The following is a 60,165-nucleotide window of genomic DNA, read 5'->3' as shown; positions in this document are numbered from 1 at the left end:
GCTATATGTCATCTCTTCGTATTTCAGGTGCTTTTGGTTCTTCAAATTAATCTCAACTCACTCAAATTATTATTAATAAATTAGTTGTAGTTAATGAAATTAATAGTACTTAGCGAAATATCCACTATTTTAGTTTTAGTAACTACTTACTATTATCAACCCAGTTCGGTTGAATCCCAACATACACTCACCGACCATTGTTCCCAAGTAAGTCAATCTCATATCCAATGGTTTCTCAGGCTGTTTTTGGGTTTCTCACATCCATTTACTTGATCTGAAGGTACTAAGTCCTCTGAAAAAAACTCATTTTCAGCACCGCTACACCATTCACATATGTTGTGTTCGCTCTTTCGAGTGAACACTGTAGATGCGGATCGGGTGAAGTAGGTTAAATGGATTGGGTATGGGTCAGGTATGATCGGTTTTCTCATATCCAATTCAAGCCCGACCCATGTGACTTACCATATGACTTACCATTAATATTTATTGATTAATTACAGTCATATGGGTCGGTTCCTCTCCTTCCCATATGACTTACCATTAATATTTATGGAATATGACTGTTTATAACTTCTAATTAATATTAGTACTTATTGACTAATTACCATATTTTACAGTATACTAAGAATTATTATTACTGAAATTTGCTGTTATAAAATTAAAAAGCTAACAAAATCATTTGAAAATTAATTATTATTAATTTAAAAATCCCCTAATTCATTTAAAAATTATTACAATTAGGAATCCCACAATTCTCCTTCTTCGAATGCAATTTGGATGGGTTGGGCTGGGTGACCCTAAGTCTCAAACCTTAAACTCAGGCTTGGCCCAACTCAAGGTCAAGCCCAAGTTTATCAACCCTTAACCCAACACATCTCGGGTTGGACTTGGGCATGTTATCCTCTGTAACCCAATTATTGGGTAGAATAGATTGATAATATGTAGATATGTATGTATATCATAAAACATTGGGCATGCTTAGATTGCTTGGGTCGGGTTAGGCTTGGGCTACCCAAGGCCCCAAGACCCTCAACCTAAGCCCAACGTAAGTTTAGGTTAGGCCTTAGTTCTTTGGCCCAAGCCTAGCCTTTGAAGTCCAAAAACTCAAGCCTAACCTGTGCAAAATCTCTGGTTGAGTCGGATTGGGCTCGGTTTAGGCCCACCCAACTTGTACCTCTAGATCCTTTTACTTCATTTTCTTTGAACAAAGCTCGTGCATCGCATGGGTTTGAAAATTTTATTTTAATAATACTGAAAATTACTGTTTAATATTACTGAATTCTACTATTATAAAATTAAAAAAAAAACTAACAAAATCATTTGAAACTTAATTATTATTAATTTTAAATCCCTAATCCATTTAAAAATATCAAAAATCAACATTAAATAAAAATTTAGTAAAAGTTAAAACTGTCTGATAAAAGTTAAAAACTAATACAGTTAGGAATTTCACAATGCTCCTTGGAGTACAACTTGGGTGGGTTGGGCTTGGGTTGATCCTACATCTCAAAACTTGAGTCAAGCTTGGCCCAACTCAAGGTTAAGCCCAAATTTATGAACCCAAGCTTAACCTAACACACCTGGGATCAGGCTTGGGCTTGGGCATGTTGAGCTTTGTAGCCCAGTTTTCAGGTAGAATAAATTGATAACATGTAGATATGCATATCATAAAATGTTGGGCATGCTTAGATTGATTGGGACGGGTTGGGCTCAGGCTACCAGAGGGCTCAACCCAAGCCCAACCTGTTAGTGCTAAGTTTTTTTGGCCCAAAGCCCAACTCGATGTCAAAAAACTCAAGCCCAACATGGGCAAAAACTCTAGTTGAGCCAAGTCAGGCTCAGGTTGGGCCCGCCCAAGTTGCACCTCTAGCTCCTTTTGCCTCAATTTCCTTTAACAAATCCCGTGCATTGCACAGGTACGCACTAGTTAAAACTTAAAAACTCATGGCTTTCAAACATTATCTTCTTTCCATAGCTTTCAAAATTCAAGAATTTATTCACTTTCTTCTCGCCATCGTTATCGCAAAAACAGCCACTCAGGGGGTTTCTTTTGGTGATGTTAGCAATGAAGCCAATGTTTTCCAACTGATTCAACTCCTCTAGAAAATGGTTGCCTGGCTTCCCTTGTTGAAGACCTCTTCTGGATCGCAATATTGAGAGTATGTTTTCAATATTTCAAAGAAAGTACCATTAGGATCAATGGTTAACTTTTCATCTAACTACAATGGATCATGTTTTTAAAATCAGACTGGATTGGACGGTCGAACTAGAAAAACTGGGAATCGGTCAAGTAATCTTTCTGTTTCACCTTAAAACCACTTTTTATCCAAAAACCTTTGATTTGATTAGCGATCCATTGATTTGGATGGTTGAACCATCAACCCAAACAATGGTTTTTGACTATTTATTTTTTAAGTAGGAACAAGTCATCCGTTCAAACTACATGGCCAAACAGTTTGACTCAGGAACCGGTCCATAATGATACCTTGTCATATCCGGTTTTAAAAACCTGGCAATGGATCTCCAATATTAGCTGTTTGAAGAAGATATAATTGCTATGTGTGATGTATACTTCAAAAGACATCCAAATGCATTTTGAATTGACTTTGGTGACTTCCAATTTGCATCTTAGTTCTCCAATCCTATCACGTCTAACATGAAGATACAAAGGATTTCAAGTAATGCTATAGGTTGGTTGTAAAGGATTTTTGAATATTTTTATTTTAATTTTGGAGTAGATACTCAAACTTATAGGGTAAAACAAAGTTGCAAGTGAAAAGGGGTAAAACAAGGTTGCAAGAAAATAGGGTAGAAAAAATAGGGTTTTCAAAAATTTAGATAGGTCATGTGATGTCACATGTTAACCGGTGTTAACATTTTAATAAAAGAGGGTATGTTTAAGTCTAAGTGGGTCAATCCACAAGGTATTAAGTTTATTTGAAAAATTCAGGGCATGTTTAAGTCAACTTAAGAAAATTTAGGATAAATTTAATTAATTATAATGAAGGTGACAAGAACATTAGACAACTTGATCAAATACACTCCAAATAAACTACCTACAAACAGTTCCCACAGGCTCTAATACCATCTCAAGTAACTATTCAACCTAAAAGTTTAAGCTGTTAGGTGAGGTCCTTGAATAGGTTTTTATTCAATAGAAAAAAAAACCCATTATTTTGATTTGCATATTATGTCACTTGAGGTTAACCAAGAGCCAGGCAACAAAATTGAAACCATGGTTTCAGAACCATCGTTGACCTAGACGGTTGGACCATTCATCCCAAAAACCACCCAATCAACTAGTTCCATTTCACCTCTAACCTGGTCATTTGTCAAAAAACATTTACTTGGTTAGCAATCCATTGGCCTAGACAATCAAATCGCCAACCAGTTCGGCTGTTCATGTCCCTTGCACCACGACACACAACATGGGGCACCACATGCAATCAGCGATGCACACCCACTTGCACCGTGACACAACATAGGGGCACCATGTGTAGTAAGCCATGTACACCGCCTAGCACCATAGGGCACCAATTGTATTGTGATTGTGGGTGTGCTCATCCGATGTACAATGATGCACAACATGGGGAACGATGTCAAATCAGCCATGCACACTCACTTGCACCATGATAGAGTACGGGGGCACCATGTGTAGTTTTTATACACAAACACTTGCACCATGACACACCACAAGGGCACCTCGTACAGTCAGATGTGCACATGCACATGCACCATGACATGGCACAAGGGAACCTTGTGTAGTCGGAAGCATGTGCACGCACATGCAGTTGGTTGTGCATGCGCACACAAGCACTGCATTGTCATAAGAGAAGCATGCCGAAGTGCCATCAGTGTGTCAATGTATATGTCTTGGGTGGGCTATTGTACTTTTTTTGTATGGGGGTATTGCTAATGGCATTCTTATAAATAGTAGTATGATTTTTCAAGCATGTGATGTAATCTTTTGTCACTCTCCCAAAAACTTAAGCTACTCTTTGAGGGGAGGTAGGTAGTTGAGTGAAACTAAGATGTTTTAGGTTAAGCAAGAGATCCTCTCAACACTAAACTATATACTTGTGCTTGCCATTTTTAATGCAAATACAAAGTGCATTTTAACTAATTTGTGTGCCATCATTATTGCTCTTGTTGCTTGTTTCCTTGTTTGTAAGCTTGCCCGACCCAATCAAGCGTCGCATGGGGCCTCGTTGACTAGCTCCGTGACAATTAGTATCAGAGCACGATTCCCTCCTACTTGCCACAATGAGATCCGTCCCATGACGTGCCCCACATTGATTCTAGCAAGATGGAGAAGCGAGAGGTCCATGATGAAATACAAGAAGGGATCTCACAAGCATATGAGCCTGACGACGAACCTAAAGCTAGCTTAGCCAAAGATAATGCCATGGTGTCCAAATCTACCAAGCATGAGAAGTCCATCGACAAGCTCACAGACATAGACAAACACATCGTGCAATGAGATGTAGTTGTAGGTGAAGCTCGTGACCGTGTTGATGAGCTCCACCTTAACTTGGAAATCCTAGCAGTTGTAGTCGAAAGAATGGAGGAGTGCTCTAATGAAATGTCCAACACATCGAGCAACCCCCTAGAAAACTTAGTCACATGCCTTCAAGCTCAGCTTGAGGACCTGAAGGGTGAGGTGACCCTTTTGAAGAAGTTGATGGTTTGTGTTGCCAATGTGCCAATCGCTCCAACACCTCCCAAGATCAAAGTTGGTGAGCTTAACCCTTACCCATGGGCCCGAGATGCCCCAGAGCTTGACAACTTCCTGCGGCAAATGGAACAATATTTTTCTACCATTGAACTAATTGAGGATGCGACTAAGGTTCACACTGTTGTTATGAATCTTAATAATGTTGATATGCTATGGTGGCGCAGAAGATGTGCCGATGCAAAGCGAGGCCTATGATCTATTGACACTTAGGCCATGTTTAAGAGCGAGATAAAACACCAATTCTATCCAATGGAGTACCATGCCCACAGAAATTTTAAGAACTTGAAGCACATAAACTCATTGCATGAGTATGTGAAGGAGTTCTCCGCCTTTATGCTTGAGATCACTGGAATGTCAAACAAGGACTTGCTTTTCAACTTCATGTACAACCTTTAATAGTGGGTTGAGCTCAAGCTTCAACGACGAAGTGTGAATGACCTTGCCACAACCATGGTAGCTACTGAACAATTATTGGACAACAGAAGACCAAACAAAGATGGCCCTAGGCCCAACAACTTCTAGGGCCAAGGCAAGACAGAAAGAGGCAAGAAGACTTATTTTACCCCAAAGGGACCGACAAGGTATAATAATCATAATGATGTGAAAGGGTAGAGGAAGCCCAAGGGGGAGTCCAGCTTCAGAGGTGGAAACTTCACCAAGAGACCCCCTCTATCACCATGCTTCTTTTGCGAAGGCGAATACTAAACAAGAGAGTGCCAAAGTCAAGAAAAGTTTAATGCTCTTCTTGCAAAGCTCAATGATGACGACAATGACAAAGACAAGGAGAGAGAAGAACTAAGAAGGGGGACCCTAAAGAGAGTCAATGCCTTGAAGAAGGTGACCACCATGAAAACTTAAAAGGCCACATCGAAGGGGTTAATGCACATTGGGATATCCATAAACGGGAAACCCACAAAAGCCATGGTTGACACAGGTGCTACCCACAAAGAAGAAAGGTGGTTGAAGGTGGTGAATTCTAATGCCAAACTCATCCAGGGGGTGACCCGTGGAGTAGAACTACAAGTGGGTGATTGGAAAGGGCTTGTTGATTTGCTAGTAGTTCCAATGGATTGCTTCTGGGTTGTTTTGAGCATGGACTTCCTAACACATGTGAAGGCGGTGCCCATGCCCTTCCTTAACTTAGTGTGTATCTTTGAGGAGCCATCACCTTGTGTGGTACCAATTATGCATGGTGTTGGTTAGCCTAACAAGCAACTATCAGCCTTGTAGCTCTGGAATGGTATTTAGAAGGGTGAAGCTACCTACCTAGCCACAATGGTGAATGTTAAACCCCAAGAGGTGGTCCCAAGGAGTGTACCTCCAAAGATCATGACCAATTTGGGAGAATTTAGTGATGTTACGCCACCACAACTTCCAAAGAAATTACCACTAAGGCGAGAAGTTGACCACAAGGTCGAGCTTGAACCAAGTTCCAAACTGCCAAATCGCCCTCCAAACCACATGCCTCCTCCAGAACTTGTCGAGCTAAGGAAGTAGGTGAATGAATTGTTAGAAGCTGGGTTCATTCAACTTTCCAAGGCTCGTTATGAAGCCCTAGTCTTATTTTAGAAGAAACATGATAGCTCACTCCGCCTTTACCTAGACTATTAGGCCTTGAACAATCTCGCCATCAAGAACAAGTACCACATTCCTTTGGTTGCTGACTTGTTCGATCAATTGAGCCATGCTAAGTAGTTCACAAAATTGACCTTTGCTCGGGCCATTATCAAGTCCGTATTGCTAAAGGTGATGAACACAAGACCACCTGTGTCACCAGATATGGGTCCTTAGAATTCCTTGTCATGCCTTTTGGTCTCACCAATGCCCCAACCACATTTTGTACATTGATGAATTGCATTTTCCATCATTATCTTGATTAATTTGTTGTTGTCGACATAGATAATATTGTAATTTATAGTAGTTCACTGGAGGAACATGTTGACCACCTCCGCATTGTATTTCAGGTATTGCGGGAGAACCACTTATATGTGAAGAAGGAAAAGTGTTCCTTTGACAAAAAGGAGGTGGCCTACGACACGCCATTTGCTCGGGCACCGTTAGCATGGACCCCGCCAAAGTCAAGCCCATTCAAGATTGGGAGTCCCCTACCATGACGATAGATCACCGGTCCTTCTTGGGGCTTGTCAACTATTACTGGAGATTCATACCAAGCTACTCAGCTCAAACTTCCACATTAACTGATCCCTTGAAGAAGACAAGTTCATGGCGATGGGCAAAAGCATGCCAACTAGCCTCTGAATATTTGAAGAAGATCGTGTCAGAAGAACCAATGTTGATCCTACCTCAAACTTTGTTATTGCGGTCGTGTTGATGCAAGAGGACAACCTAGTTGCTTTTGAGAGTCATGATCTCAATGAGGTGCGAAAATACATTATACAAGAGGAGATGACAACCATTGTGCATTGCCTCCACACTTGGCAACATTATCTTCTTGGCTTCCACTTTGTGATGAAAATGGACAACATAGCCACTAACTATTTCTAGTCTTGGAAGAAGTTAAGTCTAAATCAGGCACAGTGGTAGTACAAGTCGGGACTGACGAACAATGTTACTGATGCCCTTAGTAGGAAAGTAGAATTAGAAAGGACCCCCTTTCTAGCAATATGATGCAAGTTGCATGTGAAGGGAAGACTCCTTGGTTCTAGGTTGAAGATGATCTTCTACTTACTCGAGGTGGTCAAATGTTTGTTCCCCGGGATTATGATCTATGGAAGAAACTTCTACGTGAGTGCCATGATAGTCTTTGGGCTAGACATCCAGGTTGGCAGTGCACCCTTGTCTTACTGTAGCATACTTATTATTGACCTTGCATGGAGGATGGCATGAGGGAGTACACGAGAACTTGCTTGATTTGGCAATAGGATAAGTCAGATCATCAAAAGCCCTTGGGCTTACTCCAGCCAGCCATTGCCTATACTCACACGCCCTTAGGATACTGTTTCTAGGACTTCACTAGTAGTCTAACCAAGGTCGGAGATTATGCCTCCATACTTGTGGTTGATAGGTTCTCTAAGTATGCGACTTTAATCCCAACACCCAAGGCATGCATAGCAGAGGAGACAACTTACTTATTTTTCAAGCAAACTATCAAGTATTGGGGCATGCCACAGAACATTGTCAATGATCGTGACCCCTGCTTCATCAACACCTTATAGACAGAACTTTTCAAGCTCATGGGATCACAATTGAACTTCTTTAGCAGTAGCCAACCAAAATCAAATGAACAGACTAAGAGAACAAACTCCCTCCTAGAAGAATATCTTTGGCACTTCATTCCAACCAATCAAAAGAATTGGGCACACCTCTTGGACATCGCACAATTCTCCTACAATGCACAGAAGAGTTCGTTGATGAACAAGAGTCCAGTTGAAGCCATAACCAGCCAACTGCCGTAGTGCCTATACAACGTAGCTATCAAGTACCAAGGAAGAAGCCCAAAAGCTTTCACCAATGATTGGAAAGAAAACCTTGACCCTACCTGAGCATCCCTAGAGAAAGCTTCTAAAAGAATGAAGAAATGGACAAACCAAGGTAGAAGACCAGACCACTTCCAAGTAGGTGACCTAGTAATGTTCAAGCTCCACCCAAACAATCTTGACCTTTTTAGGAGAATACACTCTGATCTTGTAAGGAAATATGAAGGACCTTGCAAGATTCTTTCCCAAATAGGACAAACTGCCTACTGCCTCAATCTACCCTCCTGGATAAGAGTTCCACCTGTTTTCCATGCTAGTCAACTTAAGCCTTATCATGTCGACACCGTTAATAACACCCGAAATCAACCTTATCGACCTCCACTTTCATTTCAACCACCAAAAACCCGCAAGTTAGTCTCCATCTATGGCCATAGGACATCCCCTCTACCTAGACACCTCGGTGAGAATACCTGGTGAAGTGGTTCAAGCCTGGTGAAGAAGAAAGTTGGGAGCTTGCGAAAGACCTTCTACCTTTTTCCAACAAAGTTGAAGAGTACTTGAAGCAACGATCTCCGAGGACGTAGATCGAATTGGGCAGGGGAGACTATCACAAGGGAAGCTTATCGAAGTGCCATCACTGTGTCAATGTATGTGTCTTGGGTGGTCTATTGTACTCTTTTTGTATGGGGGTATTGCTAATGGCATTCTTATAAATAGTAGTATGATTTTTCAAGCATGTGATGTAATCTTTTGTTACTCCCCCAAAATCTTAAGCTACTCTTGAAAGGAGGCAGATAGTTGAGTGGCGCTAAGACGTTTAAGGGTTAAGCATGAGATCCCTGCGACACTAAACTATGTGCTTGTGCTGCAATACAAAGTGCATTTTGACTAATTTGTGTGCCATCGTTGTTGCTCTTATTGCATGTTTCCTTGTTTGTAGGCTAGATCACCCAATCGAACATCGCATGAGGCCTCATTGACTATCCCCGTGATAGCATGCAATCAACCGCACTCCCACTCGCACCATAGTACCCTTGTGTGCCTTGTGCAATCAACCAATTGGAGGGGGCTGGGGGAGGCTAGCACTGATACCTTTTGTGGGGATGTGGTGGGTGTGGATCCATGGGATATGAAAGGTTGTTGTGATGAGATAGATTTTAATAAGCATGCTATGTTGAACAAAAGAGGGAAGGACTTGGTTCTTGGCACACGTCGATACAAGGGGAGGGACTTTTGTTGTACACTCCTTACTCAGGGAGGGGGAGAAATGAATCATTGTAGGATATGAAATGTGAGGGGAGGGATTAATCGATGTGATAAAGGGTTTGATCTCAATGGATCATAGCAGCAAGGTGACTCTGCCACTTACAAGACCCCATCGCGTATTTAAGTTGTCTGCAAAGGATTTTACCCATCGTCTGGTAGGAATTGCGCTTCAAGGTGGCCCTTGTAGCTTGTTCGTCACAAGGGCTTAACCAATGGAATTGCGCTTCACGCCATTGGCTTTTCAACCAAGCACGATGACCAATTGTGTGAATCAAAGGGTCATCTCATACTAGGTTGAATTACTATCACAACACTATCATCATTAGGGTAACATTAACCTATCTCACATTCCCTATTGGTGGGTGAACAATCTAACACTTGGCGAATTCTACTTCACAATAATAGGAAGAACTGACATTGAAGGATAAAAAAGCAATGTCGCTATAAATGCTTGGCTGCCACAATCCAATTATCCCTGTGGTAAGTTTTCTAACACCTCTACCTTCAAATTCTAAAGGTCTAAATGACCAATAGGCCACACTTTCACTGTTCGTATTCAGACTAGAAATCGGAATCAAACAAGCTTTTACTCTTTTGTTTCACACGAGATTTATATTCTTGTCGAGCTCATCTTAGGGCACTTGTATTGTTTTTTAACAGATGTGCCGCCCTAGCCAAACTCCCCACCTGACAATGTCTTCCACCCAAATCGGCCCACCGAGGCAAACCTTGGGTCCAAAAGGAAGGGTGATGCCCCCCACCTTCGACTAATGGAGTAAGCAAGTAAAATAACATTAAAAGTAGTAGTATTTCACTTCTGCCCAAGGGCTCCCACTTATCCTACACCTCTTAAGTCATTTCACAAAGTTGGATTAGAGTCAAGCTTAACAGGGTCTTCTTTCCCCGTTATTTTGCCAACCCCATTCCGTTGGTTGTGGTTTCATTGGATAGTAGATAGGAGCGGTGGGAATCTGGTAAATCCACTCATGCACATCACTAATGAGATGACAAGGCATTTGGCTACCTTAAGAGAGTCATAGTTGTACTAGTTCTAAGTCGAACGTTTGGTGCTCAAGGACGGCCCCCGAGGGAGCCGTTCCTAGTCCCCCTCCGCGGTTAGTACACAACAACCCACTCTCATCGCGAGAGCAGCTCGAGTAATCTACCAACATGCGATGGGTTTGAGATGGGACCCTCATGCCTAACTCGAACAACTTGACCCACTCTCACCACTAATGTGCATTGCGTACGCCTTCAAGCAACCACTTCCCTTAACCAACAATGCATCAATGACACACAAAATGGACAAGGAAAGCAGCACTCAAAAGCCACACTAAGCATGGAAGCAACAATCAATCCAAACTGAATATAGGACAAAACAACATCCAAAAGGGACTAGAGGTCACAAGCAATGCAAGAGATGCCACCCATGCTGCACTATGCCAACTCATTTGAGGTCCCCAAGACTGGATTTGAGAGGCTAAAGAACTTGTGAAAGGACAAATTGGTTTAAGCACATGACCATGAATCAAGATATGCATGGGAAGGAATTGGGCATAGGGGTGGCCACGAGCCGAGCTTCTCATGAGCTATTTAAGCTCGGTTCGTAAAAAAATGAGCTCGATTTAAATCGAGCTTAAAGTCGAGCTCAAGCCCTGTGAAGCTCGACAAGTGAGGCTAATCAGTCCTAGTATAACAAAAAATAATAATTTTTATTATACATTCATACATACATACATATACACATATAAATATATATAATGAATCATTTTTATTATATATAATAATATATTTTATATATGATAGTTTTATTTTTTATGTATAAAAGTAAATAGTTTTTATAATTCTTAATTTTGTGCATGTAAAATGAAAAAATATTTATATGTATAACTTATTTTTTAGAAAAAGCGTGGCATGTAGTTGAGCTCGAACTTACGAGCTTTTGAGTCGAACCAAACTTGAGCTCAAGTCTCAAACTCGAATCGAGCTCAAGCTCAAGCTCAAGCCTAACACTATTCCTGCATGCTGAGATCGAATAGCCAAGTATTCAGCTTGGCTCGGTTCAAATCCACCCCTAACTAGGCATAGACAAAAGTCTCACAAGTGCATTGTGTTCAATGAAACAAGTCCAAGTGGATATAAATAAAGTATAAAAATATGACTTAATGCTTAATAGGAAGTTGTACATACAAATAAGTGTTAACACATATAAATATAACTAGAGAACTTCACTAATAATGATTTAATCAATGTTTTATTTTACTAAAGAAATTCAGGCATTGATTGAACCGATTATAAATAGAAATAACACATATAAATATAACTAGAAAACTTCACTAATAATGATTTAATCAATGTTTTATCTTACTAAAGAAATTCAGGCATTAATTGAACCGATTATACTAGATTCTAGTTATGGTGTTTTGTCCCAATTAGTAATTCGGTTGGGACTGTTCTTGTTGTTCGGAATCGATTCAGATTTGAATTGATAATGTAATTAATAATATATAAAAGGCTTCTAGGTTTTTTTGTAATTTTAGCTATACTTTATGTTTAAAAGGGTAATTTTAATAAATAGTATATAAAATCATTTTTCTTAAAAGCAATTGTTTTATCAATATATAAACACTCTACCATATTTACTGTCATTTTTATTAAGGTTCTATTATAAAAAATATGGTTTTAAATTATTATTATGATAGGTAATTATACATACGAAGTATAATTAGGTCTAATCGGGTCAGACCCCATTGTCTCAATGGTTCTAAACCTCTAACTACTAACACCATGTTTGATGATTAAGTACTTGTTGCATAAATACTTCTTAGAAGTATTTATTTTAACCACTTAAGGTTTTTGTTACACTTTCCAAATCACTTATTATGTTTTTAAGCATTTATTGGGGTGGGGATGTTTGTTAAGCTACTTTCCCCATAAGGGTTTATATTGACACAAATGACAAATTTAGTCATCACTTCACTCATACATATATACAATGCTTTTCACATGTTATGCTATATATTTTAATTAAGAGTCCACGTGGACCCACATGTGAATCGCCATGTAGACTCAATAATAATAATAATAACAATAATAATAATAATAATAATAAATAAATAATCTTAGTAATAATAAATAACAAATACTCCGGCCTCCCTCTCCATCTCATACTTCTTCCTTTTCTTCAAAACCCCCCGGAATCCACTGTTCATCATCTTCCTCATGACAGAACCAATGGGGGCGATGAATCCATTCCAATCTCTCATCTCTCTTTTTTCTCCCACACCATCTCTCTCTCTTCTTTTTTTTCTTCTTCTCCTTAGTCTTCACTCTTTCCCTTTCCCTGTTCATCATCGTCGTTGCAGCGGCGGGTTCAAACCAGCAATAGTGGTGAGTGGTGGTGTTGAACAGGAATGAAGACTGAGAAAGAAAAAACAGATTTGCGATCCCAGAGTTCGATCTTGGTGGCAAGGCTGAGGGCTGAGGAAGAAAAAAATAGGAACGGTGTGATCTGCGAAATTATTAGGAACTGGTTCAAGTGTAGATCTGCGAAAACCCAGAAAAAACTAACCTCTTGTCGCCGGTTATTTCAAGTGTAGATCTGCGGGGGGTAAAAAAAACAGTTTTTTGTAATGCCTACAAGCGCACCGGTTAGTTCAAGTGTAGATCTGTGAAATTTACAGTTCTAATTGCATATTTTTCATTGTGAAAACTGAAACAGAAAATTATGAACAAAATTCAAATTTCATTGGAAAATCGTTTTTGGCATTCAGTAATGTCAAAAAACCGATATAAATTAAATACATCTAATAAATCGTTTTGGATATGAGGGATGCATAATTCGATTTCCAGGCGACCTCTTGACAAAATCCAAGACTTGTTTCTAAAAAAACAATAGTAGCTTTAACATGATTACTAGTAAACAGAATCAATTTGTGTTGGATGAAATGAAAAACAAGCCCAAATAATTTGTTTGAAAAGTTCAATCGTGAACTAACAACCTAACCTAGATTAAATGCCTTGTTACGAAAAAGATTCTCAACTTCGAGGTATTTTGGTCTCAATCAAGAGATTCCCCCCACTGAGTACCAAATCGTACAAGAGATTTTCATGGACTAGGAATCAAGTTTATAGCACTCTAGAGTAGAACATGGACGGCTGTTATTCTGAATTCGGATTCAATCGTCACAAAATCCAAATTCGTCTACACGGTGTATCAACGCCCAATGCAACCCAAAATACACATGGAGTGGTGGAAAAGGCATATGCCCGGTGTTCTACATCTACCTGAATCTGAATGGGTGTACAGGTCCTCACAGATGATAACAAATACAAAAGCGCCGAATCGCCGACAGAACTTCTAAGGCCCACCGACATCTTAAGCTCATACTACAGACCAGACTCCTACAAAATCAACATAAGGTCTAGTCTCTAGAGCGAATGGACAAACAATTCATTACCCTCACTGGCCTGAGAAGAGAGTTAAGTTAGTCAACTAACGACAGAAAAACTGTGAGATTGCTTACCAAACTTCACATTTTGTTTAAAGACAGTTGCAAAAGGACAATAGAGTTGAGTTCGCATTCTCGGGTGAACCTCTTTCAAGACGGTTTATAAAATGGAACACAGAGAAAGCAATCTGAGTTATCAAAATAGATTTTACAATTGAAGGGGCAGAGGGGGAAAAAATAATTGACATGCATCAAAGTCGTAAAGAGATTTGCCTCAGAAACAAACGGTGGCCAATGCAGGCAGTGCCCCATAAATATGGTTGAACACCTTACAGAACAAACCCCCCTTTTTCTTTCCAATTTAAAGGTGTTGAGCTAAAAGAGGGTAGCTATCCAATATCGGCTGTTATGGGAAAATGTACAAGAAACCTCACTCCTAGCCCCAAAGTTTCAACCTTAGAGGCTACGCAATATGAGCTTTTAGATAATAATGCTCATATTGGATAATGCTCAGACACGCACCACGTCCGAACATAGTTCCGGCAGAACCCACTCGATGCAGATGGCCCCAATCACGTATTACTCCAACTGAATATCAATAATCAGGCCAAGTACCTGAACATGTTAGGATTGTCCTTGTCTCTCTCCAGATAATCCCGGGTGATCAGATCTTCAATCCTCTTCTTGATCGCCTTGAAGTCGGGCTGAGCATCAACATGTCAAGTGTCAACCATCCAAAGTAGATAAGAAAACCAGTAGTGTTCGTGCTAACAAAACAAATTCTAGGGATATTGATAATACATACCTTGAACATGCGGCCAAGCTGCTCAACACACTCCATCACCAACTGCTGGTGGCCCAAAACTTTTCGACTCTTCATGATACGCACTATTGAGGCATCAATTGCATATCGCCTGTCCTTATCAACATCTTCAATCACTTTCTTCTTCTCATCCACAGGCGGGAGCGGAATCTGCACTTATACCAGAAATGATCTTACTTTAAAAATCAAATGAATGAAAAAGAGCAACAAGGAAGATGAACATGAAATTGCAAATGTCAAATAATACTGAAACTAGCCCAGACCTTTATCCTCCTCATCTTGTCAGTAAACTTGGAATTAAATTCAAAATAATCAGTGTTGGAGATAGTTTTGGTGTTTGGCTCCTTGTTAAGAATCTTGTACTTTGCGCATGACAGGGAATGGAGTAATCTCACTACATCATCATCAGTCAAGTTTAACTGTGCCATGATTTCTGAATAACTCAATCTATCCGAAGCATTGAATAGCAGCAGGGCAGAGGCCTGTAAACAAGGAAAACTGGCATGTCAAGTCACTATACTAACAATGAAGCTGTTCATACAAAACGAGAATAAGATGAAACAGGATTTACCTGGTATGTTGTCACAATAAGCTCCATAGTTTTGGGTTCAAATTTTCCATTAATGTTACAGGTGCCCAATGAATATATCCATGTAAGTTTTCTATGTTTGGTTTTTGTTTGGTAGAACTCCTTGAAAACTTCAACACACTTCACCTGAAAGAAACATGCTCAAAGTTGCACTTTTTGGGCAGCTATAACTTCCAAGGATTTTTAAGAACAAATTGTATGAAAGGTTGATGTACCATCTCTGCCGGAAGGTTGAGATCAAATGATTTATAACTTGGCCAGAATCCAGTAGTGAGGACAGTGACAGTCAAGTCGATCCCAGGGTTGGCATTTGGGTTAGTGCTAAGATACTCTTCAAAGTTTGCCTGATTTTCCCTTGCCAATGTCAAATCTGTGACCTGGAAATTCAAAATACAATTTCATTAGAAACATCCGAATTACATCTACAAATAGAAATGTTTCTATTGAAGGGAGGATGATCTTCAATTACTGACCATTCCCTCCATTTTTGATGTGAACTGTCCACCACATTGCTGTTTTAGCTTTGTAAGGATACTCCTCTCATGGTCATCATTAGCACTCTTGTCAAAAAGAAGCCGACGTGCAAGCTTTTTCCTGTAAATGGCAGTAAAGTGAATAATTGAATACATAGCAGTAAGTTAAAATGAGAAGAAGTTCCAAACACACTGAGTAAAGGCTGATCAACAAGAGAAATAAGGTCTTTTACCTATAAAATTCGGCAAAAAGGTCTTTGTCACTGATATAAGCAAGCAGCTTTACAACCTACACACCACATAAAGGAAAATCCATGACAAATTAAACATGAATGCAAAGAATGGCCGAATGGAAATTACCAGAAGACCATCAACAATGACAATAGTAGACTACCTTCTCTAAAGTTTCTTCAATTGCTTCATCACTCAATTTTTCACTTCCTCCCTTTTTAAGGATATTGTCACAGAAAGTAGCCAGTAGTTCTGCACTAGAGCTCCCAGCAACACCCTTGTTGCAGAAGACCTCAAAGGCCTCTTTGAGTGCCTAGAGTGATGAAAATAAGTTAGTGCAGAAATGGTGAGATATAATGAAAACACCAAAGTATCATCAAATGCAAACCTTATGGAAAAGAGAGTGGTTCATAAAGCAATCATTCACGTATGCCAGGTATTTGTCATGTAGCTCAATTACTTTTCTAACAAAAACCTGAAAACATGCAAAAAAGTTAATATCTATTTTATCAACTATCCCACCATAATTAAAATTCTGATTTGTTTATGGTTACCTGTTCTTGCAAACTAACTACATCTTTTTTTTCTGCCTGTGCAAAATAAAATTATTAGTACTGCAATCACTAAAAAGGAATGATGAGTTCAGTGCATGCCTATAGCTCGAATGGCAGAATAATGAATCTCAGCCATCACGGCACATATACACTAAAGTTTATACCCACTTAAAATACGAAAACAATGATTTCTTATGCAACTAAGCTATACATAATTATTGGCACATCTGCATCATAAAATATTAGATAAGAGTGGAAAAGAAGCAAGTCAATGAGCATTACAAACATATGGTTGGGCACTTGTTAATGGATCTACACATTGATGAAAAAATATTTGTGCTGCTTCATCAGACACAAATCTCCTTATCTCCAAAGCAATCTAGTAAAGAGCAGCCCATACTCAAAAGGACCATAACCCATTAAAGCACTCTCCATTTCAGCATAACATGGATGGTTTATTGAACTAATACGCTTCAAGAATTTGTTATAATTCTCCCTAATGTTGAAACTTCTTCCCACTCCCTGTTTGGCCAAAGTATCGGCCAAACAATTTGCATCCCTCATAACCCAATTCAACTGAACATTCATTCCTCTGTCAAGTATCTAAACTTCCGTTTCTCATTGATGCAACCCCTCCATCCCCACTTCTCCTTTTAGAGACAGCCTATAACCAGCTTAGAATCCCCTTTAATTATCAGCTTGGAATGCAGGTATTGTTATCACTACAGTACTTGAGTTTGTGACACCTTGCAAACATACTTCTAAATTATCACTTCGAACACAGGTATTGTTATCACTGTAGTACTTGGGTTAATGACACCTTGCAAACATGCTTCTATTAAATATTGTGACAAGGGAGCTACACAAAATATATAATATGAAATTATGTCAATTGTGAAACTAAATGTGGCTTAGGTTCAAAGTTTAAAAGATTTTTATGGAATAGTGCTTGATCAATACAAGTGGCTTAAATATTTCATGAGTTTGACTAAGCATTTTCTTGGTGTCTTTGTCATGACTATGACATATTGCATGCTGCATTCTATTCTTGCCTCTTAGAGCTGAAACGAAGTGCTGAAGTGTATGTATGTATATATATATATACGACTGCCCAACACTCTCCTCCAGACAACATAGCTGGCCTTACAATTGTTCTATAGATTTCCTTTTAGTTTAAGTGCTATACTGATTTTCGCCTATCACACAAAAGTCCAGGTGCACTCCTGCATTTTGCCCATCCCACTCCAAGTGGTCTCCAATTCTAAGTGTATCATGATTTACACTCCAATAAATACGAAATATGCATGTCATATACTCTATTTTAGTTCTAATTATTTTAAAACCTCTTTGTTTCTAAGGCATTTGTACATAATCTTAACTTTGCACCAGATCCTTCGTTAGTTTCATTAATTAAAACAATGTCATCCGCAGACAACATGCACCATGGAGCTTCCTCCTAAATATGTTTAAGTCGATTTATCTATGACCACTGCAAATAGATAAAGGCTAAGTGCTAAACCCTTGGTGAAAACCCATTGTAACTGCAAATATTGAAGTATCTTCCACTAGTGTTCTAACATTGGTCGTTGTCCCATCTTATATATCCTTAATTAGGTCTACACACCTATTTTGAACCCTTTCTTTTCCAAGACCTGCCACATTATCTCTCTAAAAACTCTATCATATGTCTTTTCTAAATCAATGAACACCATATGAAGATCTTTCTTCTTCTCTCCAAACCTTTCTAGCAACCATCTCGAAAAAAATATAGCTTCCATGGTTGATCTCAGTGGCTTAAAGCCAAATTGGTTCTCTAATACACTTATTTTAAGTTGTAATCTTTGTTCAACTATTCTCTCCCAAAGTTACATAGTGTAGTTCATGAGCTTAATCCCCCGATAATTATTACAACTTTGTATATCACCTTTGTTCTTAAATATAGGCACCATATTGTTGTTTCTCCAATCATCAGGCTTATTTTCTTTCACTATCATATTAAATAGCTTAGTTAGCCATAAGAAGCCTACCTTTCCCATACCATTCCACTATTTGAATCCCCTCGAGTCCTAACGTCTTTCCCTTCTTCATATTATTTAGTGCCTCTTTTACCTCAATAGGCCTAACTCTAGAAAGGTACATGTTATTTTCAATAGCATTAGTATTGCCAGATTCTGCTCCAATAGAATTTATCAAAAAAATTTTCCATCTCTATTTTGATTTCTTCAACTTTTACCAAGACTATTTGATCTTCATCTTTAATGCACCCTAAAATGATATAAATCTCTACTTTTTCCTTTCTCTTAGCTTTGTTAGGAGATCTAAACAGATTTTACTTAACCTCCCATACTTTTTAGGACAGAGATAAAGCAATCCAAAAAGAACCTACCACCATAATCTGTCCATCTTTTTTCCTCCACTTAGTTTCTCAGGCCAATCAAAAAAAGTAAAATACTTTTTCTTCCACATTTCAAATATCTAAACATTTTAATTACACAGCATAAAGTTCATTTCAAATATCCTGAGGGAGTAGTTTTTGGCTGCCTTGCCACAGTACACTGACTTTGAAGCAAGTCTAACTACCAATTCTCTCAATTTAACCAAACATAGACAACTCAGGGTTGCTTGGTCAAAGGAATATATGGTGACTCAACATAAAAAAAAAAAAAAAAAAGTGTTTCTTTTCCCATCTATCCTTTCAAGATGATAAGTTGACATTGAAAAAAAGTAATGAAATTATATCTATTCATAATAAAGGGGGGAAATCCCACCATGAACATCAAGCTGCATGGCAACCAGACTCCTTTACAAACAGTATGTCAGTTATTAACAAAAAGGGGGTCAGTATCAAAAAAATATAAGGAGTGAGTATCACACCCCTAAAATCCTGGTAAATTGACCATTAAGATATACCCATCCAATCGCATTCCTCGGAAATTCTTCTCAAAACTCTTGGATCTTTTAAGTTCCAATAGTAAATTCTTAAAATAAAATATAAGTGGAACATATATACAAATACGTGGTATATAATAAACACAGCCATAGTATGATATTATATGCCTTGTGATTTTTGTTTCCTAGACAGTTCCTAGTCACTATAAGTCAAGGCATTTAGGCAAGATGATATTATATGCCTTGAGAACTATGCAAGTAATACCATGTCTCCCTTGTAGAGAATCAGCTACCAACTTCCTCCCACTAAAATGTGCATTTTTCACAAAGATATGGTTGCATTTTATTAGAACTTTATGAATAGCATCAACTGATGCTGGAAATGTCTTTACTGGTCTTTGGCTAAAGAGGTCATTTCTTTGGAAATGTGTTCCATTGGTGATATACTGAAATATATATCAACCGAGGATTAAAGTATCGGTATCAGGTATCGTATCGGATCACTCGGATACGAATACGGATATGCTTTGGAAACGCATGGATACAAATGAAAAAACATGGATACAGCGAAAAATGCATATAAATTCCATAAACATATTAATAACATTATTTTTAAGATCAAAATAGCCATAATTAATGTATAGATACATAGAAAATGTATATTCTAAAGGTATATGTGAAAAAATATACTACAACTAATATAGTGGGATGCATCAAAATCATAAAATTTTATTGATATTGTATCAAACAAGAATCCTAGAACATATTATATATTTTTTAAAAATTAATGCATGCACAAAGCTATTATTATGTTATTTACTATTGAATTTCAAGGCACAAAACATATGCAACTATTATATGTGAATTATTATATCGATTATTTTCTATTTTACTATTTTTAATTTTTAATATTAACCAAAAGTCAACTAATAATTAATTCTCAAATGTTTAGCTAACAATATTTTTATTTTTGTAAACAACAAAAACGTTATTATAAAATGAAATTAAAATTGTATAAAAATATATAATATTAATTTAAAATATATTAAATTTTCTAAGATACACATCATATGATAATTGTGAGCCTTTGGGACCCCACTTTCTGTTCTTTGGTTTCTTGCAGAATTGGTAATTTCTCAATCACTCTTACGGCTGAAACTACAAGATGGAAAACTTATTCAAGTCGCAAACGTTTATGGTCCTGTTGATTCTAATTTTCGGGTGGCTTTTTGGGCAGAATTATCAGGTTTGAGAGACCCTCATAACTGTCCTTGGGTAATTGGGGGTGATTTTAATTCAACTATTTCGGTGGATGAGAAGAATACAAGGGATAGAAGAACCGGTTCGATGAACATGTTTGCTGACTTCATAAACAGTATGGAATTAATGGACGTCCCAATTCAGGGTAATAGATTCACTTGGACCAATAACCAATCTGTCCTGGCCCTGGTTAGGCTGGACAGATTCTTGGTTTCTTCAAACTGGGATGAATTCTTTCCTAATTTCAGACAGCTTACCCTTCCTAGACCGATGTCCAACTATAGCCCTATTCAGCTTGTTTGTGGTCTCCGTGAGACAGTCAAATCCCCATTTAAGTTTGAAAAATGATTGGTTTGAGGAGGAAAATCTTATCCCCTTAATCAGCTCTGTGTGGAATGAGTTGCAAGTGGAGGGCTCTAGTTCGTTCGTTATGGCATCAAAATTAAGGGCTGTTAAGGGTAAACTAAAAATTTGGAGAAGAATATGAAGTGGGTTACTGATAAGAAGGCTTTGTTGAGCAGCATTGTTGAGATTGACAGAGCTGAAGAGGCAGGTCCCTTGTCTGAAGATCTGAGACTTAAGAGGTCAATTGCAAAAATCAAGTATGATAAGATGGCAGTTGACGAAGAGAGGAAGTGGAGACAAAGAGCTAAATCCATTTGGCTTAAAGAGGGGGATAAAAATACAAAGTTCTTTCACAAAATGGCAAATGCTCGTGCTAGGTTCTCTTCAATCAGAAAACTGGTGTGGGAGGACAGGTGTGGTGAGTCTAATTCTGAAGTTAAATCTGTAGCTACTTCTTTGTATAAGAACCTTTATAAAGAGAAGTGGGTTCAAAGACCTTTTCTCTCTGAGCTCCAATTTAATAAGTTAAATGAAGAGCATAAAATCTAGTTAGAGAGACCATTCTCAGAAGAGGAAATTAAGGGCGCAGTAAAGAAGCTAAAAAAATGATAAATCACCAGGTCCTGATGGTTCTCTAATTTATTCTATTTAAAATGTTGGGATATTGTGGGGAGTGATCTGATGCAGGTGTTTCAGGCATTTCACACTAATGCCTCCTTTCAAAGAAGTCTGAATGCAACTTTCATCATTCTTATTCCAAAAATTTAAGGGGCTGTCAATATAAAGAACTTCAGGCCCATTAGTCTCTTGTACAATTTCTACAAAATCTTGGCTAAGGTTTTGGCTGAAAGAATGAAGTGTGTGTTGGCAGTGTTATCTCTTATAACCAAAGTGCTTTTGTCCCAAGTAGACAGACGGTTTGACTCTATTCTCATTGCCAATGAACTGCTGGAGTCCAGAATAAGAGAGGGGACTCCAAGTGTTTTGTGTAAACTGGATATTGAAAAAGCTTATGATCATGTTAACTAGCACTGCTTGGATCTGGCTTTGGAGAAAACGAATTTTGGGCAGCTTTGGGGAGAAACTGAATCAGAGTCTGTGTATTAAGACTCCTAAGTTCTCCATCTTAGTTAACAGGCAAACGACAAGGCTTTTTGGAAGTTCAAGAGGTTTGAGGCAAGGTGACCCTCTCTCTCCCCTACTCTTCATTTGCGTCGTGGAAATTCTCTCTTTAGCAAGAAGGCTGCTGAGAGTGGGCTTTGGGAGGGCTTTGCAATTGCTCCGGGAAAAGAAAAGGTCAATATTCTTCAATTTGCTGATGACACCTTATGCTTTGTTGATGCTTCTCCTAATCAACTGGAGGTGGTGCTTGGAATTTTGAGTTGGTTTGAAGTGGTGTGTCTAGCCTCAAGGTTAATTTGAGTAAATCTCATATTACCCCTGTAGGTCTTGATACAAATCTAGAAGTTTGTGCAGAAGTTACGCCTTGTCAGACTGCCCATCTTTCGGTCAAGTACTTGGGGCTCCCTCTTGGAGCTAAATATACTTCCTCTCATATTTGGAATCCAGTGGTTGAAAGAATGGAGAAGAAATTGGCTTCCTAGAAAGCTAAATACCTTTCTTTTGGGGGGAGAGTGATTTTGATTAAGGTAATCTTTCTAATCTACCTACTTACTTCCTCTCCCTATTTCCTATTTCTTCCAAAGTGGCTAACAACAGATTGGAGCAACTACAGAAAAACTTTCTCTGGAGAGGTTGGGAGGAGGAGAAGAAGGTTCATGTTGTAAACTGGGATCAAGTGGAAGTTGGAGGGTTGGGAATAAGAAAATTGAAGAAATTCAATTCTGCCCTCCTGTGTAAATGGCTTTGGAGATTTGCAAATGAAAAAAATGCATGGTGGAGAAAGTTAATTGTGGACAAACATGGAGTGGACTGGGGTGATTGGAGATCCAATTCTCCTATTTCAAGAGGAATAAGCTCCATTTGGACAGGTATAATGAAGAACGCTAATTTATTTGATGAAGGAAACGGTTACAACCTGGAAAATGGGGAAAGAATTAAATTTTGGAAAGACTCTTGGTGTTTTGAAGTGTGTCTAAAAGATGTTTTTCCTCTCTTGTATCAAATTTTTGTAAATCAAGACTCCTCGGTGGCTGAGAATTTCAATGTGGATGGTAACTCTTTCAGTTGGAACCTAACTTGTAGGAGGCGCCTCTTTGACTGGGAAATTGAGGAGTATGCAATTCTGTTGGGCCTGCTCCAGAACCAGAGGATTGACCCAAACATGGAGGATGCTTGGAGATGGAAATGGGAAGCTGATGGCAAGTTTTCTGTTAAGTCTATGTCTAGTAAGTTGATAAGTTCAGGTCAGGAAAACTTTCCGGCTAGGCAGATTTGGAGCTCAATCAGTCCTTCTAAAGTGAAGTTTTTGCTCTGGACAATGGCCTTAAATAAATGTCTATCCATAGTTAATCTAGTGAAACGTGGCATACAGATTTCGGACATGTCATGTAGCATATGTGGTGGGGTAGTAGAAACTACTGAACATCTGGCCTTACATTGCCCAGTCTCGAATTATATTTGGAGGCATTTTCTTCAATCTCTGGAAATCAGCTGGGTAATGCCAAATTCTGTGAAGGATCTGCTGTTGTGTTGGCAGATTGAGGGTCTCAGCAAGAAAGGTATCTCGGTTTGGAAGACTATCCCAGCTGCTATGCTTTGGACTATCTGGATTGAAAGAAATAACAGAATTTTTCAGGGCAAAGCTAAATCTTCAAAGGAAATGGTGCAGAAAGCTGTGGGTAAACTTCTGTCCTGAGTGTCGGCAACGGAGGTGTTTAAAAATCAGAATTTGAGTCTGTTGTTTAGATCTCAGAACTGGATGTATCTGTAATTTGTGGTGGCTCTAGGCAGCCTCTAATGGCCTAGGCTCCTTTGTAATGGTTCTTGTTTTAATAAATTACCTTACCTTTTCAAAAAAAAAATAACTGCTAAAATAATTATTCCATTATTAATATTTTTATTTCCATAAATTTTGAGATAAAAAGAAATCATTTTTGATATAAATGTAGATTAATTGATTTGACAAATTCAATTTATATTATATTCTCAAGGTTTCTGTAAATAATATTTTTATTTTGATAAATAATATATATGCTTTTATTTAGTTCAAATTAAAATATTAATTAATAATTTATAAAATTTTAAGATACATGTCATGTTCAAATTTATAAATATTAAGTATTAAAATAATTATTCTATTATTAATATCTTTTTTTTTTGTAAAAATTCTTGAGATTAAACATATTTTTTATATAAATGTGGACTTAAGAAATTATTTATTCTATTAGTTTATAAAATATTAGTTTTGAATATCATTTTTTTATTTTGCTGGAATTGTTAAACATAAATGTAACTTTTCCACATTACATGTGGACACTAGAATAGAAAAAGGTTATTTTATTTCATCAAATTTCATAAGATGAAAAGTGGCCTAGTGGATCAAGCGCGCGGTTAAGGCTTTAACGCTAGGTGATTTGTGTTCGAATCACGCCAGGCATATTTTTTACAAAATAAATGTGTGCTTGTGCAAGAAACACGTCGATCCGTTTCGGCCATATCATTGTGTATCGGTCGATACAACACGATACGGGTCGATACGAATATGTATCGCTCTGATACGCGCAATTCAAGGGATACGGGTTTAATCGTAGAATATCTTGTATCCCCTCTGGCCAATACCGATATAATACGCCCTACCGATTCGATACACCTTGTATCGGGCGTATCGTATCGATATTCAAATCCTTGATATCAACAACTGAAACAGAATCCACAGAAAAAGAGAAAAAGATACAAAGAAGAGAAAGGGGGAGATAAACGCTCTTAACTCTCCCATAAAAGATACATGATTACAATCGAGCCCAAAAAAGTTGATTCCTTCCCACTCCTTATTTTGCCAATGTACCAACAAAAGAATCAGCATCTCTTTTTACCCATTGTAGAGTAACCTCCAGTCCTTGTTACAGCCATATAATTCATCTCTTCTCATAAATGTAGCCCCACCACCCAACACCCTCTTCCTTCGCAGCTAGCTTATAACTAGCTTTGAGTCTCCTTCAACAAACAGTTTACAAATATTCAAATCCTTAGCTTTTTGGATTCCCTCCAAGACAGCCAATATCTCAGCCCTCAAAGCAAAGCTATCACCATTTTCTGAAGGCCCTGAAAACAAAGCTACCATCTTTCCTTCTAAGTCTTAGAAAACACCTCCTAACCCAGCTGTAGCCCAATTACCGGGGAAACTTCCATCAAAATTATGCTTCACAAAGTTGGTTGTAGAGGGTCTCCATTCCATAAAAGTTCTTTCCTTTCCTTGAGCTAAAAAACCCACTTCCATTTTTTAGGAGTTTTAAGGAATTTTTAACGATTTGCCTGACATAATTTTTGGTTCCTAGAACAATGTAAAGATTGTACATCATGAATAATATAGAAAATGGCATATAATATTTGGAGGAATGGTAGTAAACAAGTATATGCAACTATTTCATTCTTAACCATACAGACATGGTGGGACACATGAAAAGATACACAAAACAAAAGATGGCCACATCTTTACATGAGTCCCACCTTGTTTGTAGGGCAAAGAAATCAATGAGCAGCAGAAACGTGTCATTTACTAAAATTTCTCATAATTTGAACAATTTGGCAATGTGCTTTTTTACTTTTTAGGCAACCATCCAATACTATCTTATCAAAAAACACAGCAACCAGTCATTGGGTTTTAATAGCTGTAAATTATTCAAAGCATTAAAACAACTTTCTTAAAAACTCCAAATGGAAGAATTAATCTTTAAAAATTAGAATAGATATGCTTCTCAAAATATAAATAATTAAAAAAAAAGTGTGTGATGAATGGAGATGAGACCATATGCAGGCACTAAAAGATCAGAAAAAGAAGGCATTCGAGATTTTACCTTCTTGTTACTAGCTGCATCTTCTGCTTGTTTGACCAAGGCAGTACCTTCAGCAGTCACATGCTGCATCACAACATAATCAGCACAAAAACAAAAATAGAGGTAACATTTTCATGGTCTTTTACAAAGAGAAGTCATACACAAGTATTAGATCACCTGTTTAAATATATTAGAAACAGGGTCTAAACCACGAGGAATTCTGAAGAAGAGCCTATACATCCTAGACAAATCCTCCACCTAACAAAAAAAGGTAGAGGCAACATAATTCAGTTTATTAAACAGCAATAAGCACTAAACAAAATGGAATGGCAAAGCATGATTCATGTAGCTGATACCATATAGTTGGGACAGGGCTTAGATGATGATGAAACTGCAATTAAGTGTATACTATCCAAACGGTCAATGCAATGAAAATTTGGACAACATAATAAACCAAGAAAATACCTTGTCATCCCTAAGCAAAGCATGACATCCAGAGTGTTCCTTTTCAAGCAATTGGTTTGCATACACAAATAGCAACTCGTGTTGCACTTTCTGCACCAAGAAAAGGTAATAAATAAGTACTGTATGTATGCACATATTGATCAATAAGATAGTAAACATAATTCAGATTGTATTGATTGTAGAATGGGGAAAATGCATCACCATCGGGCGGAGATGAGAAGACTACAAGAATATACATCTGATATGCAATACTATCACTGATGTCAGGTATGTACTGTGTCCAACACTAGCATGCTAGGCACATAAAGATAAAGGTAACTGGGTATCAAATTGGAAAACTAGAACAGAGGTGAGTTCCCCCACATGAGTATTTTTTTGTTGGTAGAAAAGAGTATTATGTACATAAAATTGCTTGTTTGCCAGGCTGGTAAACACCTAACCTTTCTCTTACATATTAGCTTTACACACAATTTCACCAGTTAACCCCATAAAACATTTGTTCCCAATTAATCCCTTGTCTAGTTGTCTTGCAAATGAATCTGCCATATCATTTGCAGGTCTAGGAACTCAATTTACCAACTTGCCATTCATTTGCAAGATATTTGATCTCGTTTAGATTTTAGAATGTGTCTATAATAGCATATGCCTTGACCATCCTTCCTTAACCAACCTGTCACAAATCTCCTTCCACCACCAATCTTAATTGAATCTTCTACCCAGTCTTAAGGCTTGTAGTACAGCTATCGTTTCTGCTCTTGTGGAGTCCCTAACCCCTATGGGAGTTAAATAAAGGGCAGCCCAGTGCACGAGAGTGGTTATCACATTTCTTTTTATTATTGAATCTAATAACACTAAAACTTCCCCACACATACAACAAGATAATCCCCATAACTGTTGAATTGTATGAAGCTCTTTTCAAAAAACATTTCTTTCTCTATAAGAGGTCATGCCATAAACATTGGTTAGTATCCATTCAAGTCTTATTTATTTTGTTCCTTATTTTCAAATCCAGGGATTGCTCCCTTAGTCCCTTAGATGATGAACTTTCATCTTAAGCGAATTATATATTTACACTATTAATTCTTTAAAGCAAGAGGGGTGTCAGAACAAACCTCTAATAACTTCTGCTCACTGCTAGAATGTAGGTAATGAGAAACACGATCCTTCTCTCTTTTCAAACATTCCTCAGCCTAATATGTCACATGAGCTTTTAGAGAGCATCATAATTTGTGATAATAAACTTTCATTCAATGAAAGAGGAGATGGAAAGGATACCTTTAACATGTAATCTGGACAAGAATCCTCCAGAATCCAATTTGAAGCCTTGCGAGAATAGTAGGCAGCAGTATCTTTAAGCATTGCTGCCTCGAAATCATTTTCATAACAATCCATCTGACCCATTCCAATTTCAACAAAAATGTCTAGAACATTCTTCAATAAAGCTCGATCAATTTGCTCTCCCTCACGCTCTTGATCAATCTGCTTCATAAAATAATTTCTTAAATTTGACACGGTTGGCAAGGAGATATTTCAACATGTAAAAAACAATGATAAATACATACCAGAGAAATTACAGCATCCCTGACTTTACAATTTATCTCTCGGTAGACCTGAAATTAGAGAAAAATATGTGTTTTCCATAACAATTCAATGGAATATGTCTTTAAATAAAGGCACGAAAGTAGAACAAGGAAAATAAGTTTGTGAAATTTTTACATCAAGCAGTTACAACTGTCCAAAGGCAATAAAGAAAAAGAAACTGTGGAAAAGAACAACATCATTATTGTTTTCTTGGTAAAGATGCAGTACGATCTTAGAATAGTAAGAGAAGAGGAGAAGAAGAGAAGAGGGAGAAGAGAGAAAAGGAAAAAGATATTGGAGAGAAAAGACTCTACTGGCAGCGCCAGCCTTTTTAATATTTATACTAAGGTGACCATTCAAAAGATAAAATAAAATACAATTACATATGTGCCCTTGCGGCACTAAACTGAAATAAGACTAAGTTATTCAACACTTCCCCCCCAAGTTGGGACATAGATATCAATCAAGCCCAACTTGTCATATAAGTCATTGTGCCACGAGTAATGCAAGCATTTTGTAAAGATATCTACAAGTTGCTCCTTAGAACTAACATATGAGGTGCACACTTCCCACATTAACAATTTTCTCTCTAATAAAGTGTTTGCCAACATTTATATGTTTAGTTCTATCATGAAGAACTGGGTTGGCTGCAATGTTGATGGCAGCCTTGTTATCACAATACAAAGACATAGGGCTATCAACAGGAAAACCCAGTTTGCTCAACAAATTCTTTATCCACATAGCTTCAGCCACCCCATGGGACATTGCTCTATACTCAGCTTCAGCACTAGACCTAGCCACCACACTTTGTTTCTTGCTTCTCCATGTGACTAGATTTCCTCCCACAAAGGAATAATACCCACTAGTGGATTTTTTGTCATCAACCGATCCAGCCCAATCAGCATCTATATAGACTTCAACCTTCAAATGACCATTCTTTTGGAATAATAAACCAGCTCCTGAAAACTTCTTTAGATATCTGAGGATTCTCTCTGCTGCCTCTAAGTGTGTGGTCTTAGGAGAATGCATGAACTGACTAAGAACACCCACTGCATAAGCAATGTCTGGCCTGGTCATGGAAAAATACAGGAGCCTCCCCACAAGTCTCTGGAATTGTTTTACATCCTTGACAACTTTCACCACAACAGTCACCCAGTCTGTGATTTGGATCAATGGGAGAGTTAGTTGGCTTAACCCCTAGTTTTCCTGAATCCTGTAACAGATCTAGGATGTATTTCCTTTGAAAAAAGAAGATCCCCTTTTGTGAGCTGGCCACTTCTATTCAAATGTAAATCAGTCCTCTAATATCAAGATTAAACTTGTGATTAGCATAATAGAATAGATCTGAATAACTGTATAAGAGGGGAAGATGGTGAAGAGAAGAGGTAAGAGAAGAAGAAGTTGAATTAATCACCCCTTTCCTCTAACCATAATTTTATTAATCTCTAAAAAATTGATGGTGACAAGTATACCCTTAAGTGGGCGGCCCAGCTTGGCAGTTACATTAAGAAAACAAAATAAGAACAAATAACAGGCCCATCAACATTAAATAAAAGATAAAATAAAGGATATCACACGAAAGGTTGTTAGGGCCCATTCGGCCCAGTCTCTTTACACTCCCCCTCAAGCTAAGCATAGATGTCAATCATGCCCAGCTTGCTTATATAGTGTGTCAATTTCCCCCTGGGAACTCCCTTGGTCAAGATATCAGTCAGTTGCTCTTCTGATGTGATAAATGGCAAACAAACTTCTCCTGAAGAGACTCTTTCCCTTATGAAATGCCTATCAACCTCAATGTGCTTAGTTCTGTCATGTTGAATAGGATTATGTGCAATGTTGATAGCAGCTTGGTTGCCATAATAGAGGATCATTGGTTTCTCGTAGTCCACCTCCAATTCCTCTAGAAGGGATCGTAGCCATAGTAATTCTGACACACCATGAGTCATTACCATGTATTCTGCTTCAGCTGAGGATCTAGCAACTACTGATTGTTTTTAACTCCTCCAAGACACAATATTCCCAGCAACCAGAGCATAATAACCAAAGGTGGACCTTCTGTCATCAATACATCATGCCCAATCTGCATCAGTAAAGGCTTCCAAATTCATGTGACCATGCTTAGCAAATAAAATACCTTTCCCTGGAGTACCTTTCTAGTAGCACAGAACCCTTTCTGCAACAGCTAAATGAGTATCTCTGGGAGAATGCATAAACTGACTGATAACACTGACTGCATAGGAAATATCTGGCCGAGTCATGCAAAGGTATAACAGCTTCCCAAGCAGTCTCTGAAACACTCTCTTATCAGACAAAAGTTCACCATCTGTGGCAAAAAGCTTATGATTAGGATCAATGGGAGTGGAGATGGGCTTAGATCCAAGTTTACCAATTTCAGCAAGAAGATCAAGGGCATATTTGCGCTGAGATATGAATATACCATCCTTAGATCAAGCAACTTCAATGCCCAGGAAATACTGAAGATCTCCCAAATCTTTGATTTCAAATTCAAAGTTGAGAAATGCTTTTAGTTTACTGGCATCTTCAATGTCATTACCCGTTACCACAATATCATCAACGTAAACAATCAAGAAGGTCACCAGAGAATCATTTCTCTTCAAGAACAGTGTATGATCAGATTGTGTTTGAATGTATCCAAAAGATACAAGAGCAGCCTGAAATCTCTCAAACCAAGCCCGAGGAGATTGTTTGAGACCATAAATAGATTTGTGTAGTTTACACACCTTGCCTTTCATCTCCTAGAGGTAGAGACATATAGACCTCTTCATGCAATTCTCCATTCAAGAAGGCATTTTTAACATCGAACTGGTGTAGGGGCCAGTCAAAAGTAGCTGCTAGAGAAAGTAAAACCCTAACTGAAGTCATCTTAGCTACAGGAGCAAATGTCTCAGGATAGTCAATGCCATAAATTTGGGTGTAACCCTTAGCAACCAACCGAGCCTTAAACCACTCAACAGAGCCATCAGAGTGATATTTAATAGTAAACACTCATTTACAACCCACTGGTTCCTTCCCTTCCAGCAAGTCCACAATATCACAGGTATGATTCTTATGCAATGCATCAAGTTCGATCATCATAGCTTTCCTCCATTCAGCTTGAGATAAAGCTTCCGATACAGACTTGGGTATCACATGGGAAGAAACAAAGGCAAAAAAAAAAAGAGTAGGAAGGGAAGAGAAGGTTGTAAGATATGTGTTTGGAGATATAATGGGTTGCACATTTCCGCTTGCCCTTGCGAAGAGCAATAGAAAGGTCAAGGTCTGGAACAGTCTGAGATGGGTCAGTAGAGGGCTGACCTGTTTCCTTAGGAATGATGGGCGTGGAAAGATGCTCTTCTGAAGGAACCTGCACATGTCTAAATCTCTGCCTTCGGTACCACCTTTGGAGAGCAGGAAAAGAAGCAAGAGGGGGAGCAGGGACATCAAGGGTAGGTCCAGTGGAAGAGGTGGACACCCCATGATTGGACTCACAAGGGATGGAAAGGGGAACAGCTGGAGACATAACAAAGTACTCGTCAGATTTCTCCCCCTCAGGAGGAATACTAAAGAAGGGAGTCGACTCTGCAAAAGTGACATCCCGAGATACAAAGTGGATGCCACGAACTGGATCAAAACAGCAATAACCCTTCTGTGTGGAAGCATATCCCAGAAACACGCACTTATGAGCATTAGGTTCAAACTTGTGCCTCATGGCCACTCCCAATCATCCTCCGAGGCTGCAGGTCTTGAAAAACACAATGAGTGGGAAAGAAAGTTATGTTGCAATTCATTGACTTTGTTAAGTTACTAACAGATAAGAGGTTTGTATTAAGCTTAGGGACATGAAGAACAGAAGATAAGAACAGGGTGTCAGAGGTCTTTATATCACCTTTACCAGAGATGGGGGCAAGGGACCCATCAGCACGGGATATTTTTTCTTTCCCAGAGAGGAGGTGATATGAGCAAAACAGGTTAGATAGGCTGGTCATATGGTCTGATGCACCAGAATCAATAATCCAAGGGTATTTATGATTACTTGAAGCTGAAGCATGATTCACAGAAGTACAAGTACCTGAGTGAACAAAAGTCGATGAAGATGATGTACTGTTGGAAGGGTGAGTTGAAACCGTAGCTTCCAGGTGATTTAGGAGCCTCCCATACTTCTCAAAATCCAACTTCATTGCAGCCAACTACTCAATAGTTGATTTTTCTTCGCTTTCCTTACTTTCCCCTTCAAGCACTGTAGCAGCATTAGTAGTCTTGGATTTTCCCACCTGACTGCCCTTCTTAGGGTTATTATTGTTCTTAAACCTATCAGGAAGAAGTTCAAGATGAAGCTTCCAGCAGGTGTCCTTCGTATGCCGTGGTTTCTTGCAATATTCACACATCTGCTCTCTTTTCTCGGTAGGGCCCTTCGGTTTCATTCCCGCATGTGCAAAATGTTCTGTAGATGAACTCTGCAACGGCACCTGCCGCCTACTCTCCTCACTACTTATCATAGCATATGCCTGTGAAAGAGTAACCTCATCCCTAGCCAAAATGTTTTGTCTGATAATATTGAACTCAGGGTTGAGTCCAGTGAGAAACTCACACCCCCTCTTTCTCTCCACCAGCTTTTTATACATTTCAGCATCATTTTTACTCTCCCACACCACTGTCTCCATAACATCAATTTCCTGCCATGGGGATTTTAGTATAGAGTAGTAGATTGCCACACTCTTCTCCCCCTGTCTCAAGTTCTTCACATCACTTCTCAATTTGTATGCTCTGGCTGCATTCAGTTTCTGTGAATAGGTCTCAGTTACACTATCCCATATCTCCTTACCGAAGACATCCAGAGATAGTATTGGCTCATATGGGGTTGCATAGAGTTGACTAACCATCCTATAACAGTATAGTTCTCTTGCATCCATCTTTCAAATTCAGGGTTTGTCTCTTTGGGTTTCACCTCGCTGCTTGTGAGATACCCGAGTTTTCCTCTCCTACAAACATAGATTTTTATAGATTGTGCCCAAGCAAGATAGTTCGTCCCATCTAGCTTAACTGTGGTAACACCAATCAAAACGGAATCTACTAAAACTGGTCCAGAAACTGGCACCTGCTTGAACTCACTTTCGTATGCCTCCATTAATCAAACGGAAATCAAAGAACTGAAAATTTTGATTATGTAAACTTACTTGAAGTCAAACCAGAACTTGGGTGCTTGAAAAACTAGGGTTTTGCTCCGTCCAACAGATGGAAGGAAGAAAGAAGACACTACCGCACCCACCAGACTAACCCAAACTCTTCCAAACCTGAACTGCCCTCCTTTAGCAGTCACAAAACACCTTCCGAGCACAGAGTGTCACACCCGAGGTTCACCTTTCCTGGTAACCTCAAAAATCTCTAGTCGGCTAGGGTTTTGAGCAGCAACAAAACAGCATCACTTCTTGGCAAAATCTGGCCAGAACTAAACTCTCCAAACCCTTCTACCAACTAGGCAAGTGATTCTCTATACTATAGAGAACCTATCTCTCCATACACTCTCTTGATTTTAGAGTGTACATGAACAAAGAAAAAAGAAGGAAGAGGAATTGAACCTGCTCTGATACCAAGATGTAAATCAGTCCTCTAATATCAAGATTAAACTTAGTGATTAGCAGAAAAGAACATATCTGAATAATTGTATAAGAGAAGAAGATGACGAAGAGAAGAGGTAAGAGAAGAAGTCGAATTAACCACCCTTTTCCTCTAACCCTATTTTTATTAATCTCTAAAAAATTGATGACAACAAGTATACCCTTAAGTGGGTGGCCAGCTTGGCAGTTACATAAAGAAAATAAAATAATAACAAATAGTAGGCCCATCAACATAAAATAAAAGATAAAATAAAGGATATCACACGAAAGGCTGCTAGGGCCCATTAAGCCCAGTCTGTTTACATATTCCAAGGAAATACCAAAGGGGACCTAGATCCTTCACCTCAAATTGAGTGGCTAAGAAATCCTTTAGCCTTTGAATTTCAACCTTCCAGTCACATGTGATCGCTATGTCATCAAATAGAGTATGGTCAATCTGACACTATTTGTAGCCAATCTGTTGTATAGCCAGATGAAACTTGTTGAACGAAGCTCTTGGTGATTGTTTTAGACCATACAACTTTAGCCTACACACTTTCTGCTCTTTGCCTAGGGCACTAAAGCCAGAAGGTTGTACCATGTACACCTCTTCCTCAAGGTCTCCATTCACAAATGTGTTTTTAATGCCTAGCTTATGAAGATACCAATCAAGGTTTGCTGCAAGGCAGAAAAGAACTCTAATAAAGTTCATATTAGCTACTAGAGCAAAAGTCTCTGCATAATCTACTCCATATACCTAGTAAACCCTTTTGCCACCAACCTAACCTTATACATTTCTATTGTGCCATCCTTGTACTTCACTATGAACACCCACTTGCACCCTATCGGTTCCTTACCCTCAGGAAAATCCACTAACTCCCACGAACCATTTTTATATAGGGCATTTATCTCTTCTTTCATTGCATCTGTCCATTCAGATACTAAAAGAGTTTCTACCACATTTCTAGGGATAGGGACACTGTTAGTGGAAGAAATGAAAGCACGAAAAAATGGTGAGATGTTCTCATAAGATACAAAATAGTAAAATAGGATGCTTGGTGGTACAAGACCTAACTCTCTTCCCTTTTGCAATGGAGATGTCTAGGTCATTAGCAGATGAAGTATCAATAGCAAGGGGATCAGAAACATCAATAGGAATGATAGTACCTAGTTGGATAGGATCTGTCCCCAATGAATCTGATGATGTTGGCGATACGATTTCAAGTTGCTCCACAGCTCTTGAATTTTAGCTGGTCCTTGCGACTACGAAAAACACGACACGGAGGGGGGTGGGTCAGGCAGAGGGGGGAGAACCTGAATTGGTTTCTCCTCCACCCTACCCTCCCCCTGAGGAGAAACCGGGAAAAAAGGGTCGCTCTCAAAGAAAAACACATCTATAGAGACAATATTTCTTGGAAACAGGGTCAAGGCACCGATAACCTTTTTGGGAAGAAGGGTAACCCAAGAATACACAGGGAATGGTACGAGGATAATGTTTACCACGAGTAGGAGATAGGTCCTAACAACCAAACACACGGATAGGAACAGAGAAGAGAAGAGCCTTGGGAAATAGAAGTTGATGGGTGGGGGGGTGGGGGGGTGGGGGGGCTTGTATCCTAACAGGCGAGATGGCATTCGGTTGATGAAATAGGCAGCACACAACACAACATCCAACTAAAAACGTTTAGGAACATTCGTGTGTATGAATAACACACGAGCAACTTCAAGGAGGTGGTTGTTTTTTCTTTTAGCAACACCATTCTGTTGGGGGGTTCTAGCACAAGAGTTACGATGTATGGATCCACACGAAACAAAAAAACTCCGCGATATCACTATGAAAACATTCTTTGGCATTACTTAATGGGAAAATTTGGATTTCCGTTTAAATCTGAGTGAATATCGAGCGTTGAAAATCTTTAATGATTTTGGGTACTTCATCTCTAGACCGCATTGCATACACCCATGTATATCGGGAGTAGTCATCAATAAGCATAATGGAATACTTATAGGCAAACTCAGATGATAAAGTAACAGGGCCCCAGCCATCAGAATAAGCAACATGGAAAGGAAAACCAAATTTATTATTTCTTGAAGTAAAATGATTTTTACAATGTTTGCTCAACCAACAAGTTTGACATGTGAAATCCGACATTGACACTAATTTAAATAAATCTGGTAATAAAATTTTCAATGATTCAAAAGATAAATGACCCAAAAGACTGTACCATAAATGGAATTGGCTCTTACAAGATAGACTCTTAGACTCAATAGCTACAAGACTAGCTTTATTCTCCAGCATTTAAAGACCATTTACCATACGATTTCTACCGATCATCTTCCCCGAGGCCAAATCCTGTATCATACAAGAGGAAGAAAAAAGGTTACTAAGTAGTTTAACGAATTTGTTATACTACTAACAGAGAACAAATTTATAGGTAGTTTAGGAACATGTAGAACATCAGGAAAGGTGAGTCCAAGAGGAAGGGTGATGGTTCTTTGCCCAACTATAGTGCAAAAAAGAACCACCAGCAAGTCTCACCTTATCTCGACCAGATAATAGATGATAAGATTGAAAACAATTGGACTTACTCGTCATATGGTTCGAGGCTCCAAAATTTATTAACCAAGGAGAGTCTGAGAAATGAGAAGGCACATGGAAATCTATGGCAGAATTACCGTTACCTGATGTAGATGCAAAGGAAGACGAGGGGGAAGAAGCAAAATCCATCTAGCGGATTGCCCTCCCATACAACTCCAAATGGTCACGGAAAGAATTAATGATATCTTCCCCAGGATCAATCACAAAAGGACTCGTAGCAGTGGTAGATGAATGAGGCTCTTGAGAGGCTAAGTTTGTTGCATTAAACTTCCTCTGACCTTACCATCCTAGCTTCTTATTCTAGTCAGACTTTTTTTTATCAATATTCTGATCAAACTTTTTACTCAACTCCTGAACCCACTTTGGCTTCCCATGAAACTCCCAACATGTATCCCAAGTATGTCTAGGTTTCTAACAATGTGCACACCATAGTTTATCTTTGTCATCAACTTTCTTCTAGAAGTCACTCTTTTTATGAATAATAATAAATTTGTTGATTCATAAGCAAATTTAGAGTGAGTTCATACATCATCCCAGCGAGAGGCGCGAGCTGCAGTCCTTCCTTGAATCTTACAAGTAAACTAGGAAAGAAAAACAAGAATCACAATTGAGCCCAAAATAATTCTTCCCTATTTACCCCTTGCTTAGCTAACATATCTGACAAAGTATTTGCTGATCTCCCCACCCACTGTACAGTGACCAACATATTCCTTGTCAACCAACTAAATTTCTTCATTTCATTCTTGTATCGCCACATTGCCTCTTCAGAATTTTTCAACCAACCGACCACCACTTTGGAGTCCTCAATTATTAGTTGTTGTACCCCCAGCTGGTTTGCAAATTGCACCCCTTGTACAGCAGTTAAGAGTTCTGCCCTGATGGAGTTCCCAAATCCCAAGGGACCTGAGTAAAGCAACAAAATCTCTTCCTTCGCATTTCTCAAAGCACCCCCATTCCGGATAAACCTGGATTACCCATGCTACTTCCATCAAAGTTCAACTTTAGTGAGCCTTCGGATGGAGGAGACTAGCTTGTAATTGATTTGTCCTTTAGAGATGAACACCTCGCTACTGCTGACCAATTTCTCCATAGGCCATTAAAGGAGAATTGATGATAGATTTCCAAGAACTTCAGCCAATGTATTGCCCTATTTAACACACAGCCTTTCAAATCCTGGCTGCTCCTTTCCTTTTCTTGAAAGATTCTAAGATTTCTTTCTTCCCAAAGAGTCCAAATCAAAGTAGCACGAGCACATCTCCACATCATTCTCCCTATTTTTGTAGGCCAATAAAAGATAGAATGGTTGAAGAGCATGTGAACTTCTGTTGGTAGACTCCAACTACCCCCAAACAACGAAAGTAGCCAAGCCCAAAGGTCTGTAGAAAAGGGACAAGATATTAATAAATGGTAACAATCCTCACCACCAGCTCTACAGAGGATACACCAATTAGGAGAAATACAGAGGAAAGGTCTTCTCTTTTGTAGGCTATCTAAAGTGTTAACTTTCCCATGGAATATTTCCCAACAAAATGCCATAATTTTTGGGGAAACTGGCCTACACCAAATTTCTTTTGACGGAAAGGGTTGGTGAGTAGAAAGTTGAGAGATGGACTTGAAGAAAGAAGCACAAGTGAAGGTTCCATTGGGTCTAGGAGTCCAAACCCTCTTATCTGGCTTGGAGGTATCCAAACAAACATGAATAAGACAACCAAGCAAAGCAAAAAGAGAATCAATTTCATCAACCCCTAGAACTCTACAAAACCCAAAATCCCAAGTAGGATCTAAGGTGTTCCCAAAGGTGAGACAAATTTTGAGACCACATCTTTTTTGTACAAAGAAATAGAAAAAAACGAAGGGAACAAATCCTTTAACGGTGTGTCTCCTACCCAAATATCCTCCCAAAAAAGGACAGAGTTGCCAGAACAAACTTCATACCTGATAAAATTGAGGAATTGAGGAAGGGTGTTGTGAATAGCCTTCCAAGGTGCTGCTAGGTTAGCTTACCTCGATACACCAGCATCCCATCCATTCTCTAACCTCCCATGAATGCTTCCCACCACCTCGTGCCACAATCTCTCTCTTTCCAAAGGCCATCGCCATAACCATTTCCCTAACAGGGTTTGATTTTTTCTAGTTACCCTCCCAAGTCCCAAACCCCCTCTTCTTTACTTCTGCAGACAATTTGCCAGTTAACCAAGTGATCCTTTTTTTTCTTGTCCCGGCTCCCATAAGAAATTTCTCGTCAACTTCTTCTAGAAGTCACTCTTCTTGAAGGAATTACCACCACCCGTAGCAACACTCCCTTTTGCTACTAACGCAATCTACTCTCCCTCAGGATTATTCATCACATTCCGTCTACTCTCTTCTGACTGTACTAGAGCATATACTTCTTACACTGATGGGAGATCTCTACTCCCCAATATCTGAACCATGATAGATTCATATGTGGAATTCAGCCCTAAGAGGAAGGCAAACACTCGTTGTTGGGAAACTAGAGACTTGTATGATTTGGCATCTGCATCACATTTCCAGTCTATATTCTAATAGTGATCTAGTTCCTTCCAAATAGAAGTCAAATCTGAATAGTACACAGTGAGACTCCTCTCCCCTTGCTTACAAGTTGAGGAGGCAGCTTGAACTAATATATTTTGGCATAATGTCGTTGTTTTGAATACGTAGATTTAGCATGTTCCCATATCTCATGAGTTGTTTCTGCCCACATGAAGGTATTTCTGACTTGTGGCAGCATAGACAATAACAGTCATGACATCACCATGCTGTTTTCCTAGTCCCACCTATCATGTTCCACACTTCCAGACTGAGGTTCTCTAACACTACCATTGATATACCCCACTTTTCCCCTTGCCGTTATGTAGAGCTTGATTCCCCTTGACCATTCTAGGTAATTGAGGCCATCAAAGGGAATCTTAGCCATGGAAAACCTCATGTCAAAACCTCCACTCATCCCACTCTGACTAGAGGTCATACCAGACATACTAGAATCCTCAGAAGACAGAGAACTTGATTTCGGTTCAGTCACAATCCAGTCAGAGAACAAGCTCTCAGTTCAGTTCAGACTCACAGTTCAGTCAAACAAGGTTAAAGTCTTAGTTCAGCCACAGTTCTAGGAACAAAAAAAGCTTGTTCCCACACAGAGTAATCAAAACCGATCACACACCATAACTTGTTCTCAGATTTCAACCCTAATAAACCAGTTCAGATGTGAAAAACATATCAAAAACAGGTTTGACCAGTCCCTCCAACAATACTCATCAACTTTCCACAGCAATTTAGGTTTTACTATGAACTAAAGAAGAAAAAACTGTTGTCACAGAAGTTACAGAACTACAGACCTGAACAGCCCACCTTTCAGGGCATAAGAAGGATCACTCGACCCACATATATTGAGAGAAAACACTCTTACACCAGTCACAGGTCATTAGACCCACATAACCCACTCACCTGGGTACAAAAAAAGACCAGTTCAATCCATAAAGCTGAGGAAGAAAGAAGGAGAAAAACTCTCACAGCATTCAGCTTCCCTCCCCTTGATGATTTATGGGCTCACAACCAGGAGAGGAGAGGAAGAAATACACAGTGAGCTCCCTCACATGTCCACTAGAAACCTCTTTCCTTTGATTCAATCACAAATAGACAAATAAGGTAGTTGAAGGAAGAAACAAACTGATCACCCTGCTCCTAAGATTGGATCTGACACTCTGATACCATGTTTTCTTGGTAAGGATGCAGTACGATCTCAAAATAGTGAGAGGAGAAGAGGGAGAAGAGAAAAAAGGAAAAAGAGATTGGAGAGAAAAGAGCCAACTGGCGGCACTAGCCTTTTTAATATTTATGCTAGGGCAACCATTCAAAAGATAAAATAAAGTACAATTTCATATGTGCCCTTGCAACACTAAACTGAAATAAGACTAAGTTATTCAACAATTATTATGTCATATTATAAACTTGTTGTGTACCAGATCACGAAAGCAAGTCAGCCCAACTTCATTGAGTGGAGGAAGTGAACGCCGCGCAATGAAGTATCGATCAAGATAGTGGAAGAAACGGGAAAGCCACCTGACCATGACCTTATGATTCGTCCACCTTTTCACAAGCTCTCTCAACATAAATTCATCATGCTTTTCTCTCAAAGATGGCAATACCTGAGTACAACAAAATCTCCAATAAATTTTATGAGAATGTAGAGGCAAATCACAGATGTTTCCTTCCAACTTAAAAGAATCACACTAATAAAATTTAAAAAAATTGAAGATGAATATAAAGGAACAGAAACATGTTACAAACAATTAGCTAGTTAAAAGAATGAGCAAACAAACATAAAGAACATTTAAGCAATTTGCATTCCATCAGGACACTTTCTAATGCAATATGGGAAATAATTGCTCAAGCTGCAGCGAACCAACATCATAGCCCTATTGGGGCAAAGAAAGAAGAAAGAAAATTAAAAAGAAAAAAAGGTTCCAAGAAAAGTCAAAGGCATCCATCATTTTGCCAACATATAAATTGTGTTTTTAAGAACCCCAGAAAAAAAAAAAAAAAGAATCAGCAAAAAAATATTTTAGCACTAGCGACAGTATTCAAAAAATATTAATGACTATGCAAACAGTAATTTTACGTACTAAATAAGCACATTTCAAGCAATATATGTTCCAGTAAGGTCAGCAACAAACTTTTTGATTAATAAAGAATTAGGTGACCAATGGTAACGTTCCAATGGAGTGTTTCTGGTGTTCCAGGAAGTAAACAGTCACTTTTTAATGTTATGGAAAGGCCAGAAGCATTCCACTGAAACATTGCAAAATACCACCTAAGCAGTTTGCATAAAATATCTATTTGACCAACTACGTAATAAAACCAATACTGATTGCAATATGCCACCATCAATTTTCATCTATCCATCAAAAGAAACACAAAAAAGTCACTATCAATTTCCACCTATCCAAAAACCTTCTATTGAAGTTTGACACCATCTGCTTTCTGGCTTTCACCAAGAAGAGGTTTTGTTATTCAACTTCCAATATATCTCAAATTTCCTTTGCACACTCAAAAAAATGAACATTATTTCATAAAGAAGCCCTTCTGATGTCACCAACAAACTATTGGTAACTGACAAGAAGCCTGAAATTCATCCCAAAAACCACAGCAGATGCAAATAGACATGCAATTGACCATAAGCCTACCCAAAAGAACTTAGTCCCTTATATATCCCTTAATGTTCTTGCATTGAATGAAAGGATAACTGATATCTTCCCAGTAAACCAGACCCTCACAAAAGGATTCTGAAGTTCCATCATGAAAGCCCATTACATCCAAATGGGCTTGCTCTGAAGAACCAAAGTCAGGGTCTTTGAATAAGTAGGGTAGTAAGAGAGGAACATTACAAATTTGTGGTGCAAACAATCAGGGGATGAAAACAATCAACAAAGACATAAAGACCAAAAACAGCCAATTGATTCTATAAACTCTATTAAGTGTTACAATCAAAATGCACGGGCAGATCACCAATAAGCAAAATTCAATATATGCCTAAATACCAAAAATGTGGAACTTCCTCACCATTGAAGTGATGTAATCCTCAAAGGATTCTCTGTATTTATCATATAGCTGTTGAGAATAATCATGGGGCGGTTTTTGAGTGCACATATTGTAGATGGTTCTGTTGGTAAAAAATAAGGAAGACAAGGCATGAAGAAGAGAACCATATAAACCGGAGTAATTAAGCATTACAGAAAAAAAAAGGATAAAATTAAAAAGAGCAGTAAAGGATACGTGTAGAGCATCATATAATCCTCCGAGCTAAATTGTGTTTCAGGAAGCCCTTCTAGAATGTTTTTGAGCTTCGTGATCCCCTTCTGCATAAACTCCCATCCTTGGTCTAAGTCAATCGTCTTCCGCTCAGCCATTGTCATGTCGCCACCCTCTAGACTTCCTTTTCCAGTTTAACTACTGCAAAGCGTTGATTAACAGGCATTACAATCCGGAATACAACGGTTAATAAGAGTCGGTGGTAACCAATACCTTATTTGTATATTCCAACTACACGAGCAAAAAGATAGCAAATCCTCCAAATTCAACACCAGACAACCCACCCAGAAGTTCATACCAAAACAAACCCTAGGTTTTTAATCTTCTGAATCAAAACCAGAATAACACAATGCCCTGATCAAAACCCTCCGGTGATCGAGAGAAAATCCCCAGTGCAACTTTAAGTTAACAAAAAAAGGGGAAATAACCTCATTGCATTAAAATCACTAACAACGAACAAATACTGCAGAGAAACGAGAAACGATCCGGTGCAAATCGACCAAAAAATAGAGGAAAACAAAACGAAATGAAACTAAAAAATATATTATTTTTCCATTGAAAGAAGCAAAACGAGACAACCAGGTCAGAAATATATATCAGAAAAAGAAAAACATAAGAATTCAGAGAGCGAAGAGATTGAGAATACCTAAATTGATTTAAACGCTAACCCTAACCCTAGCAAGCAATCAAGCAGAAACCCAGAGTCGGAGGGAGAGAGACGGTGAAGCGGAGTAGCGCGAGTGATGGAAACGCCGCTTTGAATTGGCGAAGGACTTCCGACGGAAGTTCATTAAAGGGCAGAAGCAGATGAATCCAAAGAGGTTTTGATTATTCGGTCTCTTTCGGTCTTTCCTTCTCTGCTCCTCACTCATTTTCTTCTCCTCTTATACCTTGAACCGGGTAATTACTGTTAATTTTACTTATTAATATATATATATATATATATATCTGATCTGATTCTTTACAAATTATCTATCCTAATAATCTTCCATAAATCTCGTGTTGGATTTATTAAATTACCTGTTAATCCTAGATTATTGGATATTAAATAGATCCAAGGAGAATCGTTACAGATTTCTTCGAGTTCGAGCCCATCAGAGGATCCATCAAAAAAAAATTTAATGGGCCCACGAGATGAAATTGGAGTGTTGGACCTGTTGGTCTGGACGTGTTAATATAGCCCCGGGTTAAATTTATCTGGGCCGGGTTTGGCAGCCGACCCAGCGGCTGCCAGGTGTTATGTATGTCTTTGCCACGTCAGACTCTGTTCGTGTCTACATACTTGTTTGGCACGTTGTTTAAAGGAAAATATCAAAAAAAGAAAAGCAGAATTTTCAATTTCCTAGGTTATTCCTAGTACATTAATTTTTACTACGTGTCTTGTAGTTACTGGGCCAGTCACTAAAACTCTTATATATTACGTCATCTTAACACGTGGATTCATGTTTAAGTTGACGTTGCATGTGATGACTGGCCCTACGAGTATAACTGCAGAGCATTCGAACTATGTTCTGCTCTTTTTGGTTTTTTTGTATTATAAAATTCCGTTTTGTTCTAACCAACACGACTACGAAAACTTCTCTATATTTCCAAAGATAAGTTTGTTTTGGTGTAAATACAATTTTACGCCGTTGTAGTGGAGGGACGATGGTCCCCGGTGGGGCCGTGAGGTGCAAAATAGAGATCGTCCTTTGATTATTAAGGCTAAGTTTGGAAGTAGTACAGCATAAATACATACAAAATAATACAAAATATAAGGTTTTACACTCTACTTATTTGCATTTGTACTTCTTCCAAACTCAGCCTAAAGTTCAGTTGGTAAGGAGTATAAATACAAATATGTAGAGTATAAAACCTTATATTTTGTATTATTTTGTATGTATCTATATTGTACATATTTATATTTGTACTTCTTCCAAAATGAGCCTAATACATTTCTTGGCTCAACCGTACTGCCCTTCATGCATGCCGCCATCCATAGACGATATCACTCCAGGGTCATGATTTTACCCATGATCTTGATCCAACTTCAGCATCATCAACGATTCAAGTTGTAAAGATCATCAATAAATGGGCAATGAATTGAAACCCTCTCCTGGATTATTGATCCTCAAAGAGAAATCGAAACCCCGATAATTCAAAATCCAAAGACCTTGAGAAGAAATCCCCCAACACAAACACACACTCCCTCCAAGCTTTCTCTTCGTTTCTAATTCCTTGGAATGGTCACGAATAATAGAAACCAAGTTGGATGAGAGGGGATAACAAAAACACAAAAGCATATCAAGGCCAAGAGAGCGAATGCTCGTCTCTCCTTCCACTTCCAATTCAATGACTCCAATAATAAGGTAGATGCAATGGCCATTGTATTGCCTCTGGGGACAAGCATACAAATAAGTGAAGAAAGACTTACATAAAAAAATGGTGTTAACATTACTACCAAATGCAAGCAAAACTATATCACAGTGCAAGTTTACACCTATTTGGTGTTCACACCACAAATAAATGTTATCCTATGATCACCTATAAGCAAAATATCTAAAAGGCATCTTATTTCAAATTGGGAATATATTCAGATATTCCTGTGAATTTCATACACATGTATGGGAGATATTCCTAATGTGTGGTTGGATGCCATATGTGGAGAGGTTTTGCTTCCAAGAGATCCAAGCCCATTTCCTAGTGGCCACTGAGTTGGTCATAAATACAGATGGAAATACCTCTTTAGAGGAGTCTGTACTAACTCCCCACAGAGCATGTCCCAACACACATCCCAACCATGCATTAGGAATGGGAGATGTGCTATGGGGCATGTCTAGGATGCCCTATGTAATGAGTCGATGTGAATTCCTCTTAGAGTGTAGCAAGACCAAAACCATTCAACATCACTCCTATCCTAACTCAAGGCGGTGAAAAGATTTTTCAACCAATCCCAACTGAGTCTAGATCTCCTGCACTCAAAATGGTGTGGGCAAGGGTGCACTCCCAATCATAAATGAACATGTCTGGTGTTCACATGGGCACCCCGCTCCCCATGTGTGGAGGAATACCAGATGGTGAAACTTTTATTAACTAATATTTTTATTTTTAAAACTTAAAAAAGAAGTTAAAGTGAAAAAAAAAATATAGAAAACCCAAGTCTTTTAGGCTTTAAACGAAAACTCCATGAAAGCCTAATAATGATATCCGAGTCTACACTCTGTTCACCCATGGATGCACTAGAGTGCACCCTCCAATGACTGACGGCCATGTCGTCCCTTGAAAAACCAGGTAATGTTAACGGGTAGACAACGTTAAATGCGTTCATGGTTGAACCGGGTAGAAAATGGCAAAAAGCTAATTCCAAATCCTCTAGTATTGAACTTTGTCACTCATTTCTCCTCCACTCTTTGTCTCTCGTTCCTCCTCCATCAAACCCTTCTACCTCACCAAACCTCCTCCAACGGTGAACACACCACACCAACCACTGTTCAATGATCATTGTCCATCGGCAGAAAGACTCCGGCACCAATACGTTGTCTAGCTTCCTCCTCTTATTCTTCTTACAAGGGGATTCTTGTGTCAACAGCAACCACCTACTTGGACAATCGCTAGCGGGAACAACAACCACCTGCTTGGAAAAGGAACTAAGCTTATTCTTAAATTGAAGAATTGATCAACCTAAATAAGCAATAACTTTGTTGGTGAACCAATATGAACCAATAGGCTATAGTATTCATTAAGCAATTAATACTAATATTGCTCATAGCCTCATTTATTATAACATTAAAATATGGTTTCAATAATTTGTTGAAATTTTCTCTTTTATATTGAAAATTTAATCGAATAAAATGAAGAAGGCTTATTCAAAATGACTAAGTACTTCAAGTGCATATCTTCTCTCGTCATGAAGGTAAATGGTGTTTCTATAAAAAGTGTTTTAACAAGCTCAATTGATAAAAACCATGAGCTAGAGAGAAAATCAACCTGCACAATCACATCAACTATGATATCATAGGCAGGGGGGTAGGCAAATAAAGTCATGCCTCCTTGGAACAGAATTTTCTATAGCTTGGGAGCGTATAGTCCTCCTGTATGAAAGGCAATATCCTCCCTATCCTTCCCATAATAGAATTTTTATACTTATCTGTTCCTGCCACATGGGATAACATCCGTAGATCTTCTTACCAAGTATCATATCATCGTCGAGGATGTAGACAAGATCGGCATTGATTTAAAGGGTCATATGGAGCCTTCCATAATACTTGAAATCTTAACTGAACTGATGAAGCTGATCCTCAAACCATTATAGCTCTCCACAATCCTCTTCAGAAAGAGCTCCTTCGAACTCCCAAATGAGAGGACCCAGACACTGGAAGGGAAGGGTCTGCTAGAGTAGGGAAGCAAGTTGTGAACATAGAGTTTTCCTCTTGAAATTGTTTAATATGACAATGATTTTTGGGATGTTTGGACATCGCAAATCCCATTTTGAACTCATAGCCATCAACTGGGAGAGAGTCTATGTTCCAATTGTCTTGCTTTGGAACTCCAAAACTTCATTGTAGAGTTCCCTCTTCAATTTGATCATCTAGGTATCATTCGATTTCTTTTGTACAAAATCAATCTTCTCATGCTCACACACCTCATATGGTGTGATAGATAGAATTTCAGCTCCAAGGAGGGCAGACGGTTCCTGATAATGTTTGAGAATATGGGGAGGGACAATGAACTGCTTCCGGTGGTTAGCAATATGGCCGGCCCATGCAAAGTATGGTTTTGTGTGTAAATCTACAGTAGGAATCCTATACCCTGTAGGTTTCGTTTGATTTATATTGGGTTACCAACAAAGTTACTTTTTATTTAGGTTGATCTGGTCTTCAAGTTAAGAATAAGCTTAGTTCCTTTTTCAAGTGGTGATTGTTGTTCCCACTAGTGGTTGTCCAAGTAGGTGGTTGTTGACATACGAAGCCCCTTGTAAGAAGAAAAAGAAGAAGAAGAAGATGATGATGATGAGGAGGAGGAGGAGGAGGAGATATCCAAACAATGTACTAGCGTCGGAGTCTTGCCACCAATGGATGATGGCTAATGAACAGTGGTCGGTGTGGTGTGTTCATCGTTGGAGGAGGTTTGGTGGGGTATAAGGGTTTGATGGAGGATGAATGAGAGATAGAGTTCAATATCAGAGGGTTTGAAATTAGGTTTTTGTCGTTTTCTAGTCTCGTCGCAATGGACGATGTCTAATGAACAGTGGCCAATGTGGCGTGCTCATCATTGGAGGAGGTTCAGTGGGGTAGAAGGGTTTGGTGGAGGATGAATGAGAGACATAGTGGAGGAGAAATGAGAGAGTTCAATATCAGAGGGTTTGAAATTAGGTGTTTGTCATTTTCTAGTCTTGTCACCGATGGACGATGCCTAATGAACAGTTGCCGGTGTGGTGTGCTCATCGTTGAAGGATGTTCAATGGGGAAGAAGGGTTCGGTGGAGGATGAATGAGAGACAGATTGGAGGAGAAATGAGAGGTAGAGTTCAATATTAGAGGGTTTGAAATTAGGTTTTTGTCATTTTCTACCAGGTTCAACCACGAATGCCATTTAACATTGTCTACTTGTTAACATTACCCCTTTTTTTCAAGGGATGACGTGGTCATCAATCATTGGAGGATGCACTTGTCTAGTGCACCCCATGAGTGCACAGAATGCAGACTTGTGGTATCCACCATTAACAATTGCATAAGACGAGCTTAATCTAAGGGTAGACAATCCACTTGTTTAGTTCCTTAAATCTTCACAACAAACCCTTTGAAATATAGATGGGGATTCAATGTTCTTCTAATATTCAAAGGGATTCGATAAGGAATCACGGGCCTTCTTCTTTTGAATAGAAGTATTAGATGGTCCAACTTCTCTTACCATATCCTTTGATGCCGATGGAAACCCACTAGTACAAAAACAACGAGAACAAAGTTGCTACAACTGTAATCAAGGAGGAGAATGGTCCAATTCTCCATCTACTAGTAGTATAAGAAATACAAATGAAGAAAATAATGTGATTGTAAGATTTCAAATGTTTCGGAATGTGTTCTACAAATGATAGCTAAGAATCGAACAGTTGTTGCTAAGATGTTGGGTTCTCTATATAAACATCATACCATGATAATGAAGGATTCAATCCCGATTTTACATTCCCTTGGTGTTGATAGATAATCATGTAAAAAAGGTATGCAGTCATTTGTATTTGCTTGGAGGGAGAATGATGCAATCATCATCTTATGTATGGAATCTATTTAAGCACCATCATTTCCCATCCTACCAAGTAGGCCTGAACTTTAATGCTATATATTGCAAAATGAAAAAAAGAATGGGGAGGTAATTTTTGGAATTGTTCCTAATCCTTCAAACATTGGGAGATCTCATCCCGACCCTCATCCTCCATGTCTGAGAGTACTTCAGGAAAGCCTCTTGTAGTTCTATCCTATCCAATAAGGTCTCCTGTAATGGTGGATAGCACCTTCATTTAATGGAGTTTTTGTTTGGAGTCCAAAGGTGGCAAGTCTCAAAGGATTCCCTCTTTTTTTTTCTCTTTTTCCTTTCAATTGATTTAAAAATTAAAACTATTATAGTTTAACGGGAATTTTATTGCTAGTTTTGTAAACAAGATACTTGTGATGTGTTTATTTCTTATTGGAAGTGCATCACTGCCCACACCATTTCGAGTGCAGGAGATTCAAACTCATCCCAACCATGGCATGCAATGGAAATTAGAGGCTTCACATGCATGGGATAAACTCCCAAATAAAAGAGTTTCCACACCCAAATTAGTATAGCCAATGGTTCTCCCAAGCATCCCCACATATGTGTAGAATCATTTTCAAAGTTGAATTCCTTCTTCCCACCTTATACAATAAAAAATCCATCAGGGAATATGCTTTATTGTAGAATTAAATGAACATTGCCATCTATAAGCAGCAACATAGAAATGTTGTTTATATTTGAAATCCCAATCAAAAGAGAATCACACACCCAAACCCTGCATAAACCAATAAGCATTGCTAATTTTGCAATCATTTGATAATAATCATTTTGTGTATTTAAAATGATAGCAAACATGGATTCCAATACATATTTGCATTCACAGTGAGAAAAAAGCTTGCATCCAAATTATTGCACTCAAAGTTGGCCGATGTAAAAAAAAAAAAAGATTTAAATCCTAGGATTTATGTTGTAATTATACTCTTCCAAAATGGACCCTAAATTCTAGTTTACTTTTGTTTCATATTTGACTTTTTGTTGGTTGTTCACAATAAGTAAAATGTGGAGTAAAATGATGTAATCCCCACAATATATGAAAGAGAATGGTGGTAGGTAGAATGATAGTATTGTAAGAGTGAGGTAGATAACAAGATGATATGGTCCCCACTGTATCTAAGAAAATTTAGGTAGGATGAAGGAAATGCAAATTTTGCATTAATTATTAGAGCTTAGTTTTGAAATAGTACAAATACAATTATATAAAGTGAAAACCCCTATAAATGGTATTTCTAAACCTTGTATTTGTATTTTTCACTCATTCCAATTGCAACCTAAGGCTCTGTTTGGAAGAAATACAAATACAAATATGTACAGTGCAAATGCATTCAAAATACAAGGTTTTGCACTCTACTATTTGTGTTTGTACTATGTCCAAATTGAGCCTAAGAAGCAAAATTTTACCCTCATAATTGGTGCAAATAAACGAAAGGCTCTGTTTGGTTGGAGTACGAACACAATTTTGTAGAGTGCAAAACAAAAGTGTTTATTTCACGTGCATGCAAAGTGGTTCAAGATTTACACACCCACTTTGCACTCATCTCATTTGTTTTGAAATATGCAAATAAGAATACAAATTTTTTGTGGATGTTTGTCATTTTCATCAATGCAAATACAACTGTTTCTTGCTACCAAATGGTGTTCCGTCTACTCCAACCATTAAACAAATATAAAAAATAACAAGTTGCTCGTGTATATAACAGGCATCTTGGTAAAAAACAACCAGCTATTCCCACCATCAATGCAAATACAATGGTCTCTTCTACCAAGGAAGCCACTTTCTCTCTCCTCTTCATGCCATCGACAACTATTCTTTTTGAATAGGAACTATGGAGCTTCGAAAGGCATATAATTAGTTGCCTAGGCATTCTGTCACATAAAGGAACACAAAAATAGTGACAATCTCCAAGTTGTCTCTTTCTTCTCTGGCATATCAACAATCTCCAGAGCAAGAACATCAGGTTTTCTCATGGGGACCATTGACTGATCACCAAAACTGACTATCTTTGTTGTCAGCACAAAAGAAAACTAGTTCTTTTCCAAGCAATTCTTATCACATTCTCTAGCTTGCTTTTCTTTCTTGTCATCTTTTCAAGCATATCTCTCTTTTGTTAGAATCTTCAACTAGATTGTTGCTAGAAGCACAATCAGGTACCTTAATAAACTAGCAACTTTCATATACGCTTGGCATATATCCTGCAACTCCATTTTGTATGTTTAAAGATATCAGTAACCATCCAAAAAAGTTTGGTTAGTCACTAGACAAATCAACATTATCCAAGTATAATATTTTATTTGTTGGTCTTTGAAGTTTGTAGATCACTGATACCCCTCCTACATGTTTACCACTGCCTATAAGACATTTCCATGTATCATTGAGAAAGACTTGCAAATCATTTAATACAACTGCATCACCAAAAACTTCATACATGACACATATAATTCTCACATTAGAGTTCCTGATTGACACGGAGCTGACAGTTCTAGTGGAACTGTGCATTAATGCAACACCCAAATCAGTGTAAAATAGTAATAAAATTGATTACGTAAATCAAAAGAAATCCTTTTCAAATTCTAAACCTTTACACATACTGAACTCAAATGTTGCATTTAAATTGCTTGACTCAACTAGAAACCAGGAATGGACCCCAACTGGCATCATGGTTGGGTTCATTCATACATCAAATGGGAAATTTCCTTTGTTTTGGTAAAAGGAGAATAGGTTCAAAACTTCAAACTATTTTTTTTATTATCAAGTCGGTCTAATTTGTATAAAGAAAATTTGGCAAACTAGATGGGGCTATTAATGGGTCATGAAGATCCAATAGAACTGAAGCTAATTAACCCAATTACAGAGGGCTTGGGCCTGCATTACAGGACCAAACCCAATGGTAAATTCATATGTTTACTACTAAATTATGGGTTAAAAATAGAGTTGTCAATTAAAAGCACCTCCCTCTATGCTGGGCTGTCAATTATGGGAATGGTTTTGTTCTTTGGTGGATCCAACAAATGGCTAAGAAAACATGAAACAAATAGTAAATATAAAGTGCATCAAAATAAGGAAAATATACTCTAATTTAACAAACCTCGATATACAATTGCATTTTATTCTTTTGTTGTATTTGTTAAAATGTAGCATGATTATGTAGAACCTAATAATCCAAGTGAAAAGGGACAATATTCTTATTTTGGTCCAAATAAATATTAAGTGATTTGAAACTCAATTTTATAATCACATCCCAAACCAAAGCATAAAAAAATCATAATCACATCTAGACAACCAAATCTCCAATACCCTAGTTCAATTAGCATATCAAACCCTAAATAAACTAAAGAGACAATAGACCCTAACCCTATCGAGTGAAAACTTAAATCTATAAGTAAACCCAATGAACATGAGCCTTGGAATGTAGGTTGTACTTGAGAAACTGAAGAATGACAAGAATTATAAATCCCTACAAAAAATGATTGATTATTAATCTACAAAAAAGAATTGTACATTTAAGATATTTAATTAAATTGGCAAGAAATAAACATCTTGATTGTGTGACTGAGATGAAGAAGAAAAAATCTAAAATTATCTCTAATAAGTTGAACCCAAAGATAAAGATAGAATCTATGGTTTAAAGAGATTTTGTAGAAATAGAAAAGAGTGGAGGCAGAGAGTATGCTTACTTGAAATCGGTTGTTTTGGTAATAGCTACATTGGAGCGAAAGTAAGTAGGAATTGTTATAGAAATCGAATAGGCCGAATTAAGATCTTTAAGGGATCAATAGATTGAAGAATAGAGTTGCATATCTCATTTTCAGAAATTGAAAGTAGAGATCATTATCTTTGTCGAGGCTCAAAACTGTTCTCTTTCTCTGTCCGAGGGTTTCTGTCTTTTACTTGAGAATGGATGCAAAACTATGTTCTATTTACTTTGACCAAGAAATATAACAAATTTTACTTCGATTTTTTAAAAACATATTTCTCTCTCATTTTTTATGCAAACTAGGGTGTATATACATTTTTGCATAAAAAATCGATGCATTTTTTAATGCTTACCAAACGGATGCAAATTTGCAACGGTTCAGATTTGCACTCCAACCAAATGCAGCCAAAAGAAAAGTGGATCTTTGGGTTAGTTTTGGTGTAAGTCATAAAAGTTAAATACAAATTTGAGTAAGCACTGACAACTCTTATGTAGGAAGGATGAAATAAGTGCTCTAAAGAAGGCTTCTCAATAGCAATGAATAGTGTTTTAGTCTTTACTTTGTATAATTTTTTATATAGCGGATAAATAAACAATTTCACACCCTTGAAGAGATTATACAAAAATTTGTGGAAAAAGCAAGACCGAAAAATAGATTACTCTAAACCAAAAATGCATTTTAGTAGAAATTTGCACCCAATTATCAAAAAGATGTTGTTATGGTGATGGGAATAAAGCCTTTGTGGCGTAGTGGCAAATACTTTGACACACACACACACACACACATATGTATATATATACTTAAAAAAATATCAAATATAGTATAAGGGGGTTGAATAAGCAATGTTTTCAAAATCGGACTGGAAAAAACTGGGAATGGTCACATGACATGTTCTGCTTTACCCCCAAACTGTCTTTCGGCCAGCAAAACACTAACTTGGGTGGTCGAACCATCCAATGTTTCTTAACCTTTTTTAATTTTTGTTAGAACGGGTTGTCTGTTCGGTTCGAACGATTGGATCGTTCGACCTAATAATTGGACCCCTGAACGGTTAGTTGTCTGATTTGGTTTTAAAAACCTTGCATCGAAGGCAAAGTTAGGACTTGTTTAGCAACATTCTGCATAAGTGTTTTTCTCATTCCCGATACTCTCGTGGAATAGAAACATGTTTGGCATAAAATAAAAAATAAAAAACATGAGAAACAAGTCATTCCCAAGTGAGAACAACACCCAAAAATGTTTTATTCGAGAGTAGCAAATAGGCATTCTTGGAGAACACGTTCTCAAGGAACACGTAGTTCCCACATCGTCCCATTTTATTTATGAACACGTATTCGCCATGGTTTTAAAAAATGACCCGAAAATGGAACCATTATGGCCATCGATTTTTGGGTCAACAATCTGATCGTCCAGTTCGAACGGATGGGTTGTTATGACAACAAAAATAAAAAAAAACAAAAAATAAAAAATGACCAAAAACCATTGAATAAGTTGACGGGTTGACAGTTTGACCACATCGGTCAATGGGTCATTGATCGATTCAACAGTTTTTTATCAGGGGCCGGGTTTGGAGTAAAATGGAACCAATTTCCTAGATGATTTCCAGGCCAAACGGTCCAATGTCCAGGTCGATGGAAGTTCAAAAACCATGGTGTTCGCCCTTCCCATGTGAGATAAAGAGCAACGTTGTCATTTCACATTGACGATATAAACTCTCCACCCATCCAAGCCCTAATCCCTGAGCAATCTTCATCATTTTTTCCCAGTGCTCCCGCTGCAAAACATTGTGTGTCAATGATCGATAGCAAATGACCAATTTATCATCTTCAACGACCATTTTCCGGTCGTAATCTCATACACAGGTAAGGTTTGCTTCGTTGTTGGCGTTTTCTAACTTTGTATGCTCTATTTTTTTTTTGTCCTAAAGCTTTTTCCATGCTATGTTTTTTCTTCATAAATGCATCTCCTCCTTTGTTGTTATCTTCATGAACTTAAGCTACTATATGCCAATTTGGTGAAACATCTCTTACTACTGTAGAGATATTGTCTCATGAAGTAAGTAACTTCGATGTGAGAATGATGATTGAAGTGTTGAATTGGATATTGTTTCATGAATAGTTTCATTATCCAAACAATATTTCTACTTTTGTAAAACAAAAATCCGTTATCGATAAACAATTTGCCAAATGCCTTTGTTACTCTCGATGGACAATAAATAAAATTCTTATTCTATCACAAAAATTTCTAAAAGAATAGGAACAAGTGAGAATATTGTTAAATAGAACCTTAATTTCATGAGTGGGGAGAACAACATCCATTAAAAGGTGGAATGCACTTAGTTTAATTCAAAATATTTTACATGAGTGGAGAAGCAACTGGGTTGAGCGTGTGTATATGGATAGTTTAATTTCTATAATTAAAGAATTGGAAGATATATATGTTTTGAGTATGTAAATAGAGAGTTTAATGAAACTTCTCATAGAATAGCATGGAAATTGTTGTTATGAGAAAAACAATTAGTTTGTACATTGTCCATTGCATTTAACTAAATCTTAATAGAAAATAAGACAATTTTTTTATTGCATACACACACACACACTCATAGCACATGCACTTACTAGTCCATGTATCTTAGTTAATCATTAATTATTTAACTTTTTTATTAATTAATTATTAAGTAGTTAATAATATTTTTTTTCATTTTGTATTTTTTCATTAATTATTAATTACTTTTAATTAATTGACATTTTTACTAATATGCTATTAAATAATTAATAACTTTTTAGTGGGTTATGGGTCTAATATTAACTCTTAGAAATACTACAAGTTTTTTTTTTTTTTTTCTAAAAACACGTTTATTTCTCCATCCCATTTGTTTCCCACTAAAATGATTGGGTTCTACATCTTGAGAGTTGGGATATATAATCTCACATTTTCCTCATACCATCTCATTACGTCTCACAAACCAAGCATGGAACGAAAACCAAAATATATTCCGTGTTTTCCTATCTCATCAGACAAACCAAACAAAACCTTTAAGGAGTTAATGGTAAACATACAATTATTGAAATACCTTTTCAAGACTTTATTGATTGGAAGCATCAATGATAAAAATCACATTTGTAAGGCACAATATTTGATGATCAAACACTCATTCTAAGGCGTTAAGGGTAAACCAGTTGTTTGCCCTCATTTTGCATGAGTTACTACCGTTCTTTGTTGAGAGAAACATGTAATGTTAGTGTTTTAAAAAAAAAGGGAAAATCTTATACAAGAGAAACATGGTTCCATAAGAGATTTGACCAATCAATAATTCGATGAATACCACCTAGTGACCTCTTTTATGATATTGACTTGTTGGATATAAGTTTTTACTGATATTATGCTTTTTTTGTATCATAATTGAACTTTTGAGAAAACTTATTTAAAAAAGTAAACTAGTTGATGTTGTATTAACTGAGGTTGACAAGCAATAAATGAATTTGTACTAGCTGAACGAGTAGAGTTGGGTTTGAAAGTGGTTTCTTAGGGAGGAGCACTCTGATGCAAATGTTAGTACATGAGTTATGATAATTAATTAGGCTTAATTGGTTGAGATGATCTTATTGTAGCCGAGTTAGAAAGTTTAGAAAGCTAGAGAGCAAGAGAGCCAAATAGTAAGAGGGCTTGAGTGTTGAAAAAAAAAAAAGCCTTGGGCAATACACCCTTAAAAACTCATTGGGGGTGAACACCATTGTGCTCCTCGTTTGAGGGACACACATTATGTAATGGGATCACCCTTGATCGAACTTGATGTAGCTGACTTTGTTTGGTGTTTGTTATGTATCCCTCATTCGTCCAATGTTTGTGGTGTGCATTAATGTCTGCCTTCGGAATGACAGTGTTGCTCTTTATGTTATTTGAGCTTGGGATGTATGGCGGTCCTCAATTCGACCACATGTTACACTTTATCAAAATTTCATGTGATGGTTTGATTGGAATTTGACTTATGACCCCATCAATAGCCTTCAAAAACAATATAAGTGTAATTTGGGGGTTTTAAACACGTATAAACCTAAAACATAACAATCTCATTAAAATATTTCAAGTAATTAATTAATGGCTAATGAGATAATGAGATAATGAGAGGAGGATAAGTGATGAAACATAAAAGATAGTTTTTTTTGAATAAAACAAAGTTCAAAGGGCTAAGAAGATTAGGAGTGCTTAAAAATATGCACTTATTCAAATAAGTATTTATTTTGAGCCAATATCACATTTGTGTTTATGAAAAAAGCTCTAATAATTGTTTATTCTCTAGAATAAACACTTACTAAAGAAGCCCAAATTTTGGGCTTATTTTTAAGTTCATATTTCCTTTTTGTCATGTCTTGGCTCCTATGTCGATAAATGCTGGTGTTTAGGAAATCAGACTGAAATTGGTCGATTAGACTAGTTGAATTGTAACCCGGTACGGTTGCTAGTTTGGTCACACCCCAATAACTTTATTTGATAAAACCTAGTGAAAATTGCCTGACCAGCCAGTTTAATTAAAAACTAGTGAATCAATCTCAATTTCATGAAACTATATGGGCCATTAAATAATTATTTTTTCAGATGTGTTTAATGACTCTTTATTGTATATATTACATTATTATATGCATTTTAAAGAAATTGTAAACTAAGAGATTTGAACCTTAGGTGATTTTGTATTGATGGTATTTATTTTATAAATGTTTAGTATGGTTTTGTCTTGAAAAACGAGAAGATGGCCTTAAAAAGAAAAAACATTAGATTTGATGTTTTTTTTTTACACATCAACACCATTAGGTGCCATATAAGCAAAACAACAAAGAAGATGGCCTTAAAAAGAAAAAAACATTAGATTTGATGTTTTTTTTTTACAAGCAACTTTCACAAAAGTCAAGAGACATGTTTATTTGATAAATCACTGAAATAAATCGTGGTTTTTTAAATCGAACCGGCCAAGGGTTTGGCTACCGGTTCGAAACAAAAAAATAATAAAAAAATTGAAAATGGTCAAAACCGTTCGAACAATTAACTGGTCGGTTCAACGGTTTGCTGACCAAAATCAACGGTTTTGGGGAAAAATAGAACCAGTCAGGTGACTGGTTCTTGATTTTTCTAATCCGACCATCCAATCTGGTTCGGTTTTAAAAACCATGAACTAAATAGCTTTTTTCTTTGGTGTTTTCCATTAAACGCATATATGGTGCTAAGTTGGCATTGTTGCTCCAAAAAAACACCATCATAGTCATTCGCTTTAAAAATTAAAGAATTTATCATTCATCCACTATATTTAAATATATTAGAAGTTGTAGAATATATTATATATAATATTTATATGACCCATAGTATATATACACATATACAATGTCATCATAGTTCAACCTCCACTTTCGACCTCAGTTGAACCTCTCCCTTTTTCAGTTCTTTGTTAGGTCTGGTTCTTTGAACATTGATAAATGCCTTTTCACCAAACGCTCATGAACACTTATTAGAATAATCATTTAGGTGTTGTTTCCTTCTTTAGAATAGGGGTATGGAATTAGAAATGGAATGGGCTATTCCAATTCCAAATATTTGGTTAGGCAGAATTGAAATCCCATTCCCATTCTTGTTGGAATGACATTCGCTTATTTTAAGGAATGGCCATTCCTTACCCCTCCCTTATAAATGAAATTTCATTATTGTTGATTCCAATTCACATTTCCATTATTGTCTAAACTAAATAGACAATGGAAATATATCATTTGAATTTCGATTCTAAAACATTTTGATTCTGCCTACAAGCCAAAGGGACCATTACTTATTTTTAAGGGAAAATTCATGATTAATACCATGTACTTTGGGCCTAGTGCCACTTTGGTCCCCAAATTTTAGAATGCGACAATTCAGTACCCAAACTTTTAAGATGTGACAATTCAGTACATGTCGTTAACTACCGGTTAACTAGTCGTTAAGTGGCATTTGAAAAAGGCACAAATGCCCTTAAAGTGTTATTTAATTTTCTTTATCAACCATCTAAATGTTGACAACAAAGTAAGTCCCAAATCTTTGCCTTTTTTCCATTCAAGAAAAGTTGGGGTCACATTTGAATGGGCATTCTAGTGACCCTAACGTTCTTGAATATAAGAGGCAAGGATTTGAGTCTGCTAATTTTTTGTTAATGTTTGTATGGTTGATAAAGAAAATTAGATGACATTCGAAAGGCATTTATGTATTTTTCAAATGCCACTTAACGATTGTTTAACAACTAGTTAACAACATGTATTAGACTATAATGTTTTGAAAGTTCAGGAATTGAATTGTCGCATTTTAAAGTTTGGGGACCAAAGTGACACTAAGCCTAAAGTATAAATTACTAATCGGGAATTTTTCCTATTTTTAAATACTTATGGAATAAACATTTATTTTTCAAATAAACACTCCCAAACCGGACATTGTGAAACCCCAATAGAATATAGAAGGTGGATATTTATAATTTATCTAAATTAAAAGGTAAATATATAAATTTACCATATATTAAGATCATTTGCCAAAAAAAATACATTCCAACCATCTACCCACATAATGTCACGCCACACATCTCATACATGGCGGGTCCTACTTTTATAGAGATGTGCCGTGTTACATTATGTTGGTAGAGGGTTAGAAATTGGAATATGTTTTGTTGATGGAAGATCTTAACTCACCCACATCTGGATCACTCGCCAACAAAACACCTTTCAAACCCTCTACAAACATATTCTCACACATCTCATACATGATGGGTCTACTTTGGTGGGTCTTACTTTGGTGGGTCTCAGTTTTATAGTAAAATGTTCGTTGTTACGTAACGTTGGGAGAGGGTTGGAACATATTTTTGGGAGAAGATATCAGCTCACCCTACATCCGAATCATCGGCCTATAAAACACGTTCCAACCGTCTACACCGCATATCTCATACATGGCGGGTTTGACGTTGTAGGAACTGTGAAGCGTCTGTAGCACTTGATCAGATCGGATTTTCTCCATGCGAGAAAAAGCCGCGCAATTTTGAACTTCGAGCGCCTTTTACCGATGCAGTGCTGAGTGCTCCATTCATTTGTCTTTTGGGTAATCGAGTTATCGACTATCGAGATCGAGATCGATAGAGAGAGAGAGAGAGAGAGGGGCGAGGGAGAGGTACATAACACCTGAGACGTTGAGCGGGAGGTCTGTGGCTGATGAAGAGAAGAACCCTAAGGAGGAGCAGGAGAGAGGGGAGCAAAATGAAGGGTACTGTCGCAAGGCAATTTCCTGTTCAGCTGGGTCAGGTATCTCTGCTTCCTTTCCAACAGCCATCTTCCTCCTCTAACCCTTATCGCTTCCAGAAGCTCTTGGAAGCTGAAAGGAACGAGGAGGAAGAGCAACCTAAGCCCTCTTCACTGAGCCTCGATGTGGACGCCGATTTGGATGTTGATTTTAGCCTCGACGAGAAGGATTTCATTCTCAGCCAGGACTTTTTCTGGTAATCTCGCTTCTCTTCCAAATGCTCTTGTTCGCGCTCTTTTCAACATATCGATTTGGAGCTTGTAATTTGGGTCGATTATTAATTTTTGTTTTTTGAAGTTTTCAAGATGATAGTTCTCTAGTTTCGATTGAATAACTTGGAAAAAAGATAACTTGTTTTTGTTCATCGTTCTTCGTTCGATTACAGATTTGTTGACATGGAACTTGGGAAAAGATTCATGAGTTCCAGGAAAACAATTGTGTTTTTCTTAGTTGTTTGCTGTTGTTGACGATCCGATCTGGCCAATCAGAGCATGCCAGCCAACTGGTCGTTGTGGGGGGCGCTCCATCTGCATCCTTTTAACCTTCCCTTTGCAATATCTCAGTCTCATAAATAATGACGAGAAATGAATTTCAAAAACATTTTATTTTGATTATTGAGCTTTTCATGTTTTTATGTTCTTACTTAGATATTTGAATAAAGAAGAGTCCAGTGCTTGAAGTTTCAAACATCTTTTACATTTCTTCGTTTTTATTCTCCTAATTTTAATTATCCGAATGCAGCACTCCGGATTATATTACTCCAGATGGGCAGCAAATCTCCAATAATCTGGATTGCAATAAGGTTATGTTGGT

General features: G+C 37.7%; 2 protein-coding genes and 1 pseudogene across 3 annotated transcripts in view; 1 reads left to right on the top strand and 2 right to left on the bottom strand.

The window, feature by feature from the left end:
• Positions 1-9,477: 9,477 nt before the first annotated feature.
• LOC148861589 (25S ribosomal RNA) lies at positions 9,478-10,351 on the bottom strand (annotated as a pseudogene; the record flags this gene model as incomplete).
• Positions 10,352-13,956: 3,605 nt separating this feature from the next.
• On the bottom strand, positions 13,957-43,013 carry LOC148861588 (cullin-1). Of its 2 annotated transcripts, none has more exons than XM_088982458.1 (20): positions 42,720-43,013; positions 42,038-42,214; positions 41,825-41,924; positions 40,225-40,410; positions 28,036-28,083; positions 27,749-27,952; positions 27,586-27,663; positions 26,474-26,563; positions 26,186-26,266; positions 26,030-26,092; positions 16,560-16,595; positions 16,394-16,480; positions 16,169-16,318; positions 16,008-16,063; positions 15,775-15,895; positions 15,517-15,678; positions 15,284-15,427; positions 14,976-15,194; positions 14,695-14,862; positions 13,957-14,593 (listed from the first exon to the last, which is right to left on the bottom strand). In XM_088982458.1, exons 2-20 carry the CDS (start codon positions 42,175-42,177, stop codon positions 14,492-14,494), a joined length of 2,235 nt encoding a protein of 744 aa, XP_088838584.1. In that variant the 5' UTR covers positions 42,178-42,214; positions 42,720-43,013; the 3' UTR covers positions 13,957-14,491. The 2 variants fall into 2 exon arrangements, with proteins under 2 accessions (XP_088838584.1, XP_088838583.1); XM_088982457.1 differs by having other exon boundaries at positions 27,749-27,955; positions 42,720-42,937.
• A 16,090-nt stretch (positions 43,014-59,103) lies between these two features.
• The window catches only part of WEE1 (WEE1-like kinase), a 6,677-nt gene continuing 5,615 nt past the window's right edge, over positions 59,104-60,165 (top strand). Inside the window, exons 1-2 of the mRNA XM_088982046.1 lie at positions 59,104-59,548; positions 60,094-60,154. Coding sequence (XP_088838172.1) covers positions 59,265-59,548; positions 60,094-60,154 — 345 coding nt within the window. The 5' untranslated portion in view covers positions 59,104-59,264. The remainder of the gene's footprint in view (positions 59,549-60,093; positions 60,155-60,165) is intronic.

The sequence above is a fragment of the Nelumbo lutea genome, chromosome 4 (assembly GCF_056320005.1).
Source record: "Nelumbo lutea isolate HS-2025 chromosome 4, American lotus-T2T, whole genome shotgun sequence".
Taxonomy (NCBI): Eukaryota; Viridiplantae; Streptophyta; class Magnoliopsida; order Proteales; family Nelumbonaceae; genus Nelumbo; species Nelumbo lutea.
This window is presented reverse-complemented; position numbering and strand designations above follow the sequence as displayed.

What these genes read in the sequence shown, in the direction of transcription:
- LOC148861588 (XM_088982457.1), bottom strand. Translation starts at nt 42,177, where the DNA reads ATGACAATGGCTGAGCGGAAGACGATTGACTTAGACCAAGGATGGGAG. An exon ending in GATTATATGATGCTCTACAC is followed by an intron (nt 41,925 to 42,037) that starts GTATCCTTTACT and finishes TTTTACCAACAG; the next exon opens with AACCATCTACAATATGTGCA. An exon ending in AGGATTACATCACTTCAATG is followed by an intron (nt 40,411 to 41,824) that starts GTGAGGAAGTTC and finishes TGTTGTACTCAG; the next exon opens with GTATTGCCATCTTTGAGAGA.